This window comes from Hyperolius riggenbachi, chromosome 6, assembly GCF_040937935.1.
Source record: "Hyperolius riggenbachi isolate aHypRig1 chromosome 6, aHypRig1.pri, whole genome shotgun sequence".
In the NCBI taxonomy this organism is placed as follows: Eukaryota; Metazoa; Chordata; class Amphibia; order Anura; family Hyperoliidae; genus Hyperolius; species Hyperolius riggenbachi.
This window is the reverse complement of record NC_090651.1, coordinates 327,223,456-327,295,544: the sequence shown is the minus strand read 5'-3', so window position 1 is coordinate 327,295,544 and position 72,089 is coordinate 327,223,456.

The window sequence follows — 72,089 nt, the reverse complement described above, 5'->3', positions numbered from 1 at the left end:
GAAGGAGAAGAAGAAGAAGAAGATATAGAAGAAGAAGAAGAAGAAGATATAGAAGAAGAAGAAGATGAAGAAGAAGATGAAGAAGAAGATGAAGATGAAGATGAAGAAGATGAAGATGAAGAAGAAGAAGAAGAAGAAGAAGAAGAAGAAGAAGAAGAAGAAGAAGAAGAAGAAGAAGAAGAAGAAGAAGAAGAAGAAGAAGAAGAAGAAGAAGAAGAAGAAGATATAGAAGAAGAAGAAGAAGAAGAAGAAGAAGAAGAAGATATAGAAAAAGAAGAAGAAGAAGAAGAAGAAGATATAGAAGAAGAAGAAGATATAGAAGAAGAAGAAGAAGATATAGAAGAAGAAGAAGATATAGAAGATATAGAAGAAGAAGAAGATATAGAAGATATAGAAGAAGAAGAAGAAGAAGAAGAAATCTGGAGATCTGGAGCGAGCTGGCGCAGTACGCCCTGGAAGTGCTGTCCTGTCCCCCTTCCAGCGTGCTGTCCGAGCGCTGTTTCAGTGCAGCTGGTGGCGTGGTCACCGAGAAACGCTCACGTCTGTCTCACAAGTCTGTGGACAGACTGACGTTTCTCAAGATGAACCAGGCGTGGGTGGAAGGCGAGTTCCTGACCCCTGTTGTCGGCGAGAGGGGGACATGAACTGGCTGCCGGAACCATTGTTAATATGCCTTACCACCCTTTACCACCTCCTGGCTCCTGCTCACTACTAAGCCATCCTGGTTCAGTTTGACTATTACGTCACCTGTAGCCACACATTTTACACCTACAGTGGGCTGCTGTGTACTGCCCTTCTGCTGTCTGTCTGTCTGTGTTTCCCACTGCCAGGGTACACAGATTTACCTTCTGCTGCCACTCTGCCACCAGCTATTACGTCCAACAATAGCTATCTGTTAAATTTGCCTTAAAAAAAAAAAAAAAAAACAATAAAAAAAAAAAAAGGTTTAATTTTTCTGAGGTGCCCGGGTTGAAAACTGTGTTGTCCCAGTTGTGTATTGGACACGATGTGGGCTGCACGACCGCTGTCTGGGACCTCCTGTTGTGTTTATTTACAGCCCTGGTATCACCGCTAGGTACCAGGGCTATTATGTCACGCTGCCTACCTGCTGCCACACTCACACTACTCCTCCATTCCTCCTGCTGCTGCTGCTGTCGGTCTGTGTTTCCCACTGCCCGGGTACACAGATTTACCTTCTGCTGCCACTCTGCCACCAGCTATTACGTCCAACAATAGCTATATTTGTGTAATTTGCTGTAAAAAAAAAAAAAAAAAAACATTAAAAAAAAAAGGTTTAATTTTTTTGAGGTGTCCGGGTTGAAAACTGTGTTGTCCCAGTTGTGTATTGGACACGATGTGGGCTGCACGACCGCTGTCTGGGACCTCCTGTTGTGTATTTACGGCCTGGTACCACCGCTAGGTACCACAGCCTATTATGTCTCGCTGCCTGCCTCATTGACTGCCTGCTACCACACAATCATCCTCCTCCTGCTGCTGCTGCTGCTGCTGAATTTACCTCCTGCTGTCTGTGTGTTTCCACTGCCAGGGAGCACATACAATGGTGCTTCCACCATGTGCCACCAGCTATTTATTACGCTCAAAAATAGCTGCATTTCTTTAAAAAAATGAAAAAATATATATACTTTTTAATACTTTGTGATATTATTTTTAGAGGTGTCCGGGTTGAAAACTGTGTTGTCCCAGTTGTGTATTGGACATGATGTGGGCTTCACGACCGCTGTCTGGAACCTCATGCTGTGTATTTACGGCCTGGTACCACCGCTAGGTACCACAGCCTATTATGTCTCGCTGCCTGCCTCATTGACTGCCTGCTGCCACACAATCATCCTCCTCCTGCTGCTGCTGCTGCTGAATTTACCTCCTGCTGTCTGTGTGTTTCCACTGCCAGGGAGCACATACAATGGTGCTTCCACCATGTGCCACCAGCTATTTATTACGCTCAAAAATAGCTGCATTTCTTTAAAAAAAATGAAAAAATATATATACTTTTTAATACTTTGTGATATTATTTTTAGAGGTGTCCGGGTTGAAAACTGTGTTGTCCCAGTTGTGTATTGGACATGATGTGGGCTTCACGACCGCTGTCTGGAACCTCATGCTGTGTATTTACGGCCTGGTACCACCGCTAGGTACCACAGCACAGCCTATTATGTCTCGCTGCCTGCCTCATTGACTGCCTGCTGCCACACAATCATCCTCCTCCTGCTGCTGCTGCTGAATTTACCTCCTGCTGTCTGTGTGTTTCCACTGCCAGGGAGCACATACAATGGTGCTTCCACCATGCGCCACCAGCTATTTATTACGCTCAAAAATAGCTGCATTTCTTTAAAAAAACGAAAAAAATATATATACTTTTTAATACTTTGTGATATTATTTTTAGAGGTGTCCGGGTTGAAAACTGTGTTGTCCCAGTTGTGTATTGGACATGATGTGGGCTTCATGACCGCTGTCTGGAACCTCATGCTGTGTATTTACGGCCTGGTACCACCGCTAGGTACCACAGCCTATTATGTCTCGCTGCCTGCCTCATTGACTGCCTGCTGCCACACAATCATCCTCCTCCTGCTTCTGCTGCTGAATTTACCTCCTGCTGTCTGTGTGTTTCCACTGCCAGGGAGCACATACAATGGTGCTTCCACCATGCGCCACCAGCTATTTATTACGCTCAAAAATAGCTGCATTTCTTTAAAAAAACGAAAAAAATATATATACTTTTTAATACTTTGTGATATTATTTTTAGAGGTGTCCGGGTTGAAAACTGTGTTGTCCCAGTTGTGTATTGGACATAATGTGGGCTTCACGACCGCTGTCTGGAACCTCATGCTGTGTATTTATGGCCTGGTACCACCGCTAGGTACCACAGCCTATTATGTCTCGCTGCCTGCCTCATTGACTGCCTGCTGCCACACAATCATCCTCCTCCTGCTGCTGCTGCTGAATTTACCTCCTGCTGTCTGTGTGTTTCCACTGTCAGGGAGCACATACAATGGCGCTTCCACCACGCGCCACCAGCTATTTATTACGCTCAAAAATAGCTGCATTTCTTTAAAAAAACTAAAAAAATATATATACTTTTTAATACTTTGTGATATTATTTTTAGAGGTGTCCGGGTTGAAAACTGTATTGTCCCAGTTGTGTATTGGACATGATGTGGGCTTCACGACCACTGTCTGGAACCTCATGCTGTGTATTTACGGCCTGGTACCACCGCTAGGTACCACAGCACAGCCTATTATGTCTCGCTAACTGCCTCATTGACTGCCTGCTGCCACACAATCATCCTCCTCCTGCTGCTGCTGCTGAATTTACCTCCTGCTGTCTGTATGTTTCCACTGCCAGGGAGCACATACAATGGCGCTTCCATCATGCGCCACCAGCTATTTATTACGCTCAAAAATAGCTGCACTTCTTTAAAAAAAAATATAGAAGAGAAATAAGTGAAGAAGAAGAAGACGATATAGAAGAAAAAGATATAGAAAAAGAAGAAGACGGTATAGAAGAAGAAGAAGATATAGAAAAAGAAGATGAAGATATAGAAAATGAAGAAGAAGATATAGAAAAAGAAGAAGAAGATATAGAAAAAGAAAAAGAAGATTTAGAAAAGGAAAAAGAAGATATAGAAAAAGAAGAAGAAGATATAGAAAAAGAAGAAGGAGAAGAAGAAGATATAGAAGAAGAAGAAGAAGAAGATATAGAAGAAGAAGAAGATGAAGAAGATGAAGAAGAAGATGAAGAAGAAGATGAAGATGAAGATGAAGAAGATGAAGATGAAGAAGAAGAAGAAGAAGAAGAAGAAGAAGAAGATATAGAAGAAGAAGAAGAAGAAGATATAGAAAAAGAAGAAGAAGAAGAAGATATAGAAGAAGAAGAAGATATAGAAGAAGAAGAAGAAGATATAGAAGAAGAAGAAGATATAGAAGATATAGAAGAAGAAGAAGATATAGAAGATATAGAAGAAGAAGAAGAAGAAGAAATCTGGAGATCTGGAGCGAGCTGGCGCAGTACGCCCTGGAAGTGCTGTCCTGTCCCCCTTCCAGCGTGCTGTCCGAGCGCTGCTTCAGTGCAGCTGGTGGCGTGGTCACCGAGAAACGCTCACGTCTGTCTCACAAGTCTGTGGACAGACTGACGTTTCTCAAGATGAACCAGGCGTGGGTGGAAGGCGAGTTCCTGACCCCTGTTGTCGGCGAGAGGGGGACATGAACTGGCTGCCGGAACCCTTGTTAATATGCCTTACCACCCTTTACCACCTCCTGGCTCCTGCTCACTACTAAGCCAGCCTGGTTCAGTTTGACTATTACGTCACCTGTAGCCACACATTTTACACCTACAGTGGGCTGCTGTGTACTGCCCTTCTGCTGTCTGTCTGTCTGTGTTTCCCACTGCCAGGGTACACAGATTTACCTTCTGCTGCCACTCTGCCACCAGCTATTACGTCCAACAATAGCTATATTTGTGTAATTTGCTGTAAAAAAAAAAAAAAAAAACAATAAAAAAAAAGGATTTAATTTTTTTGAGGTGTCCGGGTTGAAAACTGTGTTGTCCCAGTTGTGTATTGGACACGATGTGGGCTGCACGACCGCTGTCTGGGACCTCCTGTTGTGTATTTATGGGCTGGTGCCACCGCTAGGTACCACAGCCTATTATGTCTCGCTGCCTGCCTCATTGACTGCCTGCTGCCACACAATCATCCTCCTCCTGCTGCTGCTGCTGAATTTACCTCCTGCTGTCTGTGTGTTTCCACTGTCAGGGAGCACATACAATGGCGCTTCCACCACGCGCCACCAGCTATTTATTACGCTCAAAAATAGCTGCATTTCTTTAAAAAAACTAAAAAAATATATATACTTTTTAATACTTTGTGATATTATTTTTAGAGGTGTCCGGGTTGAAAACTGTATTGTCCCAGTTGTGTATTGGACATGATGTGGGCTTCACGACCACTGTCTGGAACCTCATGCTGTGTATTTACGGCCTGGTACCACCGCTAGGTACCACAGCACAGCCTATTATGTCTCGCTAACTGCCTCATTGACTGCCTGCTGCCACACAATCATCCTCCTCCTGCTGCTGCTGCTGAATTTACCTCCTGCTGTCTGTATGTTTCCACTGCCAGGGAGCACATACAATGGCGCTTCCATCATGCGCCACCAGCTATTTATTACGCTCAAAAATAGCTGCACTTCTTTAAAAAAAAATATAGAAGAGAAATAAGTGAAGAAGAAGAAGACGATATAGAAGAAGAAGATATAGATAAAGAAGAAGACGGTATAGAAGAAGAAGAAGATATAGAAAAAGAAGATGAAGATATAGAAAATGAAGAAGAAGATATAGAAAAAGAAGAAGAAGATATAGAAAAAGAAAAAGAAGATTTAGAAAAGGAAAAAGAAGATATAGAAAAAGAAGAAGAAGATATAGAAAAAGAAGAAGGAGAAGAAGAAGAAGAAGATATAGAAGAAGAAGAAGAAGAAGATATAGAAGAAGAAGAAGAAGATGAAGAAGATGAAGAAGAAGATGAAGAAGAAGATGAAGATGAAGATGAAGAAGATGAAGATGAAGAAGAAGAAGAAGAAGAAGAAGAAGAAGAAGAAGAAGAAGAAGAAGAAGAAGAAGAAGAAGATATAGAAGAAGAAGAAGAAGAAGAAGAAGAAGAAGATATAGAAAAAGAAGAAGAAGAAGAAGAAGAAGATATAGAAGAAGAAGAAGATATAGAAGAAGAAGAAGAAGAAGATATAGAAGAAGAAGAAGATATAGAAGATATAGAAGAAGAAGAAGATATAGAAGATATAGAAGAAGAAGAAGAAGAAGAAATCTGGAGATCTGGAGCGAGCTGGCGCAGTACGCCCTGGAAGTGCTGTCCTGTCCCCCTTCCAGCGTGCTGTCCGAGCGCTGTTTCAGTGCAGCTGGTGGCGTGGTCACCGAGAAACGCTCACGTCTGTCTCACAAGTCTGTGGACAGACTGACGTTTCTCAAGATGAACCAGGCGTGGGTGGAAGGCGAGTTCCTGACCCCTGTTGTCGGCGAGAGGGGGACATGAACTGGCTGCCGGAACCATTGTTAATATGCCTTACCACCCTTTACCACCTCCTGGCTCCTGCTCACTACTAAGCCATCCTGGTTCAGTTTGACTATTACGTCACCTGTAGCCACACATTTTACACCTACAGTGGGCTGCTGTGTACTGCCCTTCTGCTGTCTGTCTGTCTGTGTTTCCCACTGCCAGGGTACACAGATTTACCTTCTGCTGCCACTCTGCCACCAGCTATTACATCCAACAATAGCTATCTGTTAAATTTGCCTTAAAAAAAAAAAAAAAAAAAAAAAAACAATAAAAAAAAAAAAGGTTTAATTTTTCTGAGGTGCCCGGGTTGAAAACTGTGTTGTCCCAGTTGTGTATTGGACACGATGTGGGCTGCACGACCGCTGTCTGGGACCTCCTGTTGTGTTTATTTACAGCCCTGGTATCACCGCTAGGTACCAGGGCTATTATGTCACGCTGCCTACCTGCTGCCACACTCACACTACTCCTCCATTCCTCCTGCTGCTGCTGCTGTCGGTCTGTGTTTCCCACTGCCCGGGTACACAGATTTACCTTCTGCTGCCACTCTGCCACCAGCTATTACGTCCAACAATAGCTATATTTGTGTAATTTGCTGTAAAAAAAAAAAAAAAAAACATTAAAAAAAAAAGGTTTAATTTTTTTGAGGTGTCCGGGTTGAAAACTGTGTTGTCCCAGTTGTGTATTGGACACGATGTGGGCTGCACGACCGCTGTCTGGGACCTCCTGTTGTGTATTTACGGCCTGGTACCACCGCTAGGTACCACAGCCTATTATGTCTCGCTGCCTGCCTCATTGACTGCCTGCTACCACACAATCATCCTCCTCCTGCTGCTGCTGCTGCTGCTGAATTTACCTCCTGCTGTCTGTGTGTTTCCACTGCCAGGGAGCACATACAATGGTGCTTCCACCATGTGCCACCAGCTATTTATTACGCTCAAAAATAGCTGCATTTCTTTAAAAAAATGAAAAAATATATATACTTTTTAATACTTTGTGATATTATTTTTAGAGGTGTCCGGGTTGAAAACTGTGTTGTCCCAGTTGTGTATTGGACATGATGTGGGCTTCACGACCGCTGTCTGGAACCTCATGCTGTGTATTTACGGCCTGGTACCACCGCTAGGTACCACAGCCTATTATGTCTCGCTGCCTGCCTCATTGACTGCCTGCTGCCACACAATCATCCTCCTCCTGCTGCTGCTGCTGCTGAATTTACCTCCTGCTGTCTGTGTGTTTCCACTGCCAGGGAGCACATACAATGGTGCTTCCACCATGTGCCACCAGCTATTTATTACGCTCAAAAATAGCTGCATTTCTTTAAAAAAAATGAAAAAATATATATACTTTTTAATACTTTGTGATATTATTTTTAGAGGTGTCCGGGTTGAAAACTGTGTTGTCCCAGTTGTGTATTGGACATGATGTGGGCTTCACGACCGCTGTCTGGAACCTCATGCTGTGTATTTACGGCCTGGTACCACCGCTAGGTACCACAGCACAGCCTATTATGTCTCGCTGCCTGCCTCATTGACTGCCTGCTGCCACACAATCATCCTCCTCCTGCTGCTGCTGCTGAATTTACCTCCTGCTGTCTGTGTGTTTCCACTGCCAGGGAGCACATACAATGGTGCTTCCACCATGCGCCACCAGCTATTTATTACGCTCAAAAATAGCTGCATTTCTTTAAAAAAACGAAAAAAATATATATACTTTTTAATACTTTGTGATATTATTTTTAGAGGTGTCCGGGTTGAAAACTGTGTTGTCCCAGTTGTGTATTGGACATGATGTGGGCTTCATGACCGCTGTCTGGAACCTCATGCTGTGTATTTACGGCCTGGTACCACCGCTAGGTACCACAGCCTATTATGTCTCGCTGCCTGCCTCATTGACTGCCTGCTGCCACACAATCATCCTCCTCCTGCTTCTGCTGCTGAATTTACCTCCTGCTGTCTGTGTGTTTCCACTGCCAGGGAGCACATACAATGGTGCTTCCACCATGCGCCACCAGCTATTTATTACGCTCAAAAATAGCTGCATTTCTTTAAAAAAACGAAAAAAATATATATACTTTTTAATACTTTGTGATATTATTTTTAGAGGTGTCCGGGTTGAAAACTGTGTTGTCCCAGTTGTGTATTGGACATAATGTGGGCTTCACGACCGCTGTCTGGAACCTCATGCTGTGTATTTATGGCCTGGTACCACCGCTAGGTACCACAGCCTATTATGTCTCGCTGCCTGCCTCATTGACTGCCTGCTGCCACACAATCATCCTCCTCCTGCTGCTGCTGCTGAATTTACCTCCTGCTGTCTGTGTGTTTCCACTGTCAGGGAGCACATACAATGGCGCTTCCACCACGCGCCACCAGCTATTTATTACGCTCAAAAATAGCTGCATTTCTTTAAAAAAACTAAAAAAATATATATACTTTTTAATACTTTGTGATATTATTTTTAGAGGTGTCCGGGTTGAAAACTGTATTGTCCCAGTTGTGTATTGGACATGATGTGGGCTTCACGACCACTGTCTGGAACCTCATGCTGTGTATTTACGGCCTGGTACCACCGCTAGGTACCACAGCACAGCCTATTATGTCTCGCTAACTGCCTCATTGACTGCCTGCTGCCACACAATCATCCTCCTCCTGCTGCTGCTGCTGAATTTACCTCCTGCTGTCTGTATGTTTCCACTGCCAGGGAGCACATACAATGGCGCTTCCATCATGCGCCACCAGCTATTTATTACGCTCAAAAATAGCTGCACTTCTTTAAAAAAAAATATAGAAGAGAAATAAGTGAAGAAGAAGAAGACGATATAGAAGAAGAAGATATAGAAAAAGAAGAAGACGGTATAGAAGAAGAAGAAGATATAGAAAAAGAAGATGAAGATATAGAAAATGAAGAAGAAGATATAGAAAAAGAAGAAGAAGATATAGAAAAAGAAAAAGAAGATTTAGAAAAGGAAAAAGAAGATATAGAAAAAGAAGAAGAAGATATAGAAAAAGAAGAAGGAGAAGAAGAAGATATAGAAGAAGAAGAAGAAGAAGATATAGAAGAAGAAGAAGAAGAAGATGAAGAAGATGAAGAAGAAGATGAAGAAGAAGATGAAGATGAAGATGAAGAAGATGAAGATGAAGAAGAAGAAGAAGAAGAAGAAGAAGAAGAAGAAGATATAGAAGAAGAAGAAGAAGAAGATATAGAAAAAGAAGAAGAAGAAGAAGATATAGAAGAAGAAGAAGATATAGAAGAAGAAGAAGAAGATATAGAAGAAGAAGAAGTAATAGAAGATATAGAAGAAGAAGAAGATATAGAAGATATAGAAGAAGAAGAAGAAGAAGAAATCTGGAGATCTGGAGCGAGCTGGCGCAGTACGCCCTGGAAGTGCTGTCCTGTCCCCCTTCCAGCGTGCTGTCCGAGCGCTGCTTCAGTGCAGCTGGTGGCGTGGTCACCGAGAAACGCTCACGTCTGTCTCACAAGTCTGTGGACAGACTGACGTTTCTCAAGATGAACCAGGCGTGGGTGGAAGGCGAGTTCCTGACCCCTGTTGTCGGCGAGAGGGGGACATGAACTGGCTGCCGGAACCCTTGTTAATATGCCTTACCACCCTTTACCACCTCCTGGCTCCTGCTCACTACTAAGCCAGCCTGGTTCAGTTTGACTATTACGTCACCTGTAGCCACACATTTTACACCTACAGTGGGCTGCTGTGTACTGCCCTTCTGCTGTCTGTCTGTCTGTGTTTCCCACTGCCAGGGTACACAGATTTACCTTCTGCTGCCACTCTGCCACCAGCTATTACGTCCAACAATAGCTATATTTGTGTAATTTGCTGTAAAAAAAAAAAAAAAAAACAATAAAAAAAAAGGATTTAATTTTTTTGAGGTGTCCGGGTTGAAAACTGTGTTGTCCCAGTTGTGTATTGGACACGATGTGGGCTGCACGACCGCTGTCTGGGACCTCCTGTTGTGTATTTATGGGCTGGTGCCACCGCTAGGTACCACAGCCTATTATGTCTCGCTGCCTGCCTCATTGACTGCCTGCTGCCACACAATCATCCTCCTCCTGCTGCTGCTGCTGAATTTACCTCCTGCTGTCTGTGTGTTTCCACTGCCAGGGAGCACATACAATGGCGCTTCCACCATGCGCCACCAGCTATTTATTACGCTCAAAAATAGCTGCATTTCTTAAAAAAACTAAAAAAAATATATATACTTTTTAATACTTTGTGATATTATTTTTAGAGGTGTCCGGGTTGAAAACTGTGTTGTCCCAGTTGTGTATTGGACATGATGTGGGCTTCATGACCGCTGTCTGGAACCTCATGCTGTGTATTTACGGCCTGGTACCACCGCTAGGTACCACAGCCTATTATGTCTCGCTGCCTGCCTCATTGACTGCCTGCTGCCACACAATCATCCTCCTCCTGCTGCTGCTGCTGAATTTACCTCCTGCTGTCTGTGTGTTTCCACTGCCAGGGAGCACATACAATGGTGCTTCCACCATGCGCCACCAGCTATTTATTACGCTCAAAAATAGCTGCATTTCTTTAAAAAAACGAAAAAAATATATATACTTTTTAATACTTTGTGATATTATTTTTAGAGGTGTCCGGGTTGAAAACTGTGTTGTCCCAGTTGTGTATTGGACATGATGTGGGCTTCATGACCGCTGTCTGGAACCTCATGCTGTGTATTTACGGCCTGGTACCACCGCTAGGTACCACAGCCTATTATGTCTCGCTGCCTTCCTCATTGACTGCCTGCTGCCACACAATCATCCTCCTCCTGCTGCTGCTGCTGAATTTACCTCCAGCTGTCTGTGCGTTTCCACTGCCAGGGAGCACATACAATGGTGCTTCCACCATGCGCCACCAGCTATTTATTACGCTCAAAAATAGCTGCATTTCTTTAAAAAAACGAAAAAAATATATATACTTTTTAATACTTTGTGATATTATTTTTAGAGGTGTCCGGGTTGAAAACTGTGTTGTCCCAGTTGTGTATTGGACATGATGTGGGCTTCATGACCGCTGTCTGGAACCTCATGCTGTGTATTTACGGCCTGGTACCACCGCTAGGTACCACAGCCTATTATGTCTCGCTGCCTGCCTCATTGACTGCCTGCTGCCACACAATCATCCTCCTCCTGCTGCTGCTGCTGAATTTACCTCCTGCTGTCTGTGTGTTTCCACTGCCAGGGAGCACATACAATGGTGCTTCCACCATGCGCCACCAGCTATTTATTACGCTCAAAAATAGCTGCATTTCTTTAAAAAAACGAAAAAAATATATATACTTTTTAATACTTTGTGATATTATTTTTAGAGGTGTCCGGGTTGAAAACTGTGTTGTCCCAGTTGTGTATTGGACATGATGTGGGCTTCATGACCGCTGTCTGGAACCTCATGCTGTGTATTTACGGCCTGGTACCACCGCTAGGTACCACAGCCTATTATGTCTCGCTGCCTGCCTCATTGACTGCCTGCTGCCACACAATCATCCTCCTCCTGCTGCTGCTGCTGAATTTACCTCCAGCTGTCTGTGCGTTTCCACTGCCAGGGAGCACATACAATGGTGCTTCCACCATGCGCCACCAGCTATTTATTACGCTCAAAAATAGCTGCATTTCTTTAAAAAAACGAAAAAAATATATATACTTTTTAATACTTTGTGATATTATTTTTAGAGGTGTCCGGGTTGAAAACTGTGTTGTCCCAGTTGTGTATTGGACATAATTTGGGCTTCACGACCGCTGTCTGGAACCTCATGCTGTGTATTTACGGCCTGGTACCACCACTAGGTACCACAGCACAGCCTATTATGTCTCGCTGCCTGCCTCATTGACTGCCTGCTGCCACACAATCATCCTCCTCCTGCTGCTGCTGAATTTACCTCCTGCTGTCTGTGTGTTTCCACTGCCAGGGAGCACATACAATGGCGCTTCCCCATGCGCCACCAGCTATTTATTACGCTCAAAAATAGCTGCATTTCTTTAAAAAAAACGAAAAAAATATATATACTTTTTAATACTTTGTGATATTATTTTTAGAGGTGTCCGGGTTGAAAACTGTGTTGTCCCAGTTGTGTATTGGACATGATGTGGGCTTCACGACCGCTGTCTGGAACCTCATGCTGTGTATTTATGGCCTGGTACCACCGCTAGGTACCACAGCCTATTATGTCTCGCTGCCTGCCTCATTGACTGCCTGCTGCCACACAATCATCCTCCTCCTGCTGCTGCTGCTGAATTTACCTCCTGCTGTCTGTATGTTTCCACTGCCAGGGAGCACATACAATGGCGCTTCCATCATGCGCCACCAGCTATTTATTACGCTCAAAAATAGCTGCACTTCTTTAAAAAAATATAGAAGAGAAATAAGTGAAGAAGAAGAAGACGATATAGAAGAAGAAGATATAGAAAAAGAAGAAGACGGTATAGAAGAAGAAGAAGATATAGAAAAAGAAGAAGAAGATATAGAAAAAGAAGAAGATATAGAAAATGAAGAAGAAGATATAGAAAAAGAAGAAGAAGATATAGAAAAAGAAAAAGAAGATTTAGAAAAGGAAGAAGAAGATATAGAAAAAGAAGAAGAAGATATAGAAAAAGAAGAAGGAGAAGAAGAAGATATAGAAAAAGAAGAAGAAGAAGATATAGAAGAAGAAGAAGAAGAAGAAGATGAAGAAGATGAAGAAGAAGAAGAAGAAGAAGAAGAAGAAGAAGAAGAAGAAGAAGAAGAAGAAGAAGAAGAAGAAGAAGAAGAAGAAGAAGAAGAAGAAGAAGAAGAAGAAGAAGAAGAAGAAGAAGAAGATATAGAAGAAGAAGAAGAAGATATAGAAGAAGAAGAAGAAGAAGAAGAAGAAGAAGAAGAAGAAGAAGAAGATATAGAAGAAGAAGAAGAAGAAGAAGAAGATATAGAAGAAGAAGAAGAAGAAGAAGAAGAAGAAGAAGAAGATATAGAAGAAGAAGAAGAAGAAGAAGAAGAAGATATAGAAGAAGAAGAAGATATAGAAGATATAGAAGAAGAAGAAGATATAGAAGATATAGAAGAAGAAGAAGAAATCTGGAGATCTGGAGCGAGCTGGCGCAGTACGCCCTGGAAGTGCTGTCCTGTCCCCCTTCCAGCGTGCTGTCCGAGCGCTGCTTCAGTGCAGCTGGTGGCGTGGTCACCGAGAAACGCTCACGTCTGTCTCACAAGTCTGTGGACAGACTGACGTTTCTCAAGATGAACCAGGCGTGGGTGGAAGGCGAGTTCCTGACCCCTGTTGTCGGCGAGAGGGGGACATGAACTGGCTGCCGGAACCCTTGTTAATATGCCTTACCACCCTTTACCACCTCCTGGCTCCTGCTCACTACTAAGCCAGCCTGGTTCAGTTTGACTATTACGTCACCTTTAGCCACACATTTTACACCTACAGTGGGCTGCTGTGTACTGCCCTTCTGCTGTCTGTCTGTCTGTGTTTCCCACTGCCAGGGTACACAGATTTACCTTCTGCTGCCACTCTGCCACCAGCTATTACGTCCAACAATAGCTATCTGTTAAATTTGCCTTAAAAAAAAAAAAACAATAAAAAAAAAAAGGTTTAATTTTTCTGAGGTGCCCGGGTTGAAAACTGTGTTGTCCCAGTTGTGTATTGGACACGATGTGGGCTGCACGACCGCTGTCTGGGACCTCCTGTTGTGTTTATTTACAGCCCTGGTATCACCGCTAGGTACCAGGGCTATTATGTCACGCTGCCTGCCTGCTGCCACACTCACACTACTCCTCCATTCCTCCTGCTGCTGCTGCTGTCGGTCTGTGTTTCCCACTGCCAGGGTACACAGATTTACCTTCTGCTGCCACTCTGCCACCAGCTATTACGTCCAACAATAGCTATATTTGTGTAATTTGCTGTAAAAAAAAAAAAAAAAACAATAAAAAAAAAGGATTTAATTTTTTTGAGGTGTCCGGGTTGAAAACTGTGTTGTCCCAGTTGTGTATTGGACACGATGTGGGCTGCACGACCGCTGTCTGGGACCTCCTGTTGTGTATTTATGGGCTGGTGCCACCGCTAGGTACCACAGCCTATTATGTCTCGCTGCCTGCCTCATTGACTGCCTGCTGCCACACAATCATCCTCCTACTGCTGCTGCTGCTGAATTTACCTCCTGCTGTCTGTGTGTTTCCACTGCCAGGGAACACATACAATGGCGCTTCCACCATGCGCCACCAGCTATTTATTACGCTCAAAAATAGCTGCATTTCTTAAAAAAAACGAAAAAAATATATATACTTTTTAATACTTTGTGATATTATTTTTAGAGGTGTCCGGGTTGAAAACTGTGTTGTCCCAGTTGTGTATTGGACATGATGTGGGCTTCATGACCGCTGTCTGGAACCTCATGCTGTGTATTTACGGCCTGGTACCACCGCTAGGTACCACAGCCTATTATGTCTCGCTGCCTGCCTCATTGACTGCCTGCTGCCACACAGTCATCCTCCTCCTGCTGCTGCTGCTGAATTTACCTCCTGCTGTCTGTGTGTTTCCACTGCCAGGGAGCACATACAATGGTGCTTCCACCATGCGCCACCAGCTATTTATTACGCTCAAAAATAGCTGCATTTCTTTAAAAAAACGAAAAAAATATATATACTTTTTAATACTTTGTGATATTATTTTTAGAGGTGTCCGGGTTGAAAACTGTGTTGTCCCAGTTGTGTATTGGACATGATTTGGGCTTCACGACCGCTGTCTGGAACCTCATGCTGTGTATTTACGGCCTGGTACCACCACTAGGTACCACAGCACAGCCTATTATGTCTCGCTGCCTGCCTCATTGACTGCCTGCTGCCACACAATCATCCTCCTCCTGCTGCTGCTGAATTTACCTCCTGCTGTCTGTGTGTTTCCACTGCCAGGGAGCACATACAATGGCGCTTCCCCATGCGCCACCAGCTATTTATTACGCTCAAAAATAGCTGCATTTCTTTAAAAAAAACGAAAAAAATATATATACTTTTTAATACTTTGTGATATTATTTTTAGAGGTGTCCGGGTTGAAAACTGTGTTGTCCCAGTTGTGTATTGGACATAATGTGGGCTTCACGACCGCTGTCTGGAACCTCATGCTGTGTATTTATGGCCTGGTACCACCGCTAGGTACCACAGCCTATTATGTCTCGCTGCCTGCCTCATTGACTGCCTTCTGCCACACAATCATCCTCCTCCTGCTGCTGCTGCTGAATTTACCTCCTGCTGTCTGTGTGTTTCCACTGTCAGGGAGCACATACAATGGCGCTTCCACCACGCGCCACCAGCTATTTATTACGCTCAAAAATAGCTGCATTTCTTTAAAAAAACTAAAAAAATATATATACTTTTTAATACTTTGTGATATTATTTTTAGAGGTGTCCGGGTTGAAAACTGTATTGTCCCAGTTGTGTATTGGACATGATGTGGGCTTCACGACCACTGTCTGGAACCTCATGCTGTGTATTTACGGCCTGGTACCACCGCTAGGTACCACAGCACAGCCTATTATGTCTCGCTGCCTGCCTCATTGACTGCCTGCTGCCACACAATCATCCTCCTCCTGCTGCTGCTGCTGAATTTACCTCCTGCTGTCTGTATGTTTCCACTGCCAGGGAGCACATACAATGGCGCTTCCATCATGCGCCACCAGCTATTTATTACGCTCAAAAATAGCTGCACTTCTTTAAAAAAAATATAGAAGAGAAATAAGTGAAGAAGAAGAAGACGATATAGAAGAAGAAGATATAGAAAAAGAAGAAGACGGTATAGAAGAAGAAGAAGATATAGAAAAAGAAGAAGAAGATATAGAAAAAGAAGAAGAAGATATAGAAAATGAAGAAGAAGATATAGAAAAAGAAGAAGAAGATATAGAAAAAGAAAAAGAAGATTTAGAAAAGGAAGAAGAAGATATAGGAAAAGAAGAAGAAGATATAGAAAAAGAAGAAGGAGAAGAAGAAGAAGAAGAAGAAGAAGAAGAAGATATAGAAGATATAGAAGAAGAAGAAGATATAGAAGAAGAAGAAGAAGAAGAAGAAGAAGAAGAAGAAGAAGAAGAAGAAGAAGAAGAAGAAGAAGAAGAAGAAGAAGAAGAAGAAGAAGAAGAAGAAGAAGATATAGAAGAAGAAGAAGAAGAAGTAGAAGAAGAAGAAGATATAGAAGAAGAAGAAGAAGAAGATATAGAAGAAGAAGAAGATATAGAAGAAGAAGAAGAAGATATAGAAGAAGAAGAAGATATAGAAGATATAGAAGAAGAAGAAGATATAGAAGATATAGAAGAAGAAGAAGAAGAAGAAATCTGGAGATCTGGAGCGAGCTGGTGCAGTACGCCCTGGAAGTGCTGTCCTGTCCCCCTTCCAGCGTGCTGTCCGAGCGCTGTTTCAGTGCTGCTGGTGGCGTGGTCACCGAGAAACGCTCACGTCTGTCTCACAAGTCTGTGGACAGACTGACGTTTCTCAAGATGAACCAGGCGTGGGTGGAAGGCGAGTTCCTGACCCCTGTTGTCGGCGAGAGGGGGACATGAACTGGCTGCCGGAACCATTGTTAATATGCCTTACCACCCTTTACCACCTCCTGGCTCCTGCTCACTACTAAGCCAGCCTGGTTCAGTTTGACTATTACGTCACCTGTAGCCACACATTTTACACCTACAGTGGGCTGCTGTGTACTGCCCTTCTGCTGTCTGTCTGTCTGTGTTTCCCACTGCCAGGGTACACAGATTTACCTTCTGCTGCCACTCTGCCACCAGCTATTACGTCCAACAATAGCTATCTGTTAAATTTGCCTTAAAAAAAAAAAAAAAAAAAAAAAAACAATAAAAAAAAAAAAGGTTTAATTTTTCTGAGGTGCCCGGGTTGAACACTGTGTTGTCCCAGTTGTGTATTGGACACGATGTGGGCTGCACGACCGCTGTCTGGGACCTCCTGTTGTGTTTATTTACAGCCCTGGTATCACCGCTAGGTACCAGGGCTATTATGTCACGCTGCCTACCTGCTGCCACACTCACACTACTCCTCCATTCCTCCTGCTGCTGCTGCTGTCGGTCTGTGTTTCCCACTGCCAGGGTACACAGATTTACCTTCTGCTGCCACTCTGCCACCAGCTATTACGTCCAACAATAGCTATATTTGTGTAATTTGCTGTAAAAAAAAAAAAAAAAACATTAAAAAAAAAAAGGTTTAATTTTTTTGAGGTGTCCGGGTTGAAAACTGTGTTGTCCCAGTTGTGTATTGGACACGATGTGGGCTGCACGACCGCTGTCTGGGACCTCCTGTTGTGTATTTATGGGCTGGTGCCACCGCTAGGTACCACAGCCTATTATGTCTCGCTGCCTGCCTCATTGACTGCCTGCTGCCACACAATCATCCTCCTCCTGCTGCTGAATTTACCTCCTGCTGTCTGTGTGTTTCCACTGCCAGGGAGCACATACAATGGCGCTTCCACCATGCGCCACCAGCTATTTATTACGCTCAAAAATAGCTGCATTTCTTTAAAAAAACGAAAAAAATATATATACTTTTTAATACTTTGTGATATTATTTTTAGAGGTGTCCGGGTTGAAAACTGTGTTGTCCCAGTTGTGTATTGGACATGATGTGGGCTTCACGACCGCTGTCTGGAACCTCATGCTGTGTATTTACGGCCTGGTACCACCGCTAGGTACCACAGCACAGCCTATTATGTCTCGCTGCCTGCCTCATTGACTGCCTGCTGCCACACAATCATCCTCCTCCTGCTGCTGCTGCTGAATTTACCTCCTGCTGTCTGTGTGTTTCCACTGCCAGGGAGCACATACAATGGTGCTTCCACCATGCGCCATTAGCTATTTATTACGCTCAAAAATAGCTGCATTTCTTTAAAAAAACGAAAAAAATATATATACTTTTTAATACTTTGTGATATTATTTTTAGAGGTGTCCGGGTTGAAAACTGTGTTGTCCCAGTTGTGTATTGGACATGATGTGGGCTTCATGACCGCTGTCTGGAACCTCATGCTGTGTATTTACGGCCTGGTACCACCGCTAGGTACCACAGCCTATTATGTCTCGCTGCCTGCCTCATTGACTGCCTGCTGCCACACAATCATCCTCCTCCTGCTGCTGCTGCTGAATTTACCTCCTGCTGTCTGTGTGTTTCTACTGCCAGGGAGCACATACAATGGTGCTTCCACCATGCGCCACCAGCTATTTATTACGCTCAAAAATAGCTGCATTTCTTTAAAAAAACGAAAAAAATATATATACTTTTTAATACTTTGTGATATTATTTTTAGAGGTGTCCGGGTTGAAAACTGTGTTGTCCCAGTTGTGTATTGGACATGATTTGGGCTTCACGACCGCTGTCTGGAACCTCATGCTGTGTATTTACGGCCTGGTACCACCACTAGGTACCACAGCACAGCCTATTATGTCTCGCTGCCTGCCTCATTGACTGCCTGCTGCCACACAATCATCCTCCTCCTGCTGCTGCCGAATTTACCTCCTGCTGTCTGTGTGTTTCCACTGCCAGGGAGCACATACAATGGCGCTTCCCCATGCGCCACCAGCTATTTATTACGCTCAAAAATAGCTGCATTTCTTTAAAAAAAACGAAAAAAATATATATACTTTTTAATACTTTGTGATATTATTTTTAGAGGTGTCCGGGTTGAAAACTGTGTTGTCCCAGTTGTGTATTGGACATAATGTGGGCTTCACGACCGCTGTCTGGAACCTCATGCTGTGTATTTATGGCCTGGTACCACCGCTAGGTACCACAGCCTATTATGTCTCGCTGCCTGCCTCATTGTCTGCCTTCTGCTACCACACAATCATCCTCCTCCTGCTGCTGCTGCTGAATTTACCTCCTGCTGTCTGTGTGTTTCCACTGTCAGGGAGCACATACAATGGCGCTTCCACCACGCGCCACCAGCTATTTATTACGCTCAAAAATAGCTGCATTTCTTTAAAAAAACTAAAAAAATATATATACTTTTTAATACTTTGTGATATTATTTTTAGAGGTGTCCGGGTTGAAAACTGTATTGTCCCAGTTGTGTATTGGACATGATGTGGGCTTCACGACCACTGTCTGGAACCTCATGCTGTGTATTTACGGCCTGGTACCACCGCTAGGTACCACAGCACAGCCTATTATGTCTCGCTGCCTGCCTCATTGACTGCCTGCTGCCACACAATCATCCTCCCTCTGCTGCTGCTGCTGAATTTACCTCCTGCTGTCTGTATGTTTCCACTGCCAGGGAGCACATACAATGGCGCTTCCATCATGCGCCACCAGCTATTTATTACGCTCAAAAATAGCTGCACTTCTTTAAAAAAAATATAGAAGAGAAATAAGTGAAGAAGAAGAAGACGATATAGAAGAAGAAGATATAGAAAAAGAAGAAGACGGTATAGAAGAAGAAGAAGATATAGAAAAAGAAGAAGAAGATATAGAAAAAGAAGAAGAAGATATAGAAAATGAAGAAGAAGATATAGAAAAAGAAGAAGAAGATATAGAAAAAGAAAAAGAAGATTTAGAAAAGGAAGAAGAAGATATAGAAAAAGAAGAAGAAGATATAGAAAAAGAAGAAGGAGAAGAAGAAGAAGAAGATATAGAAAAAGAAGAAGAAGAAGATATAGAAGAAGAAGAAGAAGAAGAAGAAGAAGAAGATGAAGAAGATGAAGAAGAAGATGAAGAAGAAGATGAAGATGAAGATGAAGAAGATGAAGAAGAAGAAGAAGAAGAAGAAGAAGAAGAAGAAGAAGAAGAAGAAGAAGAAGAAGAAGATATAGAAGAAGAAGAAGAAGAAGATATAGAAGAAGAAGATATAGAAGAAGAAGAAGAAGAAGAAGAAGAAGAAGAAGAAGAAGAAGAAGAAGAAGAAGAAGAAGAAGAAGAAGAAGAAGATATAGAAGAAGAAGAAGAAGAAGAAGAAGAAGAAGAAGAAGAAGAAGAAGATATAGAAGAAGAAGAAGAAGAAGAAGAAGAAGAAGAAGAAGAAGAAGAAGATATAGAAGAAGAAGAAGATATAGAAGATATAGAAGAAGAAGAAGATATAGAAGATATAGAAGAAGAAGAAGAAGAAGAAGAAATCTGGAGATCTGGAGCGAGCTGGCGCAGTACGCCCTGGAAGTGCTGTCCTGTCCCCCTTCCAGCGTGCTGTCCGAGCGCTGCTTCAGTGCAGCTGGTGGCGTGGTCACCGAGAAACGCTCACGTCTGTCTCACAAGTCTGTGGACAGACTGACGTTTCTCAAGATGAACCAGGCGTGGGTGGAAGGCGAGTTCCTGGCCCCTGTTGTCGGCGAGAGGGGGACATGAACTGGCTGCCGGAACCATCGTTAATATGCCTTACCACCCTTTACCACCTCCTGGCTCCTGCTCACTACTAAGCCAGCCTGGTTCAGTTTGACTATTACGTCACCTGTAGCCACACATTTTACACCTACAGTGGGCTGCTGTGTACTGCCCTTCTGCTGTCTGTCTGTCTGTGTTTCCCACTGCCAGGGTACACAGATTTACCTTCTGCTGCCACTCTGCCACCAGCTATTACGTCCAACAATAGCTATCTGTTAAATTTGCCTTAAAAAAAAAAAAAAACAATAAAAAAAAAAAGGTTTAATTTTTCTGAGGTGCCCGAGTTGAAAACTGTGTTGTCCCAGTTGTGTATTGGACACGATGTGGGCTGCACGACCGCTGTCTGGGACCTCCTGTTGTGTTTATTTACAGCCCTGGTATCACCGCTAGGTACCAGGGCTATTATGTCACGCTGCCTACCTGCTGCCACACTCACACTACTCCTCCACTCCTCCTGCTGCTGCTGCTGTCGGTCTGTGTTTCCCACTGCCAGGGTACACAGATTTACCTTCTGCTGCCACTCTGCCACCAGCTATTACGTCCAACAATAGCTATATTTGTGTAATTTGCTGTAAAAAAAAAAAAAAAACCATTAAAAAAAAAGGTTTAATTTTTTTGAGGTGTCCGGGTTGAAAACTGTGTTGTCCCAGTTGTGTATTGGACACGATGTGGGCTGCACGACCGCTGTCTGGGACCTCCTGTTGTGTATTTATGGGCTGGTACCACCGCTAGGTACCACAGCCTATTATGTCTCGCTGCCTGCCTCATTGACTGCCTGCTACCACACAATCATCCTCCTCCTGCTGCTGCTGCTGCTGAATTTACCTCCTGCTGTCTGTGTGTTTCCACTGCCAGGGAGCACATACAATGGTGCTTCCACCATGTGCCACCAGCTATTTATTACGCTCAAAAATAGCTGCATTTCTTTAAAAAAATGAAAAAATATATATACTTTTTAATACTTTGTGATATTATTTTTAGAGGTGTCCGGGTTGAAAACTGTGTTGTCCCAGTTGTGTATTGGACATGATGTGGGCTTCACGACCGCTGTCTGGAACCTCATGCTGTGTATTTACGGCCTGGTACCACCGCTAGGTACCACAGCCTATTATGTCTCGCTGCCTGCCTCATTGACTGCCTGCTGCCACACAATCATCCTCCTCCTGCTGCTGCTGCTGAATTTACCTCCTGCTGTCTGTGTGTTTCCACTGCCAGGAAGCACATACAATGGCGCTTCCACCATGCGCCACCAGCTATTTATTACGCTCAAAAATAGCTGCATTTCTTTAAAAAAACGAAAAAAATATATATACTTTTTAATACTTTGTGATATTATTTTTAGAGGTGTCCGGGTTGAAAACTGTGTTGTCCCAGTTGTGTATTGGACATGATGTGGGCTTCACGACCGCTGTCTGGAACCTCATGCTGTGTATTTACGGCCTGGTACCACCGCTAGGTACCACAGCACAGCCTATTATGTCTCGCTGCCTGCCTCATTGACTGCCTGCTGCCACACAATCATCCTCCTCCTGCTGCTGCTGCTGAATTTACCTCCTGCTGTCTGTGTGTTTCCACTGCCAGGGAGCACATACAATGGTGCTTCCACCATGCGCCACCAGCTATTTATTACGCTCAAAAATAGCTGCATTTCTTTAAAAAAACGAAAAAAATATATATACTTTTTAATACTTTGTGATATTATTTTTAGAGGTGTCCGGGTTGAAAACTGTGTTGTCCCAGTTGTGTATTGGACATGATGTGGGCTTCATGACCGCTGTCTGGAACCTCATGCTGTGTATTTACGGCCATGTACCACCGCTAGGTACCACAGCCTATTATGTCTCGCTGCCTGCCTCATTGACTGCCTGCTGCCACACAATCATCCTCCTCCTGCTGCTGCTGCTGAATTTACCTCCTGCTGTCTGTGTGTTTCCACTGCCAGGGAGCACATACAATGGTGCTTCCACCATGCGCCACCAGCTATTTATTACGCTCAAAAATAGCTGCATTTCTTTAAAAAAACGAAAAAAATATATATACTTTTTAATACTTTGTGATATTATTTTTAGAGGTGTCCGGGTTGAAAACTGTGTTGTCCCAGTTGTGTATTGGACATGATTTGGGCTTCACGACCGCTGTCTGGAACCTCATGCTGTGTATTTACGGCCTGGTACCACCACTAGGTACCACAGCACAGCCTATTATGTCTCGCTGCCTGCCTCATTGACTGCCTGCTGCCACACAATCATCCTCCTCCTGCTGCTGCTGAATTTACCTCCTGCTGTCTGTGTGTTTCCACTGCCAGGGAGCACATACAATGGCGCTTCCCCATGCGCCACCAGCTATTTATTACGCTCAAAAATAGCTGCATTTCTTTAAAAAAAACGAAAAAAATATATATACTTTTTAATACTTTGTGATATTATTTTTAGAGGTGTCCGGGTTGAAAACTGTGTTGTCCCAGTTGTGTATTGGACATAATGTGGGCTTCACGACCGCTGTCTGGAACCTCATGCTGTGTATTTATGGCCTGGTACCACCGCTAGGTACCACAGCCTATTATGTCTCGCTGCCTGCCTCATTGACTGCCTTCTGCCACACAATCATCCTCCTCCTGCTGCTGCTGCTGAATTTACCTCCTGCTGTCTGTGTGTTTCCACTGTCAGGGAGCACATACAATGGCGCTTCCACCACGCGCCACCAGCTATTTTTTACGCTCAAAAATAGCTGCATTTCTTTAAAAAAACTAAAAAAATATATATACTTTTTAATACTTTGTGATATTATTTTTAGAGGTGTCCGGGTTGAAAACTGTATTGTCCCAGTTGTGTATTGGACATGATGTGGGCTTCACGACCACTGTCTGGAACCTCATGCTGTGTATTTACGGCCTGGTACCACCGCTAGGTACCACAGCACAGCCTATTATGTCTCGCTGCCTGCCTCATTGACTGCCTGCTGCCACACAATCATCCTCCTCCTGCTGCTGCTGCTGAATTTACCTCCTGCTGTCTGTATGTTTCCACTGCCAGGGAGCACATATAATGGCGCTTCCATCATGCGCCACCAGCTATTTATTACGCTTAAAAATAGCTGCACTTCTTTAAAAAAAAATATAGAAGAGAAATAAGTGAAGAAGAAGAAGACGATATAGAAGAAGAAGATATAGAAAAAGATGAAGACGGTATAGAAGAAGAAGAAGATATAGAAAAAGAAGAAGAAGATATAGAAAAAGAAGAAGAAGATATAGAAAATGAAGAAGAAGATATAGAAAAAGAAGAAGATATAGAAAAAGAAAAAGAAGATTTAGAAAAGGAAGAAGAAGATATAGAAAAAGAAGAAGAGGATATAGAAAAAGAAGAAGGAGAAGAAGAAGAAGAAGATATAGAAAAAGAAGAAGAAGAAGATATAGAAGAAGAAGAAGAAGAAGATGAAGAAGAAGATGAAGAAGAAGATGAAGATGAAGATGAAGAAGAAGAAGAAGAAGAAGAAGAAGAAGAAGAAGAAGAAGAAGAAGAAGAAGAAGAAGAAGAAGAAGAAGAAGAAGAAGAAGAAGAAGAAGAAGAAGAAGAAGAAGAAGAAGAAGAAGAAGAAGAAGAAGATATAGAAGAAGAAGATATAGAAGAAGAAGAAGAAGAAGATATAGAAGAAGAAGAAGAAGAAGAAGAAGAAGAAGATATAGAAGAAGAAGAAGAAGAAGAAGAAGAAGAAGAAGATATAGAAGAAGAAGAAGAAGAAGAAGAAGAAGATATAGAAGAAGAAGAAGAAGAAGAAGATATAGAAGAAGAAGAAGAAGAAGATATAGAAGAAGAAGAAGATATAGAAGATATAGAAGAAGAAGAAGAAGAAGAAATCTGGAGATCTGGAGCGAGCTGGCGCAGTACGCCCTGGAAGTGCTGTCCTGTCCCCCTTCCAGCGTGCTGTCCGAGCGCTGCTTCAGTGCAGCTGGTGGCGTGGTCACCGAGAAACGCTCACGTCTGTCTCACAAGTCTGTGGACAGACTGACGTTTCTCAAGATGAACCAGCGTGGGTGGAAGGCGAGTTCCTGACCCCTGTTGTCGGCGAGAGGGGGACATGAACTGGCTGCCGGAACCATTGTTAATATGCCTTACCACCCTTTACCACCTCCTGGCTCCTGCTCACTACTAAGCCAGCCTGGTTCAGTTTGACTATTACGTCACCTGTAGCCACACATTTTACACCTACAGTGGGCTGCTGTGTACTGCCCTTCTGCTGTCTGTCTGTCTGTGTTTCCCACTGCCAGGGTACACAGATTTACCTTCTGCTGCCACTCTGCCACCAGCTATTACGTCCAACAATAGCTATCTGTTAAATTTGCCTTAAAAAAAAAAAAACAATAAAAAAAAAAAAGGTTTAATTTTTCTGAGGTGCCCGGGTTGAAAACTGTGCTGTCCCAGTTGTGTATTGGACACGATGTGGGCTGCACGACCGCTGTCTGGGACCTCCTGTTGTGTTTATTTACAGCCCTGGTATCACCGCTAGGTACCAGGGCTATTATGTCACGCTGCCTACCTGCTGCCACACTCACACTACTCCTCCATTCCTCCTGCTGCTGCTGTCGGTCTGTGTTTCCCACTGCCAGGGTACACAGATTTACCTTCTGCTGCCACTCTGCCACCAGCTATTACGTCCAACAATAGCTATATTTGTGTAATTTGCTGTAAAAAAAAAAAAAAAACATTAAAAAAAAAAAGGTTTAATTTTTTTGAGGTGTCCGGGTTGAAAACTGTGTTGTCCCAGTTGTGTATTGGACACGATGTGGGCTGCACGACCGCTGTCTGGGACCTCCTGTTGTGTATTTATGGGCTGGTACCACCGCTAGGTACCACAGCCTATTATGTCTCGCTGCCTGCCTCATTGACTGCCTGCTACCACACAATCATCCTCCTCCTGCTGCTGCTGCTGCTGAATTTACCTCCTGCTGTCTGTGTGTTTCCACTGCCAGGGAGCACATACAATGGTGCTTCCACCATGTGCCACCAGCTATTTATTGCGCTCAAAAATAGCTGCATTTCTTTAAAAAAATGAAAAAATATATATACTTTTTAATACTTTGTGATATTATTTTTAGAGGTGTCCGGGTTGAAAACTGTGTTGTCCCAGTTGTGTATTGGACATGATGTGGGCTTCACGACCGCAGTCTGGAACCTCATGCTGTGTATTTACGGCCTGGTACCACCGCTAGGTACCACAGCACAGCCTATTATGTCTCGCTGCCTGCCTCATTGACTGCCTGCTGCCACACAATCATCCTCCTCCTGCTGCTGCTGCTGCTGCTGAATTTACCTCCTGCTGTCTGTGTTTTTCCACTGCCAGGGAGCACATACAATGGCGCTTCCATCATGCGCCACCAGCTATTTATTACGCTCAAAAATAGCTGCATTTCTTTAAAAAAAAAATATAGAAGAGAAATAAGTGAAGAAGAAGAAGACGATATAGAAGAAGAAGATATAGAAAAAGAAGAAGAAGATATAGAAAAAGAAGAAGAAGATATAGAAAAGGAAGAAGAAGATATAGAAAAAGAAGAAGACGATATAGAAAAAGAAGAAGAAGATATAGAAAAGGAAGAAGAAGATATAGAAAAAGAAGAAGAAGATATAGAAAAAGAAGAAGAAGAAGGAGAAGAAGAAGAAGATATAGAAAAAGAAGAAGAAGATATAGAAAAAGAAGAAGAAGAAGGAGAAGAAGAAGAAGATATAGAAAAAGAAGAAGAAGAAGATATAGAAGAAGAAGAAGAAGAAGAAGAAGAAGAAGAAGAAGAAGATGAAGATGAAGATGAAGATGAAGATGAAGAAGATGAAGATGAAGAAGAAGAAGAAGAAAAAGAAAAAGAAAAAGAAAAAGAAAAAGAAAAAGAAAAAGAAAAAGAAAAAGAAAAAGAAAAAGAAAAAGAAAAAGAAAAAGAAAAAGAAAAAGAAGAAGAAGAAGAAGAAGAAGAAGAAGAAGAAGAAGAAGAAGAAGAAGAAGAAGATATAGAAGAAGAAGAAGAAGAAGAAGATATAGAAGAAGAAGAAGAAGATATAGAAGAAGAAGAAGATATAGAAGATATAGAAGAAGAAGAAGATGAAGATGAAGATGAAGAAGAAGAAGAAGAAGAAGAAGAAGAAGAAGAAGAAGAAGAAGAAGAAGAAGAAGAAGAAGAAGAAGAAGATATAGAAGAAGAAGAAGATATAGAAGATATAGAGGAAGAAGAAGAAGATATAGAAGAAGAAGAAGATATAGAAGAAGAAGAAATCTGGAGATCTGGAGCGAGCTGGCGCAGTACGCCCTGGAAGTGCTGTCCTGTCCCCCTTCCAGCGTGCTGTCCGAGCGCTGCTTCAGTGCAGCTGGTGGCGTGGTCACCGAGAAACGCTCACGTCTGTCTCACAAGTCTGTGGACAGACTGACGTTTCTCAAGATGAACCAGGCGTGGGTGGAAGGCGAGTTCCTGGCCCCTGTTGTCGGCGAGAGGGGGACATGAACTGGCTGCCGGAACCATCGTTAATATGCCTTACCACCCTTTACCACCTCCTGGCTCCTGCTCACTACTAAGCCAGCCTGGTTCAGTTTGACTATTACGTTGCCTGTAGCCACACATTTTACACCTACAGTGGGCTGCTGTGTACTGCCCTTCTGCTGTCTGTCTGTCTGTGTTTCCCACTGCCAGGGTACACAGATTTACCTTCTGCTGCCACTCTGCCACCAGCTATTACGTCCAACAATAGCTATCTGTTAAATTTGCCTTAAAAAAAAAAAAAAAAACAATAAAAAAAAAAAAAGGTTTAATTTTTCTGAGGTGCCCGGGTTGAAAACTGTGTTGTCCCAGTTGTGTATTGGACACAATGTGGGCTGCACGACCGCTGTCTGGGACCTCCTGTTGTGTTTATTTACAGCCCTGGTATCACCGCTAGGTACCAGGGCTATTATGTCACGCTGCCTACCTGCTGCCACACTCACACTACTCCTCCATTCCTCCTGCTGCTGCTGCTGTCGGTCTGTGTTTCCCACTGCCAGGGTACACAGATTTACCTTCTGCTGCCACTCTGCCACCAGCTATTACGTCCAACAATAGCTATATTTGTGTAATTTGCTGTAAAAAAAAAAAAAAAAAACAATAAAAAAAAAAGATTTAATTCTTTTGAGGTGTCCGGGTTGAAAACTGTGTTGTCCCAGTTGTGTATTGGACACGATGTGGGCTGCACGACCGCTGTCTGGGACCTCCTGTTGTGTATTTATGGGCTGGTGCCACCGCTAGGTACCACAGCCTATTATGTCTCGCTGCCTGCCTCATTGACTGCCTGCTGTCACACAATCATCCTCCTCCTGCTGCTGCTGCTGCTGCTGAATTTACCTCCTGCTGTCTGTGTATTTCCACTGCCAGGGAGCACATACAATGGCGCTTAACCATGCGCCACCAGCTATTTATTACGCTCAAAAATAGCTGCATTTCTTAAAAAAAACGAAAAAAATATATATACTTTTTAATACTTTGTGATATTATTTTTAGAGGTGCCCGGGTTTAAAACTGTGTTGTCCCAGTTGTGTATTGGACATGATGTGGGCTTCACGACCGCTGTCTGGAACCTCATGCTGTGTATTTACGGCCTGGTACCACCGCTAGGTACCACAGCCTATTATGTCTCGCTGCCTGCCTCATTGACTGCCTGCTACCACACAATCATCCTCCTCCTGCTGCTGCTGCTGAATTTACCTCCTGCTGTCTGTGTGCTTCCACTGCCAGGGAGCACATACAATGGTGCTTCCACCATGCGCCACCAGCTATTTATTACGCTCAAAAATAGCTGCATTTCTTTAAAAAAACGAAAAAAATATATATACTTTTTAATACTTTGTGATATTATTTTTAGAGGTGTCCGGGTTGAAAACTGTGTTGTCCCAGTTGTGTATTGGACATGATGTGGGCTTCACGACCGCTGTCTGGAACCTCATGCTGTGTATTTACGGCCTGGTACCACCGCTAGGTACCACAGCCTATTATGTCTCGCTGCCTGCCTCATTGACTGCCTGCTGCCACACAATCATCCTCCTCCTGCTGCTGCTGCTGAATTTACCTCCTGCTGTCTGTGTGTTTCCACTGCCAGGGAGCACATACAATGGTGCTTCCACCATGCGCCACCAGCTATTTATTACGCTCAAAAATAGCTGCATTTCTTTAAAAAAACGAAAAAAAATATATATACTTTTTAATACTTTGTGATATTATTTTTAGAGGTGTCCGGGTTGAAAACTGTGTTGTCCCAGTTGTGTATTGGACATGATGTGGGCTTCACGACCGCTGTCTGGAACCTCATGCTGTGTATTTACGGCCTGGTACCACCACTAGGTACCACAGCACAGCCTATTATGTCTCGCTGCCTGCCTCATTGACTGCCTGCTGCCACACAATCATCCTCCTCCTGCTGCTGCTGCTGAATTTACCTCCTGCTGTCTGTGTGTTTCCACTGCCAGGGAGCACATACAATGGCGCTTCCCCATGCGCCACCAGCTATTTATTACGCTCAAAAATAGCTGCACTTCTTTAAAAAAAAAATATAGAAGAGAAATAAGTGAAGAAGAAGAAGACGATATAGAAGAAGAAGATATAGAAAAAGAAGAAGACGGTATAGAAGTGTGAGGAAACGCGGAAAAGCCGCCGTCTCTCGAGGTGAGGCGGCTGTTTCCGCGTCCAGCATGGCGTCACAACGCGGAAAAAACGCTGCATGCCGCATGGGCAGTGCGGCGGAATCCGCATTGGTAACGGCGGAATCCGCATCAGAGGTGGCCCCCGCACTAGATACATTGCATGACAGTACTGGTGTGGCTGGGACTGATAGTCCACCAGGATTCAGACTTACACGCGCGCGAGCACAGAGGCAGAGTTTAAATAGCAGTTAGAAGGGTGTCGGCTGACCAGCTGGGTCAGCTGACAAATTCCACTGCTCTCATTGGACCAGCAATTAGGGAGGTCCTGGAAAGGTCCTAGAGTATATATACTGCTGGTTGTTCACTTGCTCTTTGTCTGGCGTGCGATCACATATGTGGGAGCACTCAGACCTGTAGTCAGATCCTTAAGTGTGCCGGGACCAGCTGGAGCTGTAATCCTACACTTAGCTAGATTCTGTTGATAGCTAAAGTACTAGTTTGATTGTGATTATATGTTATAACTTTTGCCTGCTTTGACTATCCTCCTGAACTCTGATCTTGTACCTCGATATTTCTGATACTCTGTTGCCGAACCCCGGCTCGTTCCTTGACTCTGTTTCTGCCTCCTGATTTTGTACCCCGATATATCTGATACCTCGTTGCTGAACCCTGCCTGTACTTTGACTCCGCCTTTGCCTCCTGATCTTGTACTTTATCTGTCCGTGTGTGTACGACCTGGCTTGTCCGACCTCGAGAACCGACCTTACCGTTAGAGGCGGTTCCTCGCTCTGTTAGCGATCCTGCCTCCTGAGGGTCACTTTCAGATATACCTTCCTACTGTCAGTCTGACTCCTCCCGTCTTGGAGAGCTCAGGTCTGCGGAAGGAATCTGTGCAGCTCTCCTTACTGCATTGAGGCCTTGTCCTCTAAGTGTTACTGTTACACCAAACACTACACTCTACTCAGGTGCACAGAGGTTAGTTTGTATATCGGATTATCGGTGAGACTGCAGATCACTTATAATCTGGTATATATCTGTATTTCCGGTGATACTGCAGATCACCGGTAATCAGATACTCTCTGCGCCCACCGATCGTTACAAGAAGAAGAAGAAGATATAGAAAAAGAAGAAGAAGATATAGAAAAAGAAGAAGAAGATATAGAAAATGAAGAAGAAGATATAGAAAAAGAAGAAGAAGATATAGAAAAAGAAGAAGAAGAAGGAGAAGAAGAAGAAGAAGATATAGAAAAAGAAGAAGAAGAAGATATAGAAGAAGAAGAAGAAGAAGAAGAAGATGAAGATGATGAAGATGAAGATGAAGATGAAGATGAAGATGAAGAAGAAGAAGAAGAAGAAGAAGAAGAAGAAGAAGAAGAAGAAGAAGAAGAAGAAGAAGAAGAAGAAGAAGAAGATATAGAAGAAGAAGAAGAAGAAGAAGAAGAAGATATAGAAGAAGAAGAAGAAGAAGATATAGAAGAAGAAGAAGAAGATATAGAAGAAGAAGAAGATATAGAAGATATAGAAGAAGAAGAAGAAGAAGAAGAAGAAGAAGAAGAAGAAGATGAAGAAGAAGAAGATATAGAAGAAGAAGAAGAAGATATAGTAGAAGAAGAAGATATAGAAGAAGAAGAAAAAGATATAGAAGAAGAAGAAGACGATATAGAAGAAGAAGAAGATATAGAAGATATAGAAGAAGAAGAAGAAGAAGAAGAAGAAGAAGAAGAAGAAGAAGAAGAAGAAGAAGAAGAAATCTGGAGATCTGGAGCGAGCTGGCGCAGTATGCCCTGGAAGTGCTGTCCTGTCCCCCTTCCAGCGTGCTGTCCGAGCGCTGCTTTAGTGCAGCTGGTGGCGTGGTCACCGAGAAACGCTCACGTCTGTCTCACAAGTCTGTGGACAGACTGACGTTTCTCAAGATGAACCAGGCGTGGGTGGAAGGCGAGTTCCTGACCCCTGTTGTCGGCGAGAGGGGGACATGAACTGGCTGCCGGAACCATCGTTAATATGCCTTACCACCCTTTACCACCTCCTGGCTCCTGCTCACTACTAAGCCAGCCTGGTTCAGTTTGACTATTACGTCACCTGTAGCCACACATTTTACACCTACAGTGGGCTGCTGTGTACTGCCCTTCTGCTGTCTGTCTGTCTGTGTTTCCCACTGCCAGGGTACACAGATTTACCTTCTGCTGCCACTCTGCCACCAGCTATTACGTCCAACAATAGCTATCTGTTAAATTTGCCTTAAAAAAAAAAACAATAAAAAAAAAAGGTTTAATTTTTCTGAGGTGCCCGGGTTGAAAACTGTGTTGTCCCAGTTGTGTATTGGACACGATGTGGGCTGCACGACCGCTGTCTGGGACCTCCTGTTGTGTTTATTTACAGCCCTGGTATCACCGCTATCACCACACAATCATCCTCCTCCTGCTGCTGAATTTACCTCCAGCTGTCTGTGTGTTTCCACTGCCAGGGAGCACATACAATGGCGCTTCCACCATGTGCCACCAGCTATTTATTACGCTCAAAAATAGCTGCATTTCTTTAAAAAAAACGAAAAAAATATATATACTCTTTAATACTTTGTGGTATTATTTTTAGAGGTGTCCGGGTTGAAAACTGTGTTGTCCCAGTTGTGTATTGGACATGATGTGGGCTTCACGACCGCTGTCTGGAACCTCATGCTGTGTATTTACGGCCTGTTACCACCGCTAGGTACCACAGCCTATTATGTCTCGCTGCCTGCGTCATTGACTGCCTGCTGCCACACAATCATCCATCTCCTGCTGCTGCTGCTGAATTTACCTCCTGCTGTCTGTGTGTTTCCACTGCCAGGGAGCACATACAATGGCACTTCCACCATGCGCCACCAGCTATTTATTACGCTCAAAAATAGCTGCATTTCTTTAAAAAAACGAAAAAAATATATATACTTTTTAATACTTTGTGATATTATTTTTAGAGGTGTCCGGGTTGAAAACTGTGTTGTCCCAGTTGTGTATTGGATATGATGTGGGCTTCACGACCGCTGTCTGGAACCTCATGCTGTGTATTTACGGCCTGGTACCACCGCTAGGTACCACAGCCTATTATGTCTCGCTGCCTGCCTCATTGACTGCCTGCTGCCACACAATCATCCTCCTCCTGCTGCTGCTGCTGAATTTACCTCCTGCTGTCTGTGTGTTTCCACTGCCAGGAAGCACATACAATGGCGCTTTCACCATGCGCCACCAGCTATTTATTACGCTCAAAAATAGCTGCATTTCTTTAAAAAAACGAAAAAAATATATATACTTTTTAATACTTTGTGATATTATTTTTAGAGGTGTCCGGGTTGAAAACTGTGTTGTCCCAGTTGTGTATTAGACATGATGTGGGCTTCACGACCGCTGTCTGGAACCTCATGCTGTGTATTTACGGCCTGGTACCACCGCTAGGTACCACAGCCTATTATGTCTCGCTGCCTGCCTCATTGACTGCCTGCTGCCACACAATCATCCTCCTCCTGCTGCTGCTGCTGAATTTACCTCCTGCTGTCTGTGTGTTTCCACTGCCAGGGAGCACATACAATGGCACTTCCACCATGCGCCACCAGCTATTTATTACGCTCAAAAATAGCTGCATTTCTTTAAAAAAACGAAAAAAATATACAGGATCTTCTCAAAAAATTAGCATATTGTGATAAAGTTCATTATTTTCTGTAATGTACTTATAAACATTAGACTTTCATATATTTTAGATTCAAATACACACAACTGAAGTAGTTCAAGCCTTTTATTGTTTTAATATTGATGATTTTGGCATACAGCTCATGAAAACTCAAAATGCCTATCTCAAAAAATTAGCATATTTCATCCGACCAATAAAAGAAAGTGTTTTTAAAACAAAAAAAAAGTAAACCTTCAAATAATTATGTTCAGTTATGCACTTAATACTTGGTCGGGAATCCTTTTGCAGAAATGACTGCTTCAATGCGGCATGGCATGGAGGCAATCAGCCTGTGGCACTGCTCAGGTGTTATGGAGGCCCAGGATGCTTCGATAGCGGCCTTAAGCTCATCCAGAGTGTTGGGTCTTGCGTCTCTGAACTTTCTCTTCACAATATCCCACAGATTCTCTATGGGGTTCAGGTCAGGAGAGTTGGCAGGCCAATTGAGCACAGTAATACCATGGTCAGTAAACCATTTACCAGTGGTTTTGGCACTGTGAGCAGGTGCCAGGTCGTGCTGAAAAATGAAATCTTCATCTCCATAAAGCTTTTCAACAGATGGAAGCATGAAGTGCTCCAAAATCTCCTGATAGCTAGCTGCATTGACCCTGCACTTGATAAAACACAGTGGACCAACACCAGCAGCTGACATGGCACCCCAGACCATCACTGACTGTGGGTACTTGACACTGGACTTCAGGCATTTTGGCATTTCCCTCTCCCCAGTCTTCCTCCAGACTCTGGCACCTTGATTTCCGAATGACATGTAAAAGTTGCTTTCATCCGAAAAAAGTACTTTGGACCACTGAGCAACAGTCTAGTGCTGCTTCTCTGTAGCCCAGGTCAGGCGCTTCTGCCGCTGTTTCTGGTTCAAAAGTGGGTTCATGCTTCTATCTGCTGAAAAGCGTTATGGAGATGAAGATTTCATTTTTCAGCACGACCTGGCACCTGCTCACAATGCCAAAACCACTGGTCAATGATTTACTGACCATGGTATTACTGTGCTCAATTGGCATGCCAACTCTCCTGACCTGAACCCCATAGAGAATCTGTGGGATATTGTGAAGAGAAAGTTGAGAGATGCAAGACCCAACACTCTGGATGAGCTTAAGGCCGCTATCGAAGCATCCTGGGCCTCCATAACACCTGAGCAGTGCCACAGGCTGATTGCCTCCATGCCACGCCGCATTGAAGCAGTCATTTCTGCAAAAGGATTCCCGACCAAGTATTGAGTGCATAACTGAACATAATTATTTGAAGGTTGACTTTTTTTTGTTTTAAAAACACTTTCTTTTATTGGTCGGATGAAATATGCAAATTTTTTGAGATAGGAAATTGGGGTTTTCATGAGTTGTATGCCAAAATCATCAATATTAAAACAATAAAAGGCTTGAACTACTTCAGTTGTGTGTATTTGAATCTAAAATATATGAAAGTCTAATGTTTATAAGTACATTACAGAAAATAATGAACTTTTTCACAATATGCTAATTTTTTGAGAAGATCCTGTATATACTTTTTAATACTTTGTGATATTATTTTTAGAGGTGTCCGGGTTGAAAACTGTGTTGTCCCAGTTGTGTATTGGACATGATGTGGGCTTCACGACCGTTGTCTGGAACCTCATGCTGTGTATTTACGGCCTGGTACCACCGCTAGGTACCACAGCACAGCCTATTATGTCTCGCTGCCTGCCTCATTGACTGCCTGCTGCCACACAATCATCCTCCTCTTGCTGCTGCTGCTGAATTTACCTCCAGCTGTCTGTGTGTTTCCACTGCCAGGGAGCACATACAATGGCGCTTCCACCATGCGCCACAAGCTATTTATTACGCTCAAAAATAGCTGCATTTCTTTAAAAAAACGAAAAAAATATATATATGTGAGGAAACGCGGAAAAGCCGCCGTCTCTCGAGGTGAGGCGGCTGTTTCCGCGTCCAGCATGGCGTCACAACGCGGAAAAAACGCCGCATGCCGCATGGGCAGTGCGGCGGAATCCGCATTGGTAACGGCGGAATCCGCATCAGAGGTGGCCCCCGCACTAGATACATTGCATGACAGTACTGGTGTGGCTGGGACTGATAGTCCACCAGGATTCAGACTTACACGCGCGCGAGCACAGAGGCAGAGTTTAAATAGCAGTTAGAAGGGTGTCGGCTGACCAGCTGGGTCAGCTGACAAATTCCACTGCTCTCATTGGACCAGCAATTAGGGAGGTCCTGGAAAGGTCCTAGAGTATATATACTGCTGGTTGTTCACTTGCTCTTTGTCTGGCGTGCGATCACATATGTGGGAGCACTCAGACCTGTAGTCAGATCCTTAAGTGTGCCGGGACCAGCTGGAGCTGTAATCCTACACTTAGCTAGATTCTGTTGATAGCTAAAGTACTAGTTTGATTGTGATTATATGTTATGACTTTTGCCTGCTTTGACTATCCTCCTGAACTCTGATCTTGTACCTCGATATTTCTGATACTCTGTTGCCGAACCCCGGCTCGTTCCTTGACTCTGTTTCTGCCTCCTGATTTTGTACCCCGATATATCTGATACCTCGTTGCTGAACCCTGCCTGTACTTTGACTCCGCCTTTGCCTCCTGATCTTGTACCTTATCTGTCCGTGTGTGTACGACCTGGCTTGTCCGACCTCGAAAACCGACCTTACTGTTAGAGGCGGTTCCTCGCTCTGTTAGCGATCCTCCCTCCTGAGGGTCACTTTCAGATATACCTTCCTACTGTCAGTCTGACTCCTCCCGTCTTGGAGAGCTCAGGTCTGCGGAAGGAATCTGTGCAGCTCTCCTTACTGCATTGAGGCCTTGTCCTCTAAGTGTTACTGTTACACCAAACACTACACTCTACTCAGGTGCACAGAGGTTAGTTTGTATATCGGATTATCGGTGAGACTGCAGATCACTTATAATCTGGTATATATCTGTATTTCCGGTGATACTGCAGATCACCGGTAATCAGATACTCTCTGCGCCCACCGATCGTTACAGAACGCCAGACCAAAATACAAAATGGACGCAAACACTGATTGTCTGGGTGTACTTGCCGCTTCGGTGGACAACATCAATCAAGTACTGGGCACTCACATAACTCTTATTGATGCCCTATCAGGGTCTGTACAAACCCTCCAGACATCAGTGGATCATGTGCGATCCTCTCCTAGCTCTGACATACGTATGCCTGTACCTGAAAGCTTTTCCGGCCACAGATCTGACTTCCGGAATTTTAGGAGTAGGGTGTTGTCCTATTTTGAGTTGAGACCCCAATCTTCGGGTACTGAGACCCAGAGGGTCACGTTTATTAAAACTTTGTTGTCCGGCGACTCCCAGTCTTGGGCGTATAGCCTGCCCGCCGGAGACAAAGCTCTTACCTCTGTAGAGGAATTTTTTAAAGCTATGGCGGTAATTTACGACGATCCGGACCTTGCCTCGACTTCTGAGCGGAAGCTCAAGCTTTTGCGTCAAGGCGAAGGTCCGGTCGAAGATTACGCGGCCGAGTTTAGGAGGTGGTCAGTTACGGCCAGGTGGGACACCTATGCCCTATTAGATCATTTCTTGTCAGGGCTGTCCGATGAGGTCTCTGATTTGATGTTAAGCCAGCCCGAGCCCAGAACAGTCGATGAGGCCATCTCAGCGGCCATCCGAATCGACCGCAGGCTGCGCCACCAAAAACAGACCAGGGGTAGTTCCCGTCTCAGAGGGGTATCTTACACCACGGTCCCAGTGACTCCACCTACTACTATTTCACCTTCTCCTGTCGTGCCTCCTTCCGAGCCAATGCAGATTGCTCGGTCAAAATTAACCCAGGTAGAGCGAAGACGGAGAATGACCGAACAGCTGTGTTTGTACTGCGGTGAAGGGGGGCATATAGTACAGAACTGCCCCAATAAGCCGGGAAAACGCTGCCGCTTAGGAGTGGTGGGGGGTAACACCCTGGGCATCCGACTTTTACCCCTAGAAGAAAAACGATTGCTTCTTCCCTGTACCGTTACATGGGAAGATAAGACTGAGGTCACGGAAGCCTTTATCGATTCAGGCTCCGCGGCAAATTTTATGGATTCAGAGTTTGCTAAGAGATTGTGTATTCCGCTCACACCAGTACAACCACCCATCCAGGTTACGGCAGTGGATGACTCTCCTCTGCAAGGGAATCACCCACTGTCTCAGACACCAGAGGTGGGGGTCACCATAGGGGTACTGCACTGGGAAAAGTTACAGTTCTTTGTGTTGCATATGACAACCTCCACCATTATACTCGGCATGCCATGGTTGCACCTTCAATCTCCACACATTGATTGGGCCACCGGCCAACTAATTTCTTGGTCAGCACTAGTGTTGGGCGAACATCTAGATGTTCGGGTTCGGGCCGAACAGGCCGAACATGGCCGCGATGTTCGGGTGTTCGACCCGAACTCCGAACATAATGGAAGTCAATGGGGACCCGAACTTTTGTGGTTTGTAAAGCCTCCTTACATGCTACATACCCCAAATTTACAGGGTATGTGCACCTTGGGAGTGGGTACAAGAGGAAAAAAAAATTAGCAAAAAGAGCTTATAGTTTTTGAAAAAATCGATTTTAAAGTTTCAAAGGGAAAACTGTCTTTTAAATGCGGGAAATGTCTGTTTTCTTTGCACAGGTAACATGTTTTTTGTCGGCATGCAGTCATAAATGTAATACATATAAGAGGTTCCAGGAAAAGGGACCGGTAACGCTAACCCAGCAGCAGCACACGTGATGGAACAGGAGGAGGGTGGCGCAGGAGGAGAAGAAGGCCACGCTTTGTGAGACACAACAACCCCAGCCTTGCATGAGGGCAAGAAGCGTGCGGATAGCAGGCTTTGTACCGCCATGCAGTCATAAATGTAATAAAGATAAGTGGTTCAATAAACAGGGACCACGCGGCAACGCTAACCCAGCAGCAGCAGACGTGATGGAACAGGAGCAGGCGCAGGAGGAGAAGGCCACGCTTTGTGAGACACAACAACCCAGGCCTTGCATGAGGGCAAGAAGCGTGCGGATAGCATGCTTTGTACCGCCATGCAGTCATAAATGTAATAAAGATAAGTGGTTCAATAAACAGGGACCACGTGGCAACGCTAACCCAGCAGCAGCAGACGTGATGGAACAGGAGGAGGCGCAGGAGGAGAAGGCCACGCTTTGTGAGACACAACAACCCAGGCCTTGCATGAGGGCAAGAAGCGTGCGGATAGCATGCTTTGTACCGCCATGCAGTCATAAATGTAATAAAGATAAGTGGTTCAATAAACAGGGACCACGCGGCAACGCTAACCCAGCAGCAGCAGACGTGATGGAACAGGAGCAGGCGCAGGAGGAGAAGGCCACGCTTTGTGAGACACAACAACCCAGGCCTTGCATGTGGACAAAAAGCGTGCGGATATAGCAGCAATGCTTTTTGCCGCCATGCAGTCATAAATGTAATACAGATGAGAGGTTCAATAAACAGGGCCCGGAAACGCAACACCATCCCAGATGTTCATTGGTCATGTTACTTGGTTGGGGTCCTGGAGTGTTGCGTAGTCATTTCCAATCCAGGATTGATTCATTTTAATTTGAGTCAGACGGTCTGCATTTTCTGTAGAGAGGCGGATACGCCGATCTGTGACGATGCCTCCGGCAGCACTGAAACAGCGTTCCGACATAACGCTGGCTGCCGGGCAAGCCAGCACCTCTATTGCGTACATTGCCAGTTCGTGCCAGGTGTCTAGCTTCGATACCCAATAGTTGAAGGGTGCAGATGGATGGTTCGACACAGCTACGCCATCTGACATGTAGTCCTTGACCATCTTCTCCAGGCGATCGGTGTTGGAGGTGGATCTGCACGCTTGCTGTTCAGTGGGCTGCGGCTGCATGGGTGTCAGAAAATTTTCCCACTCCAAGGACACTGCCGATACCATTCCCTTTTGGGTACTAGCTGCGGCTTGCGTTGTTTGCTGCCCTCCTGGTCGTCCTGGGTTTGCGGAAGTCAGTCTGTCTGCGTACAACTGGCTAGAGGAGGGGGAGGATGTCAATCTCCTCTCTAAAGTCTCCACAAGGGCCTGCTGGTATTCTTCCATTTTGACCTGTCTGACTCTTTCTTCAAGCAGTTTTGGAACATTGTGTTTGTACCGTGGATCCAGAAGGGTATAAACCCAGTAATTGGTGTTGTCCAGAATGCGCACAATGCGTGGGTCACGTTCAATGCAGTCTAGCATGAATTGAGCCATGTGTGCCAGAGTCCTACCAGAATCCTCATCATCCTCTTGTGAGCGTTGTGATAGTTGTTGTGATGCATCATAGTCGTCACCTTCCTCCTGGTCTGCTTCTGCTGACCATTCGCGTTGAATTGTGGAAGTCCAACGTGCACCGCTCTGGCCCTCGTCAGTGGTGGCATGAAATTCCTGCTCCAACTCCAGCTGTTCCTCCTCCTCTTCTTCGTCATAGCTGCTGGGGCCAGCGTTCCCTGAGGCGGATGGCCTGATGTTGGTACCATCACGCTGATCGTTTTCTCCTTCAGATTCCCCCAGTTGCATCATGACAGCTGTTTCCTTGATTTTTAACATCGACCTCTTCAGTAAACACAGCAGTGGTATGGTAATGCTGACTGAAGAGTTGTCACTGCTCACAAGCAACGTGGATTGCTCAAAATTTTGGAGGACTTGGCAGAGGTCCAACATGTTGGCCCAATCGGATCCACAGAAGCTTGGCAGCTGGCCGGATGCGCCTCGGTACTGCGCCGTCATGTACTGGACCACTGCACTCTTCTGCTCGCAAAAGCGGGCTAGCATGTGCAGCGTAGAATTCCAGCGCATAGGGACATCACACAGCAAGCGATGGTGGGGGAGATTGAAGCGCTCCTGCATCTTGGCGAGTGCCCCCGAAGCAGTACTGGAATTTCTACAATGTTTGGACACTCGACGCACCTTCAACAGCAGATCGGGCACGCCTGGGTATGTCCTCAGGAATCGCTGAACTACTAGGTTCATCACGTGCGCCAGGCAAGGGATGTGTGTCAGCTTAGCCAACCTTAAAGCGCGAATGAGATTACTCCCATTATCACACACAACCATGCCCGGTTTCAGGTCCAGCGGTGCCAGCCACAAATCCGTCTGTTCCTTTATTCCCCTCCAAATTTCCTCCCCTGTGTGCTGCTTATCCCCAAGGCAGATTAGCTTCAGCAACGCTTGCTGACGCATGCCAACAGCTGTGCTGCACTGCTTCCACGATCCTACTGCTGCTGGGTTAGCGTTTCCGGATGAGGTACAGCTTTGAGATGCGTTGGAGGAGAAGGAGTCAGAGAGGTAGGTGCTGCTGTTATCCAGTGGGAGGGACGGCGGTGCAGCTGTTTGTGGCGTGGGCAACACCCGTGCCGTAGCAGGTGAGGAATCGCTGCCAGGCTCCACAAGGTTCACCCAGTGCGCGGTAAGGGAGATGTATCGACCCTGGCCGAACGCACTCGTCCAGGTGTCAGTGGTGAGGTGAACCTTGCAGGCAACGGCATTCTTCAAGCTTCGGGTTATTTTGCTGACCACGTGCTCATGCAACTCAGGCACTGCAGAGCGTGCAAAGTGGTAGCGGCTGGGAACCACGTAACGTGGGATGGCCACTGACATCATGCCCTTGAAGCTGTTTGTCTCCACCAATCGATATGGCAGCATTTCGCAGGCCAGAAGCTTGGCTATGCTGGCTGTTACTGCCACGGCCCGGGGGTCATTTGCTGGCAATTTCCTCTTGCGCTCAAACATCTCCGACACAGACAACTGAACCGTAGCGCTGCACACGGAAGGGCTGTTGGTTGTTGTGTTTGATGAACACTGGGAGACCTCAAGAGCACTACTCCGGAAAGTGACAGTGTCAGCGTCGTCTGATGTTTGTGAATGTTGTGAACCACGCAATGGCTGGGCTACTGCTGCTGCTGAGGCGGGTCTGGTGGTGAGTCTGGTGAACCCAAGGGAGGCAGTGTTGTTTCTGGTACCCTGTCCTGACGCGTTTGCCCAAAGAGTGGGATGTTTGGATAGCATGTGACGGCTCATGCTGGTGGTGGAGAGGTTGTTAATATTTTTCCCCCTGCTCAGGCGGGTCTTGCACACCTTGCAAATCGCCATGGTAACATCCTCAGTGCAGTCTTCAAAGAAAGCCCAGACTTTGGAGCACCTGCCTCCTTGCTGGCGATTTCTGTTTGCTCCTCTTTTGCCTCTCACTTGAACTTCCACGCTTGTGGTGCCTGAAATTGCGCGCCGCCTACCTTGTGGCACAAGGCGAACTCGTGCAGCAGTGTGTTCTTCAACAGACTCATCTGTGCTGCTGCTACGACGGCGATGTTCTCGTTCACAAACAAAATCTGGGTCTCTGTCCACATTGTCCATACCCTCCTCTTCCATCTCCTCAAACTCGTCATATGTCATTGTGGGCCACCGCCGTGGAGTAGAGCTCCCCACAACAACCTCTGCGCAGCACACTCCAACGTCGTCTTCCAGATCTTGTCGGCCGACCTCCTGCAATTGCAACCCCTCCTGCCCAAATTGCTCTGGGATTTGGGTTTTCCGAGTCCTCTTCGGACTCGCCTTGTATTTCAGTGCGCGGTGCATTTCCCACAGTTAACGGTTGTGAATCCAGGCACAACATTTCTGGCTGTTCCTCCATTGACCTTTGAAAGGTGGAAGTTTGTTGGGCTGGGAATAGCTCCTGCGAATACCCCATTGTGTCCTGAGGTAATTCATCGGACTGGTTATCTGGCAGTTGTGTGCGTGGTGTCGCTGCCGGTTGTGTCAGCTTTGTGCCCACTGGCTCCTTGTAACTGGCTGAGGACTCGGACCTCGTGCGTGATGTGCTGGTGCTGCTTAACCCACTGCTGGACGCTTGAGAGGTCATCCAAGTAATTATCTGGTCCTGTTCTTTTGGATTTGTGAGGGTTGTTGTCCTGGACAACATGGGCGGTATTGAGTGGGTTTTCTTGGGTGCTCCCCTGTGGCCTGTACGTGAACCGTCAGGGGAAACACCTCTTCCCTTGCCCCTCCCTCTTTCACCGGATTTCTTCCTCATTTCACTTATCCTTACAGTACACGCTGACTGGCAGCAGTACAGTGGCAGTACAGAAATGCTATACAGTACCACTATTCCCAGCAGCGACACAGAGCACAATGCTATACAGTGACGGGTGAGCGGTGTACCACTATTCCCAGCAGCGACACAGAGCACAATGCTATACAGTGACGGGTGAGCGGTGTACCACTATTCCCAGCAGACACAGAACAGTACACAGAATGCTATATAGTGTGGCTGAACGAGCGGTGTACCACTATTCCCAGCAGACACAGAACAGTACACAGAATGCTATATAGTGTGGCTGAACGAGCGGTGTACTACTGTTCCCAGCAGACACAGAACAGTACACAGAATGCTATATAGTGTGGCTGAACGAGCGGTGTACTACTGTTCCCAGCAGACACAGAACAGTACACAGAATGCTATATAGTGTGGCTGAACGAGCGGTGTACCACTGTTCCCAGCAGACACAGAACAGTACACAGAATGCTATATAGTGTGGCTGAACGAGCGGTGTACTACTGTTCCCAGCAGACACAGAACAGTACACAGAATGCTATATAGTGTGGCTGAACGAGCGGTGTACCACTATTCCCAGCAGACACAGAACAGTACACAGAATGCTATATAGTGTGGCTGAACGAGCGGTGTACTACTGTTCCCAGCAGACACAGAACAGTACACAGAATGCTATATAGTGTGGCTGAACGAGCGGTGTACCACTGTTCCCAGCAGACACAGAACAGTACACAGAATGCTATATAGTGTGGCTGAACGAGCGGTGTACTACTGTTCCCAGCAGACACAGAACAGTACACAGAATGCTATATAGTGTGGCTGAACGAGCGGTGTACTACTGTTCCCAGCAGACACAGAACAGTACACAGAATGCTATATAGTGTGGCTGAACGAGCGGTGTACCACTGTTCCCAGCAGACACAGAACAGTACACAGAATGCTATATAGTGTGGCTGAACGAGCGGTGTACCACTGTTCCCAGCAGACACAGAACAGTACACAGAATGCTATATAGTGTGGCTGAACGAGCGGTGTACTACTGTTCCCAGCAGACACAGAACAGTACACAGAATGCTATATAGTGTGGCTGAACGAGCGGTGTACTACTGTTCCCAGCAGACACAGAACAGTACACAGAATGCTATATAGTGTGGCTGAACGAGCGGTGTACTACTGTTCCCAGCAGACACAGAACAGTACACAGAATGCTATATAGTGTGGCTGAACGAGCGGTGTACTACTGTTCCCAGCAGACACAGAACAGTACACAGAATGCTATATAGTGTGGCTGAACGAGCGGTGTACTACTGTTCCCAGCAGACACAGAACAGTACACAGAATGCTATATAGTGTGGCTGAACGAGCGGTGTACTACTGTTCCCAGCAGACACAGAACAGTACACAGAATGCTATATAGTGTGGCTGAACGAGCGGTGTACCACTATTCCCAGCAGACACAGAACAGTACACAGAATGCTATATAGTGTGGCTGAACGAGCAGTGTACCACTATTCCCAGCAGACACAGAACAGTACACAGAATGCTATATAGTGTGGCTGAACGAGCGGTGTACTACTGTTCCCAGCAGACACAGAACAGTACACAGAATGCTATATAGTGTGGCTGAACGAGCGGTGTACCACTATTCCCAGCAGACACAGAACAGTACACAGAATGCTATATAGTGTGGCTGAACGAGCGGTGTACTACTGTTCCCAGCAGACACAGAACAGTACACAGAATGCTATATAGTGTGGCTGAACGAGCGGTGTACCACTGTTCCCAGCAGACACAGAACAGTACACAGAATGCTATATAGTGTGGCTGAACGAGCGGTGTACTACTGTTCCCAGCAGACACAGAACAGTACACAGAATGCTATATAGTGTGGCTGAACGAGCGGTGTACTACTGTTCCCAGCAGCGACACACAATGACTGGGGGGGACCCTGGCTAGCGTGGCTGGAGCGCGAACTACCCTGCCTGCCTACCCAAAGCTAAACCCACAGACAAATGGCGGAGATATGACGTGGTTCGGGTATTTATTTACCCGAACCACGTGACAGTTCGGCCAATCAGAGCGCGTTCGGGTCCGAACCACGTGACCCGTTCGGCCAATCACAGCGCTAGCCGAACGTTCGGGGAACGTTCGGCCATGCGCTCTTAGTTCGGCCATATGGCCGAACGGTTTGGCCGAGCACCGTCAGGTGTTCGGCCGAACTCGAACATCACCCGAACAGGGTGATGTTCTGCAGAACCCGAACAGTGGCGAACACTGTTCGCCCAACACTAGTCAGCACACTGCTTTCAGCGATGTTTAGGGAAGGTGACATTGGGCCAAACCAGGGTTCATGTTCAGGGGGTACCTGAGCAATATGTGGAATATTCTGATGTATTCTGTCCCAAGGCTGCAGACAAGTTACCCCCACATCGCTCTTTCGATTGCCCCATTGATATACGTTCAGGTTGTATGCCCCCTCGGGGTCATTTGTACAATTTATCTGGGCCAGAGAAATTGGCTATGAAGGAATATATCCGTGACAATTTAGCCAAAGGCTTCATCCGGCCGTCCCGATCGCCTGCTGGAGCAGGTTTCTTTTTCGTTAAAAAGAAAGACGGGGGCCTGCGGCCCTGTATTGATTACCGGGGACTAAATAAGATCACGGTAAAGAATCGCTATCCGTTACCCCTGATACACGATTTATTTACGCAGGTCACTGATGCTAAGATCTTCTCAAAGCTGGATTTACGGGGCGCGTACAACCTGGTGCGCATTAGAAAGGGCGATGAGTGGAAAACGGCCTTTAACACGCCAGACGGGCATTACGAGTATCTGGTGATGCCCTTTGGGTTATGTAATGCCCCGGCCGTTTTCCAGGAACTCATCAACGAGGTCTTCAGAGAGGTGTTGGGGAGATTTGTGCTGGTCTATCTAGACGATATACTTGTTTTCTCCAACAACCTCTCTGAGCACAGAATACATGTGAAATTTGTACTCAACAAATTAAGACAAAACTCACTTTATGCTAAGATTGAGAAGTGTATTTTTGAAGTCACATCTGTCGCCTTTCTGGGGTACATAATTTCCACCACGGGCCTGTCTATGGACCCCGCCAAAGTCTCCGCTGTTTTGGAATGGCCTCAGCCGGTTGGGTTAAAGTCTTTACAGCGGTTTTTAGGCTTTGCGAATTATTATAGAAGGTTCATAAAGGGGTATTCCACAGTTATCGCACCCCTCACCTGTCTTACGAAAAAAGGGGCAGATACCACCCACTGGTCTCCTGATGCATTAAGTGCTTTCTCCACTTTAAAAGATTTGTTTTGTTCCGCACCCATCCTGAGACATGTAGACACCTCTTATCCTTTTATTGTTGAGGTAGACGCCTCGGAGGTTGGGGTAGGGGCTGTGCTGTCTCAGCGGTCAGGCTTGCAGGGAAGGCTACACCCTTGTGCGTATTTCTCTCGTAGGTTCTCTCCGGCAGAGAGAAACTATGATATAGGCAACAGAGAGCTCTTAGCCATTAAACTTGCCTTTGAGGAGTGGCGTCATTGGCTGGAAGGAGCAGAACATACAATTACTGTATACACGGATCACAAGAATCTAGAATACATCGAGGGGGCTAAGAGATTAAGTCCCCGTCAGGCTCGATGGTCTTTGTTTTTTTCGAGGTTCAGGTTCATAATTACGTATACCCCGGGTAGCAAGAACATTAAGGCAGATGCCCTGTCCAGATGCTTTGAGTTGGAGACAGCACAGCCTTCTGCCCCAGAGACCATTGTCCCACAAAATTTGGTGCTGGCTTGGGAAGACTGGACAGAGACCTTGAGTCCTTTTCAGCAGGATGTCCCTGAGGGGAAGCCTGAGGGGGTTTTATTTGTGCCTCTGCCATTCCGTCTCCGGGTGCTACAGATATTCCATTCACACAAGAATGCGGGACATCCTGGGGCATCTAGAACGCAGGATCTTGTGGCCAGGTGCGCTTGGTGGCCGTCTCTGGCAGCCGACTGCAAAGAATTTGTTAAGGATTGTGCGGTATGTGCTAAAAGCAAACCCTCCCGGCTGGCACCTGTAGGGAGGTTGCAGCCTTTACCCACCCCGAATGAACCATGGACCCACTTGTCCATGGATTTTGTGGGTGAGCTTCCCAGATCAGAGGGCATGTCGGTCATTTGGGTGGTAGTCGACCGCTTCAGCAAGATGGCCCATTTTGTGCCCTTGAAAGGACTCCCCTCGGCCCAGGAATTGGCCGACTTGTTTATCAAACATGTGTTCCGGTTACACGGCATTCCGGAAAACATAGTGTCCGATCGGGGAGTCCAATTCGTATCTAAATTCTGGAGGGCATTCTGTCATCAAATGGGCATGAAGCTGTCGTTTTCATCGGGCTACCACCCACAGACCAACGGTCAGACGGAGAGGGTCAACCAGTCGTTAGAGCAGTTTTTGAGATGCTACGTTGCAGAGGCGCAGAATGACTGGGTCAAATTTCTGCCCTTTGCAGAATTTGCACAAAACAATTTGAAAAGTTCTTCCACTGGATTTTCTCCGTTCCAGGTTGTGTCTGGAAGATTGCCCAAATTTTCACCGTTACCAGTGGCCTCCACTCCGTTTCCAGCTCTGGAGGCTTGGCAAAGGTCTTTTAAAGACATTTGGCGGACGGTGAGAGACAGTTTGGAAAAGACGTTTCTGAGTCAGAAGGGTCAAGCTGACAAGAAACGGTCTTTGGAGTGGAGATTCCAACCAGGAGACTTGGTTTGGGTATCCACACGTCACTTGGCCCTGAAACAGCCCTCAGACAAGTTGGGTCCCAGGTTTGTCGGGCCTTTCCCGATAGCCAGAAGGATCAACAACGTCACTTACGCTGTTGATCTTCCCGCTAGCATGCGTGGGGTAAGGTCCTTCCACGTATCCCTGCTTAAGCCAGCAGTCCATGTGGGTCCCACTCCTCCTCCTCCTGTGTTGGTGGATGACCAACCTGAGTACGAGGTAGAAAAGATTTTAGATTCACGCGTTGTACAAAACTCGGTACAATATCTCGTACATTGGAAAGGGTACGGCATTGAGGAGAGACAATGGGTACCGGGGAGTCGCATGCATGCGGACGAATTAAGGAGGGAATTTCACGCCTTACATCCCGAGAAACCTGGTAGGAGTTGTCCGGAGTCCACTCCTCGGGAGGGGGGTACTGTGAGGAAACGCGGAAAAGCCGCCGTCTCTCGAGGTGAGGCGGCTGTTTCCGCGTCCAGCATGGCGTCACAACGTGGAAAAAACGCCGCATGCCGCATGGGCAGTGCGGCGGAATCCGCATTGGTAACGGCGGAATCCGCATCAGAGGTGGCCCCCGCACTAGATACATTGCATGACAGTACTGGTGTGGCTGGGACTGATAGTCCACCAGGATTCAGACTTACACGCGCGCGAGCAGCACAGAGGCAGAGTTTAAATAGCAGTTAGAAGGGTGTCGGGTGACCAGCTGGGTCAGCTGACAAATTCCACTGCTCTCATTGGACCAGCAATTAGGGAGGTCCTGGAAAGGTCCTAGAGTATATATACTGCTGGTTGTTCACTTGCTCTTTGTCTGGCGTGCGATCACATATGTGGGAGCACTCAGACCTGTAGTCAGATCCTTAAGTGTGCCGGGACCAGCTGGAGCTGTAATCCTACACTTAGCTAGATTCTGTTGATAGCTAAAGTACTAGTTTGATTGTGATTATATGTTATGACTTTTGCCTGCTTTGACTATCCTCCTGAACTCTGATCTTGTACCTCGATATTTCTGATACTCTGTTGCCGAACCCCGGCTCGTTCCTTGACTCTGTTTCTGCCTCCTGATTTTGTACCCCGATATATCTGATACCTCGTTGCTGAACCCTGCCTGTACTTTGACTCCGCCTTTGCCTCCTGATCTTGTACTTTATCTGTCCGTGTGTGTACGACCTGGCTTGTCCGACCTCGAGAACCGACCTTACCGTTAGAGGCGGTTCCTCGCTCTGTTAGCGATCCTCCCTCCTGAGGGTCACTTTCAGATATACCTTCCTACTGTCAGTCTGACTCCTCCCGTCTTGGAGAGCTCAGGTCTGCGGAAGGAATCTGTGCAGCTCTCCTTACTGCATTGAGGCCTTGTCCTCTAAGTGTTACTGTTACACCAAACACTACACTCTACTCAGGTGCACAGAGGTTAGTTTGTATATCGGATTATCGGTGAGACTGCAGATCACTTATAATCTGGTATATATCTGTATTTCCGGTGATACTGCAGATCACCGGTAATCAGATACTCTCTGCGCCCACCGATCGTTACAATATACTTTTTAATACTTTGTGATATTATTTTTAGAGGTGTCCGGGTTGAAAACTGTGTTGTCCCAGTTGTGTATTGGACATGATGTGGGCTTCACGACCGCTGTCTGGAACCTCATGCTGTGTATTTACGGCCTGGTACCACCGCTAGGTACCACAGCCTATTATGTCTCGCTGCCTGCCTCATTGACTGCCTGCTGCCACACAATCATCCTCCTCCTGCTGCTGCTGCTGAATTTACCTCCTGCTGTCTGTGTGTTTCCACTGCCAGGAAGCACATACAATGGCGCTTTCACCATGCGCCACCAGCTATTTATTACGCTCAAAAATAGCTGCATTTCTTTAAAAAAACGAAAAAAATATATATACTTTTTAATACTTTGTGATATTATTTTTAGAGGTGTCCGGGTTGAAAACTGTGTTGTCCCAGTTGTGTATTAGACATGATGTGGGCTTCACGACTGCTGTCTGGAACCTCATGCTGTGTATTTACGGCCTGGTACCACCGCTAGGTACCACAGCCTATTATGTCTCGCTGCCTGCCTCATTGACTGCCTGCTGCCACACAATCATCCTCCTCCTGCTGCTGCTGCTGAATTTACCTCCTGCTGTCTGTGTGTTTCCACTGCCAGGGAGCACATACAATGGTGCTTCCACCATGCGCCACCAGCTATTTATTACGCTCAAAAATAGCTGCATTTCTTTAAAAAAACGAAAAAAATATATATACTTTTTAATACTTTGTGATATTATTTTTAGAGGTGTCCGGGTTGAAAACTGTGTTGTCCCAGTTGTGTATTGGACATGATGTGGGCTTCACGACCGCTGTCTGGAACCTCATGCTGTGTATTTGCGGCCTGGTACCACCGCTAGGTACCACAGCCTATTATGTCTCGCTGCCTGCCTCATTGACTGCCTGCTGCCACACAATCATCCTCCTCCTGCTGCTGCTGCTGAATTTACCTCCTGCTGTCTGTGTGTTTCCACTGCCAGGGAGCACATACAATGGTGCTTCCACCATGCGCCACCAGCTATTTATTACGCTCAAAAATAGCTGCATTTCTTTAAAAAAACGAAAAAAATATATATACTTTTTAATACTTTGTGATATTATTTTTAGAGGTGTCCGGGTTGAAAACTGTGTTGTCCCAGTTGTGTATTGGACATGATGTGGGCTTCACGACCGCTGTCTGGAACCTCATGCTGTGTATTTGCGGCCTGGTACCACCGCTAGGTACCACAGCCTATTATGTCTCGCTGCCTGCCTCATTGACTGCCTGCTGCCACACAATCATCCTCCTCCTGCTGCTGCTGCTGAATTTACCTCCTGCTGTCTGTGTGTTTCCACTGCCAGGGAGCACATACAATGGTGCTTCCACCATGCGCCACCAGCTATTTATTACGCTCAAAAATAGCTGCATTTCTTTAAAAAAACGAAAAAAATATATATACTTTTTAATACTTTGTGATATTATTTTTAGAGGTGTCCGGGTTGAAAACTGTGTTGTCCCAGTTGTGTATTGGACATGATGTGGGCTTCACGACCGCTGTCTGGAACCTCATGCTGTGTATTTACGGCCTGGTACCACCACTAGGTACCACAGCACAGCCTATTATGTCTCGCTGCCTGCCTCATTGACTGCCTGCTGCCACACAATCATCCTCCTCCTGCTGCTGCTGCTGAATTTACCTCCTGCTGTCTGTGTGTTTCCACTGCCAGGGAGCACATACAATGGCGCTTCCCCATGCGCCACCAGCTATTTATTACGCTCAAAAATAGCTGCACTTCTTTAAAAAAAAAATATAGAAGAGAAATAAGTGAAGAAGAAGAAGACGATATAGAAGAAGAAGATATAGAAAAAGAAGAAGAAGATATAGAAAATGAAGAAGAAGATATAGAAAAAGAAGAAGAAGATATAGAAAAAGAAGAAGAAGAAGGAGAAGAAGAAGAAGAAGATATAGAAAAAGAAGAAGAAGAAGATATAATAGAAGAAGAAGAAGAAGAAGAAGAAGAAGAAGAAGAAGAAGAAGAAGAAGAAGAAGATATAGAAGAAGAAGAAGAAGAAGAAGAAGAAGAAGAAGAAGAAGAAGAAGAAGAAGAAGAAGAAGAAGAAGAAGAAGAAGAAGAAGAAGAAGAAGAAGAAGAAGAAGAAGAAGAAGAAGAAGATGAAGAAGAAGATGAAGATGAAGATGAAGAAGAAGAAGAAGATGAAGATGAAGATGAAGATGAAGATGAAGATGAAGATGAAGAAGATGAAGATGAAGATGAAGATGAAGATGAAGATGAAGAAGAAGAAGAAGAAGAAGAAATAGAAGAAGAAGAAGATATAGAAGAAGAAGAAGAAGATATAGAAGAAGAAGAAGATATAGAAGAAGAAGAAGATATAGAAGATATAGAAGAAGAAGAAGATATAGAAGAAGAAGAAGAAGAAGAAGAAGATGAAGAAGAAGAAGATATAGAAGAAGAAGAAGAAGATATAGAAGAAGAAGAAGATATAGAAGAAGAAGAAGAAGATATAGAAGAAGAAGAAGAAGATATAGAAGAAGAAGAAGATATAGAAGATATAGAAGAAGAAGAAGAAGAAGAAATCTGGAGATCTGGAGCGAGCTGGCGCAGTACGCCCTGGAAGTGCTGTCCTGTCTAGTGTTGGGCGAACATCTAGATGTTCGGGTTCGGGCCGAACAGGCCGAACATGGCCGCGATGTTCGGGTGTTCGACCCGAACTCCGAACATAATGGAAGTCAATGGGGACCCGAACTTTTGTGGTTTGTAAAGCCTCCTTGCATGCTACATACCCCAAATTTACAGGGTATGTGCACCTTGGGAGTGGGTACAAGAGGAAAAAAAAATTAGCAAAAAGAGCTTATAGTTTTTGAGAAAATCGATTTTAAAGTTTCAAAGGGAAAACTGTCTTTTAAATGCGGGAAATGTCTGTTTTCTTTGCACAGGTAACATGTTTTTTGTCGGCATGCAGTCATAAATGTAATACATATAAGAGGTTCCAGGAAAAGGGACCGGTAACGCTAACCCAGCAGCAGCACACGTGATGGAACAGGAGGAGGGTGGCGCAGGAGGAGAAGAAGGCCACGCTTTGTGAGACACAACAACCCCGGCCTTGCATGAGGGCAAGAAGCGTGCGGATAGCAGGCTTTGTACCGCCATGCAGTCATAAATGTAATAAAGATAAGTGGTTCAATAAACAGGGACCACGCGGCAACGCTAACCCAGCAGCAGCAGACGTGATGGAACAGGAGCAGGCGCAGGAGGAGAAGGCCACGCTTTGTGAGACACAACAACCCAGGCCTTGCATGAGGGCAAGAAGCGTGCGGATAGCATGCTTTGTACCGCCATGCAGTCATAAATGTAATAAAGATAAGTGGTTCAATAAACAGGGACCACGCGGCAACGCTAACCCAGCAGCAGCAGACGTGATGGAACAGGAGGAGGCGCAGGAGGAGAAGGCCACGCTTTGTGAGACACAACAACCCCGGCCTTGCATGAGGGCAAGAAGCGTGCGGATAGCATGCTTTGTACCGCCATGCAGTCATAAATGTAATAAAGATAAGTGGTTCAATAAACAGGGACCACGCGGCAACGCTAACCCAGCAGCAGCAGACGTGATGGAACAGGAGCAGGCGCAGGAGGAGAAGGCCACGCTTTGTGAGACACAACAACCCAGGCCTTGCATGAGGGCAAGAAGCGTGCGGATAGCATGCTTTGTACCGCCATGCAGTCATAAATGTAATAAAGATAAGTGGTTCAATAAACAGGGACCACGCGGCAACGCTAACCCAGCAGCAGCAGACGTGATGGAACAGGAGGAGGCGCAGGAGGAGAAGGCCACGCTTTGTGAGACACAACAACCCAGGCCTTGCATGAGGGCAAGAAGCGTGCGGATAGCATGCTTTGTACCGCCATGCAGTCATAAATGTAATAAAGATAAGTGGTTCAATAAACAGGGACCACGCGGCAACGCTAACCCAGCAGCAGCAGACGTGATGGAACAGGAGCAGGCGCAGGAGGAGAAGGCCACGCTTTGTGAGACACAACAACCCAGGCCTTGCATGAGGGCAAGAAGCGTGCGGATAGCATGCTTTGTACCGCCATGCAGTCATAAATGTAATAAAGATAAGTGGTTCAATAAACAGGGACCACGCGGCAACGCTAACCCAGCAGCAGCAGACGTGATGGAACAGGAGGAGGCGCAGGAGGAGAAGGCCACGCTTTGTGAGACACAACAACCCCGGCCTTGCATGAGGGCAAGAAGCGTGCGGATAGCATGCTTTGTACCGCCATGCAGTCATAAATGTAATAAAGATAAGTGGTTCAATAAACAGGGACCACGCGGCAACGCTAACCCAGCAGCAGCAGACGTGATGGAACAGGAGCAGGCGCAGGAGGAGAAGGCCACGCTTTGTGAGACACAACAACCCAGGCCTTGCATGAGGGCAAGAAGCGTGCGGATAGCATGCTTTGTACCGCCATGCAGTCATAAATGTAATAAAGATAAGTGGTTCAATAAACAGGGACCACGCGGCAACGCTAACCCAGCAGCAGCAGACGTGATGGAACAGGAGGAGGCGCAGGAGGAGAAGGCCACGCTTTGTGAGACACAACAACCCAGGCCTTGCATGAGGGCAAGAAGCGTGCGGATAGCATGCTTTGTACCGCCATGCAGTCATAAATGTAATAAAGATAAGTGGTTCAATAAACAGGGACCACGCGGCAACGCTAACCCAGCAGCAGCAGACGTGATGGAACAGGAGCAGGCGCAGGAGGAGAAGGCCACGCTTTGTGAGACACAACAACCCAGGCCTTGCATGAGGGCAAGAAGCGTGCGGATAGCATGCTTTGTACCGCCATGCAGTCATAAATGTAATAAAGATAAGTGGTTCAATAAACAGGGACCACGCGGCAACGCTAACCCAGCAGCAGCAGACGTGATGGAACAGGAGCAGGCGCAGGAGGAGAAGGCCACGCTTTGTGAGACACAACAACCCAGGCCTTGCATGTGGACAAAAAGCGTGCGGATATAGCAGCAATGCTTTTTGCCGCCATGCAGTCATAAATGTAATACAGATGAGAGGTTCAATAAACAGGGCCCGGAAACGCAACACCATCCCAGATGTTCATTGGTCATGTTACTTGGTTGGGGTCCTGGAGTGTTGCGTAGTCATTTCCAATCCAGGATTGATTCATTTTAATTTGAGTCAGACGGTCTGCATTTTCTGTAGAGAGGCGGATACGCCGATCTGTGACGATGCCTCCGGCAGCACTGAAACAGCGTTCCGACATAACGCTGGCTGCCGGGCAAGCCAGCACCTCTATTGCGTACATTGCCAGTTCGTGCCAGGTGTCTAGCTTCGATACCCAATAGTTGAAGGGTGCAGATGGATGGTTCGACACAGCTACGCCATCTGACATGTAGTCCTTGACCATCTTCTCCAGGCGATCGGTGTTGGAGGTGGATCTGCACGCTTGCTGTTCAGTGGGCTGCGGCTGCATGGGTGTCAGAAAATTTTCCCACTCCAAGGACACTGCCGATACCATTCCCTTTTGGGTACTAGCTGCGGCTTGCGTTGTTTGCTGCCCTCCTGGTCGTCCTGGGTTTGCGGAAGTCAGTCTGTCTGCGTACAACTGGCTAGAGGAGGGGGAGGATGTCAATCTCCTCTCTAAAGTCTCCACAAGGGCCTGCTGGTATTCTTCCATTTTGACCTGTCTGACTCTTTCTTCAAGCAGTTTTGGAACATTGTGTTTGTACCGTGGATCCAGAAGGGTATAAACCCAGTAATTGGTGTTGTCCAGAATGCGCACAATGCGTGGGTCACGTTCAATGCAGTCTAGCATGAATTGAGCCATGTGTGCCAGAGTCCTACCAGAATCCTCATCATCCTCTTGTGAGCGTTGTGATAGTTGTTGTGATGCATCATAGTCGTCACCTTCCTCCTGGTCTGCTTCTGCTGACCATTCGCGTTGAATTGTGGAAGTCCAACGTGCACCGCTCTGGCCCTCGTCAGTGGTGGCATGAAATTCCTGCTCCAACTCCAGCTGTTCCTCCTCCTCTTCTTCGTCATAGCTGCTGGGGCCAGCGTTCCCTGAGGCGGATGGCCTGATGTTGGTACCATCACGCTGATCGTTTTCTCCTTCAGATTCCCCCAGTTGCATCATGACAGCTGTTTCCTTGATTTTTAACATCGACCTCTTCAGTAAACACAGCAGTGGTATGGTAATGCTGACTGAAGAGTTGTCACTGCTCACAAGCAACGTGGATTGCTCAAAATTTTGGAGGACTTGGCAGAGGTCCAACATGTTGGCCCAATCGGATCCACAGAAGCTTGGCAGCTGGCCGGATGCGCCTCGGTACTGCGCCGTCATGTACTGGACCACTGCACTCTTCTGCTCGCAAAAGCGGGCTAGCATGTGCAGCGTAGAATTCCAGCGCGTAGGGACATCACACAGCAAGCGATGGTGGGGGAGATTGAAGCGCTCCTGCATCTTGGCGAGTGCCCCCGAAGCAGTACTGGAATTTCTACAATGTTTGGACACTCGACGCACCTTCAACAGCAGATCGGGCACGCCTGGGTATGTCCTCAGGAACCGCTGAACTACTAGGTTCATCACGTGCGCCAGGCAAGGGATGTGTGTCAGCTTAGCCAACCTTAAAGCGCGAATGAGATTACTCCCATTATCACACACAACCATGCCCGGTTTCAGGTCCAGCGGTGCCAGCCACAAATCCGTCTGTTCCTTTATTCCCCTCCAAATTTCCTCCCCTGTGTGCTGCTTATCCCCAAGGCAGATTAGCTTCAGCAACGCTTGCTGACGCATGCCAACAGCTGTGCTGCACTGCTTCCACGATCCTACTGCTGCTGGGTTAGCGTTTCCGGATGAGGTACAGCTTTGAGATGCGTTGGAGGAGAAGGAGTCAGAGAGGTAGGTGCTGCTGTTATCCAGTGGGAGGGACGGCGGTGCAGCTGTTTGTGGCGTGGGCAACACCCGTGCCGTAGCAGGTGAGGAATCGCTGCCAGGCTCCACAAGGTTCACCCAGTGCGCGGTAAGGGAGATGTATCGACCCTGGCCGAACGCACTCGTCCAGGTGTCAGTGGTGAGGTGAACCTTGCAGGCAACGGCATTCTTCAAGCTTCGGGTTATTTTGCTGACCACGTGCTCATGCAACTCAGGCACTGCAGAGCGTGCAAAGTGGTAGCGGCTGGGAACCACGTAACGTGGGATGGCCACTGACATCATGCCCTTGAAGCTGTTTGTCTCCACCAATCGATATGGCAGCATTTCGCAGGCCAGAAGCTTGGCTATGCTGGCTGTTACTGCCACGGCCCGGGGGTCATTTGCTGGCAATTTCCTCTTGCGCTCAAACATCTCCGACACAGACAACTGAACCGTAGCGCTGCACACGGAAGGGCTGTTGGTTGTTGTGTTTGATGAACACTGGGAGACCTCAAGAGCACTACTCCGGAAAGTGACAGTGTCAGCGTCGTCTGATGTTTGTGAATGTTGTGAACCACGCAATGGCTGGGCTACTGCTGCTGCTGAGGCGGGTCTGGTGGTGAGTCTGGTGAACCCAAGGGAGGCAGTGTTGTTTCTGGTACCCTGTCCTGACGCGTTTGCCCAAAGAGTGGGATGTTTGGATAGCATGTGACGGCTCATGCTGGTGGTGGAGAGGTTGTTAATATTTTTCCCCCTGCTCAGGCGGGTCTTGCACACCTTGCAAATCGCCATGGTAACATCCTCAGTGCAGTCTTCAAAGAAAGCCCAGACTTTGGAGCACCTGCCTCCTTGCTGGCGATTTCTGTTTGCTCCTCTTTTGCCTCTCACTTGAACTTCCACGCTTGTGGTGCCTGAAATTGCGCGCCGCCTACCTTGTGGCACAAGGCGAACTCGTGCAGCAGTGTGTTCTTCAACAGACTCATCTGTGCTGCTGCTACGACGGCGATGTTCTCGTTCACAAACAAAATCTGGGTCTCTGTCCACATTGTCCATACCCTCCTCTTCCATCTCCTCAAACTCGTCATATGTCATTGTGGGCCACCGCCGTGGAGTAGAGCTCCCCACAACAACCTCTGCGCAGCACACTCCAACGTCGTCTTCCAGATCTTGTCGGCCGACCTCCTGCAATTGCAACCCCTCCTGCCCAAATTGCTCTGGGATTTGGGTTTCCGAGTCCTCTTCGGACTCGCCTTGTATTTCAGTGCGCGGTGCATTTCCCACAGTTAACGGTTGTGAATCCAGGCACAACATTTCTGGCTGTTCCTCCATTGACCTTTGAAAGGTGGAAGTTTGTTGGGCTGGGAATAGCTCCTGCGAATACCCCATTGTGTCCTGAGGTAATTCATCGGACTGGTTATCTGGCAGTTGTGTGCGTGGTGTCGCTGCCGGTTGTGTCAGCTTTGTGCCCACTGGCTCCTTGTAACTGGCTGAGGACTCGGACCTCGTGCGTGATGTGCTGGTGCTGCTTAACCCACTGCTGGACGCTTGAGAGGTCATCCAAGTAATTATCTGGTCCTGTTCTTTTGGATTTGTGAGGGTTGTTGTCCTGGACAACATGGGCGGTATTGAGTGGGTTTTCTTGGGTGCTCCCCTGTGGCCTGTACGTGAACCGTCAGGGGAAACACCTCTTCCCTTGCCCCTCCCTCTTTCACCGGATTTCTTCCTCATTTCACTTATCCTTACAGTACACGCTGACTGGCAGCAGTACAGTGGCAGTACAGAAATGCTATACAGTACCACTATTCCCAGCAGCGACACAGAGCACAATGCTATACAGTGACGGGTGAGCGGTGTACCACTATTCCCAGCAGCGACACAGAGCACAATGCTATACAGTGACGGGTGAGCGGTGTACCACTATTCCCAGCAGCGACACAGAGCACAATGCTATACAGTGGCGAACGAGCGGTGTACCACTATTCCCAGCAGACACAGAACAGTACACAGAATGCTATATAGTGTGGCTGAACGAGCGGTGTACCACTATTCCCAGCAGACACAGAACAGTACACAGAATGCTATATAGTGTGGCTGAACGAGCGGTGTACTACTGTTCCCAGCAGACACAGAACAGTACACAGAATGCTATATAGTGTGGCTGAACGAGCGGTGTACTACTGTTCCCAGCAGACACAGAACAGTACACAGAATGCTATATAGTGTGGCTGAACGAGCGGTGTACTACTGTTCCCAGCAGACACAGAACAGTACACAGAATGCTATATAGTGTGGCTAAACGAGCGGTGTACCACTGTTCCCAGCACACACAGAACAGTACACAGAATGCTATATAGTGTGGCTGAACGAGCGGTGTACCACTGTTCCCAGCAGACACAGAACAGTACACAGAATGCTATATAGTGTGGCTGAACGAGCGGTGTACCACTATTCCCAGCAGACACAGAACAGTACACAGAATGCTATATAGTGTGGCTGAACGAGCGGTGTACTACTGTTCCCAGCAGACACAGAACAGTACACAGAATGCTATATAGTGTGGCTGAACGAGCGGTGTACTACTGTTCCCAGCAGACACAGAACAGTACACAGAATGCTATATAGTGTGGCTGAACGAGCGGTGTACCACTATTCCCAGCAGACACAGAACAGTACACAGAATGCTATATAGTGTGGCTGAACGAGCGGTGTACTACTGTTCCCAGCAGACACAGAACAGTACACAGAATGCTATATAGTGTGGCTGAACGAGCGGTGTACTACTGTTCCCAGCAGACACAGAACAGTACACAGAATGCTATATAGTGTGGCTGAACGAGCGGTGTACTACTGTTCCCAGCAGACACAGAACAGTACACAGAATGCTATATAGTGTGGCTGAACGAGCGGTGTACTACTGTTCCCAGCAGACACAGAACAGTACACAGAATGCTATATAGTGTGGCTGAACGAGCGGTGTACCACTATTCCCAGCAGACACAGAACAGTACACAGAATGCTATATAGTGTGGCTGAACGAGCGGTGTACTACTGTTCCCAGCAGACACAGAACAGTACACAGAATGCTATATAGTGTGGCTGAACGAGCGGTGTACTACTGTTCCCAGCAGACACAGAACAGTACACAGAATGCTATATAGTGTGGCTGAACGAGCGGTGTACTACTGTTCCCAGCAGACACAGAACAGTACACAGAATGCTATATAGTGTGGCTGAACGAGCGGTGTACCACTGTTCCCAGCAGACACAGAACAGTACACAGAATGCTATATAGTGTGGCTGAACGAGCGGTGTACCACTGTTCCCAGCAGACACAGAACAGTACACAGAATGCTATATAGTGTGGCTGAACGAGCGGTGTACTACTGTTCCCAGCAGTGACACACAATGACTGGGGGGGACCCTGGCTAGCGTGGCTGGAGCGCGAACTACCCTGCCTGCCTACCCAAAGCTAAACCCACAGACAAATGGCGGAGATATGACGTGGTTCGGGTATTTATTTACCCGAACCACGTGACAGTTCGGCCAATCAGAGCGCGTTCGGGTCCGAACCACGTGACCCGTTCGGCCAATCACAGCGCTAGCCGAACGTTCGGGGAACGTTCGGCCATGCGCTCTTAGTTCGGCCATATGGCCGAACGGTTTGGCCGAGCACCGTCAGGTGTTCGGCCGAACTCGAACATCACCCGAACAGGGTGATGTTCTGCAGAACCCGAACAGTGGCGAACACTGTTCGCCCAACACTAGTCCTGTCCCCCTTCCAGCGTGCTGTCCGAGCACTGCTTCAGTGCAGCTGGTGGCGTGGTCACCGAGAAACGCTCACGTCTGTCTCACAAGTCTGTGGACAGACTGACGTTTCTCAAGATGAACCAGGCGTGGGTGGAAGGCGAGTTCCTGACCCCTGTTGTCGGCGAGAGGGGGACATGAACTGGCTGCCGGAACCATCGTTAATATGCCTTACCACCCTTTACCACCTCCTGGCTCCTGCTCACTACTAAGCCAGCCTGGTTCAGTTTGACTATTACGTCACCTGTAGCCACACATTTTACACCTACAGTGGGCTGCTGTGTACTGCCCTTCTGCTGTCTGTCTGTCTGTGTTTCCCACTGCCAGGGTACACAGATTTACCTTCTGCTGCCACTCTGCCACCAGCTATTACGTCCAACAATAGCTATCTGTTAAATTTGCCTTAAAAAAAAAAAAAACAATAAAAAAAAAAAGGTTTAATTTTTCTGCTGTGCCCGGGTTGAAAACTGTGTTGTCCCAGTTGTGTATTGGACACGATGTGGGCTGCACGACCGCTGTCTGGGACCTCCTGTGGTGTTTATTTACAGCCCTGGTATCACCGCTAGGTACCAGGGCTATTATGTCACGCTGCCTACCTGCTGCCACACTCACACTACTCCTCCATTCCTCCTGCTGCTGCTGCTGTCGGTCTGTGTTTCCCACTGCCAGGGTACACAGATTTACCTTCTGCTGCCACTCTGCCACCAGCTATTACGTCCAACAATAGCTATATTTGTGTAATTTGCTGTAAAAAAAAAAAAAAAATTAAAAAAAAAAAGGTTTAATTTTTTTGAGGTGTCCGGGTTGAAAACTGTGTTGTCCCAGTTGTGTATTGGACACGATGTGGGCTGCACGACCGCTGTCTGGGACCTCCTGTTGGGTATTTATGGGCTGGTACCACCGCTAGGTACCACAGCCTATTATGTCTCGCTGCCTGCCTCATCGACTGCCTGCTACCACACAATCATCCTCCTCCTGCTGCTGCTGCTGCTGAATTTACCTCCTGCTGTCTGTGTGTTTCCACTGCCAGGGAGCACATACAATGGTGCTTCCACCATGCGCCACCAGCTATTTATTACGCTCAAAAATAGCTGCATTTCTTAAAAAAAATGAAAAAATATATATATACTTTTTAATACTTTGTGATATTATTTTTAGAGGTGTCCGGGTTGAAAACTGTGTTGTCCCAGTTGTGTATTGGACATGATGTGGGCTTCACGACCGCTGTCTGGAACCTCATGCTGTGTATTTACGGCCTGGTACCACCGCCAGGTACCACAGCCTATTATGTCTCGCTGCCTGCCTCATTGACTGCCTGCTACCACACAATCATCCTCCTCCTGCTGCTGCTGCTGAATTTACCTCCTGCTGTCTGTGTGTTTCCACTGCCAGGGAGCACATACAATGGTGCTTCCACCATGCGCCACCAGCTATTTATTACGCTCAAAAATAGCTGCATTTCTTTAAAAAAACGAAAAAAATATATATACTTTTTAATACTTTGTGATATTATTTTTAGAGGTGTCCGGGTTGAAAACTGTGTTGTCCCAGTTGTGTATTGGACATGATGTGGGCTTCACGACCGCTGTCTGGAACCTCATGCTGTGTATTTACGGCCTGGTACCACCGCTAGGTACCACAGCCTATTATGTCTCGCTGCCTGCCTCATTGACTGCCTGCTACCACACAATCATCCTCCTCCTGCTGCTGCTGCTGAATTTACCTCCTGCTGTCTGTGTGTTTCCACTGCCAGGGAGCACATACAATAGTGCTTCCACCATGCGCCACCAGCTATTTATTACGCTCAAAAATAGCTGCATTTCTTTAAAAAAACGAAAAAAATATATATACTTTTTAATACTTTGTGATATTATTTTTAGAGGTGTCCGGGTTGAAAACTGTGTTGTCCCAGTTGTGTATTGGACATGATGTGGGCTTCACGACCGCTGTCTGGAACCTCATGCTGTGTATTTACGGCCTGGTACCACCGCTAGGTACCACAGCCTATTATGTCTCGCTGCCTGCCTCATTGACTGCCTGCTGCCACACAATCATCCTCCTCCTGCTGCTGCTGCTGAATTTACCTCCTGCTGTCTGTGTGTTTCCACTGCCAGGGAGCACATACAATGGTGCTTCCACCATGCGCCACCAGCTATTTATTACGCTCAAAAATAGCTGCATTTCTTTAAAAAAACGAAAAAAATATATATACTTTTTTTTTTTTTTTTTTTCAATCTTTTTTTTATTAACTTTTTCAAGGCAAAAAATAAACATATCAGTACAGACTGTATAGGCATTAACGTAGAAGCAGATTACAATATATTATACCATCTTGTACAGAACTTAATTCAAACGACAGTAGTAAAAGCTAGAGGATGTAATAGTGGACAAGGTCTAGATATGTCTTTAGATAAATCCACATAAGATAGGCAAAAGATAATGATCGTTTAACACGTTATAAGTGTTGCTGCCTAAAAGGGGGGGGGCTACTGAAATATTGATTATGGCGAAATATCTCCTGCTTACTCACGGAACCAAAATATGGCTGAGCAAGAGCTTATTTCACTCTAGTGTAGTTTATAGCTAGCGTTACTCGCCTCCCAGCGGAGGCAGAGGTGGATGTCAGATGAGTTTATCTGTCGACAGACTAGGAAAGGAGAAGAAAGAGGTGAATATTAGGTAGGAAGAGGTGGTGTTGGGACGAGGAGGTCAGGTGGTCTCAAACCAGCAAAGACAGTGGGGATTAAAGTTGCTCCGGGAGCTTAGAGATTTCTAATCATGGCGCTACTGTCAGAACCCAATAGGTACTCTATGTAGGAGGACCAGATTTTATTGAATCTAGTCATATTGTCTTCCAACCGGGCCCTTAGTTTTTCAAAGAAGAGGATACGGCTCAACCTGTTCTTTACTAGGTCGAAAGATAGGAGACTGGAGTGCCATGCTGCAGCTATCGTTAGTTTGGTTGCTGTAAAAATATAGTTTACTAGGGCATTTTGTGATTTGGAGAGGTTTGGATATGGAAGGCCCAATAGGACGTGGATAGGGTCTCTGGGAATTGGTTGGTTGATCAAAGAGGAGGCCCAGGTACACGCTCTTAGCCAGAGCCGACGGACTTTAGTGCATTTCCACCAGGTGTGGACTTGAGTGCCCACGGCGCCACAGCCCCTGAAGCAATTCGGGGATGTAGCGCTGTTAAATTTAGCTACTCGGGCGGGAACCATATACCATCGGAAGAGTAGCTTGTAGTTAACCTCCACTAAATCTGCATTAATTGAGGTTTTGGGAATATTGGTCCAGATCTCTGAGAGGTCTTCGGGATCTAATGAGATATCTAAGTCTTTCTCCCAGTCAACTACATATTTGGGTTTATGTTTAGATTGTGCATGAGACAGCGCCTGATATATAGAGGATATGGCACCTGAGGAGAGCGGGTCAGTAGCACACATATGTTCAAAGGGAGTTCTAGTTAATGGGGAGACTGTGTATCTGAGGTGAGATTTAACGAAATGAGAGATTTGTAAATAACGAAATCTTTCAGTGTGTGGGAGCTGTTTGTGCTCTCGTAGGGAAGCTAAGGTTTTCATACCTGCATCTGAGGAGAGGGCGTAAACTGTAGTGAGGCGGGAGTTAACCCACCAATGAAAGCTAGCTGGGGAGTTTAAGGCTGCCGGGAAAGAAGGGTTCCCTAAGAAGGAGGCTAAAGGCCTATGGGGGGACAATAAGTTCCCCGAATATTTGCAACTGTCCCAGACCGATAGAGAGTGCTTAATTATAGGATTAGTGATGGTGTGTCTATCAGCAGGCGTAATCCAGAGGAGATTAGAAGGTTTTATTGGGCTTACTAGGGTTTCTTCAATGTCTACCCATGATGGTCTATCGGTATCTAGTTGCCAGAGGATTAGTGGAGAGATTTGTGCTGATTTATAGTAATATTTTAAATTAGGGACTCCAAGTCCTCCATCGTTTCTCAGGCGGTACAAGTGTGCATTACGGAATCTTGGCTTTTTAGAGCCCCAGATAAAATTGTTAACCTTGCTCTGTATATTGTTTAGGAAGGGGGTTGGTAATGGGATTGGGAGCATATGAAAGGCATAGAGTAGTTTTGGAAGAAATGACATTTTTATTGCCGTGATGCGGCCCATCCAAGAGATGGAATATCGTTTCCAGCATTCTAAGAGTTGAAGTAACTCTTTGACCAACGTGGGGTAGTTGTGGCTGAACAGGGTGTCATAAGTACTTGTAAGGAAAATGCCCAGGTAGGGAAGTTTGTGCTGGTCCCATTGAAATTCAAAGGCATCTTGTAGAGCCTGCATAAGTCTATGTGGTAACGAAATATTTAACGCCTTCGATTTGTCTGGGTTAACTTGTAAACCTGAGACGGTTCCAAAGGCTGCTAAGAGTTTATTAAGTGCGAGGAGGGTTTTTGTTGGGCGGGTAATGCAGAGGACTAGGTCATCTGCGAAGAGGTTGACCTTAAATTCTCTCTTCCCTAGTGGTATTCCGGAAATCTCTGAAGAATTCCTAATTTGGATTGCTAACGGCTCTATTGCGAGGGCGAAAAGAAGAGGGGATAGGGGGCAGCCTTGGCGGGTACCTCTAGTGATTTTAAAGGAGGGGGAACGAAATCCATTGTAGCGCACAAAAGCTAGAGGGGTGGAGTATAGTGCTTGTATCCATGTGGTGAAATGGTCACCGAAGCCCCATTTTTTAAGTATTGTGAATAGATAGTTCCAAGACATTGTGTCGAAAGCTTTTGTAATATCTAGGGAAAGGAGCATAGAGGGTGTGTGGGTTGTGTGGGCATGATGGATGATGTGAATGAGGCGTCTCACGTTGTCTCCTGCCTGCCTGTGTGGCATAAAGCCTACTTGGTCATTATGTATAAATGACGAGATTCCAGTGTTGAGGCGGGTGGCAAGGATTTTAGCCAGTAGCTTGACGTCAATGTTCAGGAGTGAGATTGGTCTATAGTTGGACCAGAGAAGGCTATTTGTCTTAGGTTTTGGGATCATACTTATAGAGGCAGTGATTGATTCTGAGTGGGGTTTGGCGCCTTTTAAGATGCTGTTGAAAGCGCAAACTAGTTTTGGTGCTAGAATGGTATTTAGTTTTTTATAGTAGAGGGCTTTAAAGCCATCAGGTCCTGGCTGTTTATTCAGTTTGAGTTGTTTAATTGCTAATTGGACTTCAGCTAGAGAGATTTCCCGATCCATTAGTTCTTTAAAGCCAGCGGGCATTTCGGGGAAGGGTATTTCAGATAAAAAGTTTAGTAGCTGACTAGGAGTAGTGAGCTCTGGGGAGTTGTATAATTTTCCCAATTGTTGACGGAATATATCAACTATGATGTTTGGGTTGGAGGTGGTTTCGCTTTGATTTTTTTGCAGTGTAATGGGTTTGTGCGATGGGTCAGTTTGTCGGAGACGTCTGGCCAAGAGCGTATCGGGCTTGTTGCTTTTTAGGTAGAATCTAAATTTAGTATTAGAGAGTTGTTTCTCAGCGGAGTCAGTTAAACTTAAGTTGAGAGCCGATTCAGCTCTTAAAAGGTCGTTTTTGTTGTCGGGGGTAGGGTTGTTCTGGAAATTGGTATATTTTTCTTGATATGCTAATTCTAGTTTCCGAAGCGATTGTTGTTTTTCTTTTTTGTGCCTAGATGCCAACTGTATGAGGATTCCCCTAATTACCACTTTGTGGGCTTCCCAAATAGTGAGATCTGTGATCCCTTCTGTAGGGGTGTTTAGTTCGAAATAGTCAGTTAGTTTGGATTTAATTTGTTGGATCGTTTCGTCGTTAGTGAGGAGGTAATGGTTCATAATCCAACGGAATTCAGTGGGGCGTTGGATCAGAGATGAAAGGGTTACGATGTTCATGTGATGATCTGACCATGGGGTGGGGTGAATAACTGCAGTCCTGACTAAGGGCAGGGAAGAGGAGGTGACCCAGCAATGGTCTATGCGAGAGAAGGATGAGTGGGGGTTGGAATAAAAGGTGAAGCCTTTCCTAAGAGGGTTCATCTCTCTCCAGACATCAACTAGGTCGAGGGACTGAAATGATGATTTGATGGAGGTGGTTTGTTTCTGTGATGTGCTTGAAGCGGGGGTTCCTGAGGGTTGCTTGTCCCAAAATATGTTTAGGCAATGGTTGGTGTCACCAGCTACAAACAGCAGTCCTTTACCATGTGTGGCAAGGACTTGGAGAATGTGGGATAAGAATGGGGCTTGCTTATCGTTAGGGGCATAATAGGTCATGATGGTGACGGTAACATCTTGAGCATTAGCTGTCAATAAGAGGTATCTACCCTCTGGGTCTATAATTGACTTTGAGAGGGTGAAATTGGTAGAGTTTTTGAAGGCTATAAATACTCCTCCTTTTTTAACAGGGGCGCTTGCAAAGTATATCTGTTTGTAGTCTTTATGGAAAAATTTTGGTTCTTTGCCCTCAATGAAGTGGGACTCCTGCACGCATATTATATCGATATTAAGTCTCTTGAAGTATTGAAACGCTTTAGTTCTTTTAAGGGGGGAGTTAAGTCCCTGAGCATTAATAGATGCTAGCTTGAATAAGGAGGTCATGGTGGTTTGAGTGTGGATGGCTGAGTATCACTCCTCGTCCCAAGGAGTAGAATAGAGAGGAGAAGAAACAGGGGGGAAAGTAGAGGTGAAGGAGAGAATAACAGAGAGAACATTGTAAAGGGTATTGAACTCTTGGCAGAGTTACCCTTAGTAAGGTACGTAGGCACCAAATGGTGGCTAGGTGTCGAGCTCCCTCTAGGGATTAAATATCCCATAGGGGAGATGGAGGACAACATGTGGGGAACACGGGGCGAACTTAATTCGGTTCTGGGCCCTTAGGGGGGCTAGGCAATCTAGACATACGAAAGCTTCTGAATGAGGAAGGAAAAAGGGGGAGGGAGAAGGTGAGGCAGGGATAAGGGAGCTCAATAACAGAGTTTCTTGCCGGAAATACCGGGGCACAGGTATAAGGGTAAAAAGGGGGGGGGGGGGAAGGGAGCGGAGTTGACTGCCTTCTGGAGGGTTGTAGTAAGCTAAATAAGTGAAGTGTAGATGTTTACATTGTATATTACGTAGTTTGTAGTTTATATTTGCTGGGGCCGGAGACGGCGATATATTCAGCAATGCGGCTAAGAAAGCGTCACCCTTACAGGTAAAGATTTCCAGAGCTGCAAAAGAATATGAATTCAGATGGGAAGGGGAGGGGATCAGGTAACATGTGGGAAAAGGGAGAAATATCAGGATTCTAGACATAGTGAAACCTTATTTAGCTTAATGCTTAAAGTGTAGTGGTCTCTATTAATTGTACCAGCATCTTTAAGTTGTAACACGATTTCTAAATATGTGAGGCAACCTTATTCTTTGCTTACAATCGTTTATTATTGAGTGGGATAGGTGGGTGAAGTAAACATCTATATAATTCCTATATACTAACATGCTGCGATCGGAAGCTCAATGTTGTAAGCTTATAAAAGCATGGACTCTTATGACAGAGGTACTAAGGTCCTGTCTGGCTGTGCAAATCTTATGCTGCTCTTAGGAGAGATATAGAGGATTTGTGGTGCTCTGGCGACCTCTAGCGGTAGTTTTGGGTAACTGGGTTCCCTGTAAAATCACCAGAGGTGAGCCTGTGCATGTAGCTGTCTCTAGTGAGCTCAAAAGGAATGCGGGGGCGATAAATATGAGGGAGGAGGAAAAAACGAAAAAATGTAGACTTGATCTTTTTCCTTCCTCATTTTTCTGTATATTTATTTGGAGGGGATGAGTGGGGGGCTGGACATAGAGTGGTCCAATTGCTTAGGCTAGGGAGAAGAGTCTCATAGGCTATATGAAGCCTGTGTTTCACTTAGTGTGATCAGGAAAGCGTGGGACATGCGGATTTCTATAATCGTAATCCGGGTTTTGGGTAAAAGCCATAAAGAGAGAGAGCCAGAGCAGCACAGCCTTCGTGAATGAGACATCAGCATTATACATGACAACGAACATTGCATATGGTTATATACAGACATAGGTTGGGGGAGTGGGGAGATGGGGGAAGAAAAAATGCTTCCGTTGAGAGCGGAGAACAGCCAATCAAGGGGGGTTGCCATCTTCAATATTGTCAGTTAGTATGGTAGCCCCGTTACTAATGTAACATCGGGGGTTGGGGAGTCCAACTTGTTAGGGATAAGTAGCCGCGAGTCGGGCTAGTTTAGGGGCGGTGTTTTGTTCGCCAGGATGCCCAAGTGACTTGGGGGAGGGGCATTGAAAAAGTGCGGGAAGGTCCGCTGTCCTTTCCCCGTGGAGAAGAGGTCCGCCATTTTAACTTACAAAAGTTAAAAGTTAACGTTATGTGTAATAAAGTACAACAAAATAACAGTAAACCGCCAGGCAAACGAGCCGGAACATGTTCTGAAGGAGTCTAATGTAAGACCAGGGTGAGCCCGTTATTTGAGCTCACTAGTGGCCTCAGTTGTGGAGGTAGGATTCCTGAGGATAAAAGGGAGATAAACATAGACTTATCTGATCAGGTGGCCGGCTGGAAGACTTGCGAGGAGAGTTCGCAAAGTGCGACTGATCTCCTCTTCCGTTGTTTCTGTTCAGTGGAGCTACCAGAAAGTGGAGGAGGGCCACCTTGGCTACTCCGTTGAGAGGGTGGAGGTGAAGCAGATTTCGGGGAAGCAGGGTTCAGAGGTGGTGAAGGTTGCGCCGGTAGAGGAAGGTTCTGAGCGTGGAATAGATCCTGGAGTTCCCGGATAGAAGTGGCTGCATACTGGCGGCTCTCAATGGTGACAATGAGTGCGAAAGGGAATCCCCAGCGGTAGCCAATCTGTCGGTTGCGGAGAACTTGGAGAAAGGGCTTCATTTCTTTCCTCCGCAGGAGAGTTGCTTGGGAGAGGTCCCCGTATACCTGGTAAGAGTGATCTTGAAAAGTAAGCGGGGATTTAGCGCGGGAGGCAGCGAGGACTGCTTCTTTAGTCTTGTAGAATTGAAATTTCATGATGATGTCGCGTGGAGGTCCGTTTTCTGTGCGCCGAGTAAGGGCCCTATGGACTCGTTCGAGCTCCAGGCGATCAACCGGAATGTCAGGGACTAGTTCCTGAAGTAGGGCCGTCATTGTGCCTGACAGGTCAGTCACCGTCTCGGGAATGCCCCTGATCCGCAGGTTCCCTCTTCTAGAACGATTTTCACTGTCTTCCGCCTGCATTTTCAAGTGGTCCACATCGTTTTGCAGGGTGTATATATCTTCTTCATGTCCCTCTAGGACGGTGGTGGCGTTGTCCATGCGAGTCTCTAGGCCTGCTGTGCGCTGGGAGAGAAGCCGTATCTCTCGTAGGATGTCGCTGCTTAATTGCTTGGTTGCTGTCGTGATCTCTCTGCGTACTACCTCTCGGACTTTCAGTAGTAGAGTATGGTGGGAGCGAGAGGGGGGATCTTCGGCATCCGAGTGCTCTCTGCTCTCGTCAGAGCGATCATCTTCTAAGGCCGGATCCTCCATGAAATCAGTGATGGGCGGTTGTTGGGAGCCGCGTGTCTTCTCGGCTCCGGAGGATTTGCCTCGCCTCTTGGTTTTGCTGCTGTTCGCCATGGGTATCAGAGTGCTCACCGAGAGTTCACAAAACTGTTCCCGGCAAGTTTGAGAGCTGAGCGGGGTTTAGGTCGTCGCTTTTCTGAAAAGTTGCCCCGTGTTTTATGCGCAGGTTAGGTTAAGCGGCCATTACCGTCCTGCGCGCGCATGCGTCCTCCATATATATACTTTTTAATACTTTGTGATATTATTTTTAGAGGTGTCCGGGTTGAAAACTGTGTTGTCCCAGTTGTGTATTGGACATGATGTGGGCTTCACGACCGCTGTCTGGAACCTCATGCTGTGTATTTACGGCCTGGTACCACCACTAGGTACCACAGCACAGCCTATTATGTCTCGCTGCCTGCCTCATTGACTGCCTGCTGCCACACAATCATCCTCCTCCTGCTGCTGCTGCTGAATTTACCTCCTGCTGTCTGTGTGTTTCCACTGCCAGGGAGCACATACAATGGCGCTTCCCCATGCGCCACCAGCTATTTATTACGCTCAAAAATAGCTGCACTTCTTTAAAAAAAAAATATAGAAGAGAAATAAGTGAAGAAGAAGAAGACGATATAGAAGAAGAAGATATAGAAAAAGAAGAAGACGGTATAGAAGAAGAAGAAGATATAGAAAAAGAAGAAGAAGATATAGAAAAAGAAGAAGAAGATATAGAAAATGAAGAAGATATAGAAAAAGAAGAAGAAGATATAGAAAAAGAAGAAGAAGAAGGAGAAGAAGAAGAAGAAGATATAGAAAAAGAAGAAGAAGAAGATATAGAAGAAGAAGAAGAAGAAGAAGAAGAAGAAGAAGAAGAAGAAGAAGAAGAAGAAGAAGATGAAGATGAAGATGAAGAAGATGAAGATGAAGATGAAGATGAAGATGAAGATGAAGATGAAGATGAAGATGAAGATGAAGATGAAGAAGAAGAAGAAGAAGAAGAAGAAGAAGAAGAAGAAGAAGAAGAAGAAGAAGAAGAAGAAGATATAGAAGAAGAAGAAGATATAGAAGAAGAAGAAGAAGATATAGAAGAAGAAGAAGAAGATATAGAAGAAGAAGAAGATATAGAAGATATAGAAGAAGAAGAAGATATAGAAGAAGAAGAAGATATAGAAGAAGAAGAAGAAGAAGAAGAAGATGAAGAAGAAGAAGATATAGAAGAAGAAGAAGAAGAAGAAGATATAGAAGAAGAAGAAGAAGATATAGAAGAAGAAGAAGAAGATATAGAAGAAGAAGAAGAAGATATAGAAGAAGAAGAAGATATAGAAGAAGAAGAAGATATAGAAGATATAGAAGAAGAAGAAGAAGAAGAAGAAGAAATCTGGAGATCTGGAGCGAGCTGGCGCAGTACGCCCTGGAAGTGCTGTCCTGTCCCCCTTCCAGCATGCTGTCCGAGCACTGCTTCAGTGCAGCTGGTGGCGTGGTCACCGAGAAACGCTCACGTCTGTCTCACAAGTCTGTGGACAGACTGACGTTTCTCAAGATGAACCAGGCGTGGGTGGAAGGCGAGTTCCTGACCCCTGTTGTCGGCGAGAGGGGGACATGAACTGGCTGCCGGAACCATCGTTAATATGCCTTACCACCCTTTACCACCTCCTGGCTCCTGCTCACTACTAAGCCAGCCTGGTTCAGTTTGACTATTACGTCACCTGTAGCCACACATTTTACACCTACAGTGGGCTGCTGTGTACTGCCCTTCTGCTGTCTGTCTGTCTGTGTTTCCCACTGCCAGGGTACACAGATTTACCTTCTGCTGCCACTCTGCCACCAGCTATTACGTCCAACAATAGCTATCTGTTAATTTTGCCTTAAAAAAAAAAAAAACAATAAAAAAAAAAAGGTTTAATTTTTCTGATGTGCCCGGGTTGAAAACTGTGTTGTCCCAGTTGTGTATTGGACACGATGTGGGCTGCACGACCGCTGTCTGGGACCTCCTGTGGTGTTTATTTACAGCCCTGGTATCACCGCTAGGTACCAGGGCTATTATGTCACGCTGCCTACCTGCTGCCACACTCACACTACTCCTCCATTCCTCCTGCTGCTGCTGCTGTCGGTCTGTGTTTCCCACTGCCAGGGTACACAGATTTACCTTCTGCTGCCACTCTGCCACCAGCTATTACGTCCAACAATAGCTATATTTGTGTAATTTGCTGTAAAAAAAAAAAAAAAAACATTAAAAAAAAAAAGGTTTAATTTTTTTGAGGTGTCCGGGTTGAAAACTGTGTTGTCCCAGTTGTGTATTGGACACGATGTGGGCTGCACGACCGCTGTCTGGGACCTCCTGTTGGGTATTTATGGGCTGGTACCACCGCTAGGTACCACAGCCTATTATGTCTCGCTGCCTGCCTCATCGACTGCCTGCTACCACACAATCATCCTCCTCCTGCTGCTGCTGCTGCTGAATTTACCTCCTGCTGTCTGTGTGTTTCCACTGCCAGGGAGCACATACAATGGTGCTTCCACCATGCGCCACCAGCTATTTATTACGCTCAAAAATAGCTGCATTTCTTAAAAAAAATGAAAAAATATATATATACTTTTTAATACTTTGTGATATTATTTTTAGAGGTGTCCGGGTTGAAAACTGTGTTGTCCCAGTTGTGTATTGGACATGATGTGGGCTTCACGACCGCTGTCTGGAACCTCATGCTGTGTATTTACGGCCTGGTACCACCGCTAGGTACCACAGCCTATTATGTCTCGCTGCCTGCCTCATTGACTGCCTGCTACCACACAATCATCCTCCTCCTGCTGCTGCTGCTGAATTTACCTCCTGCTGTCTGTGTGTTTCCACTGCCAGGGAGCACATACAATGGCGCTTCCACCATGCGCCACCAGCTATTTATTACGCTCAAAAATAGCTGCATTTCTTTAAAAAAACGAAAAAAATATATATACTCTTTAATACTTTGTGATATTATTTTTAGAGGTGTCCGGGTTGAAAACTGTGTTGTCCCAGTTGTGTATTGGACATGATGTGGGCTTCACGACCGCTGTCTGGAACCTCATGCTGTGTATTTACGGCCTGGTACCACCGCTAGGTACCACAGCCTATTATGTCTCGCTGCCTGCGTCATTGACTGCCTGCTGCCACACAATCATCCATCTCCTGCTGCTGCTGCTGAATTTACCTCCTGCTGTCTGTGTGTTTCCACTGCCAGGAAGCACATACAATGGCGCTTTCACCATGCGCCACCAGCTATTTATTACGCTCAAAAATAGCTGCATTTCTTTAAAAAAACGAAAAAAATATATATACTTTTTAATACTTTGTGATAATATTTTTAGAGGTGTCCGGGTTGAAAACTGTGTTGTCCCAGTTGTGTATTGGACATGATGTGGGCTTCACGACCGCTGTCTGGAACCTCATGCTGTGTATTTACGGCCTGGTACCACCGCTAGGTACCACAGCCTATTATGTCTCGCTGCCTGCCTCATTGACTGCCTGCTGCCACACAATCATCCTCCTCCTGCTGCTGCTGAATTTACCTCCTGCTGTCTGTGTGTTTCCACTGCCAGGGAGCACATACAATGGCACTTCCACCATGCGCCACCAGCTATTTATTACGCTCAAAAATAGCTGCATTTCTTTAAAAAAACGAAAAAAATATACAGGATCTTCTCAAAAAATTAGCATATTGTGATAAAG